The sequence below is a fragment of the Hyperolius riggenbachi genome, chromosome 12 (genome assembly GCF_040937935.1).
Source record: "Hyperolius riggenbachi isolate aHypRig1 chromosome 12, aHypRig1.pri, whole genome shotgun sequence".
In the NCBI taxonomy this organism is placed as follows: Eukaryota; Metazoa; Chordata; class Amphibia; order Anura; family Hyperoliidae; genus Hyperolius; species Hyperolius riggenbachi.
Genome location: NC_090657.1, coordinates 2,391,019 through 2,463,107, shown reverse-complemented (window position 1 = coordinate 2,463,107; position 72,089 = coordinate 2,391,019). Strand labels below are relative to the sequence as shown.

Here is a 72,089-nt window from a genome sequence, read left to right as displayed (position 1 = left end):
AATCTACAAAACCTCTTCTCTTCCAAATTGGCAAATAGTCTAGCAATGAACGTGTCAACCAAGAACAATCAGTGTAAATCACCTAAAGGATTCTTATTCTCCTTTTCATCCAATTCCAGCACTGTTTTGACAGCTTGCAATTCTGCTCTTTGTGCTGAGTAATGACCAGGTAATTTATGCTGTATCGCATAACCTCTCTTAGGATACCAGGTCGCATAGCCTGTACAATACTTCCCATCAACTTGATGTCTAGAACCATCTACAAACACTGGTTCATCAGACCTTTGCTCCTCCCGCCGGAAGAAAGAAGGAAAAGTTTCTGAACCCTCACAAGGACATACATGTTCTTGCCCTTGATAATCCATAAGTTGAGGAAGAATGTACTTAGCATTGTGATCTACCTGGATTTGATTTGTCGACAAAGCTAATAACCACTGATTGAATCTTTGGTTAGTCACGCCTGGCAAATTCCTCTCTAGCAAAAGTTTCAAAGTGAATGGGGAGTCTGCAAAATGATAAATCCCACAATATGTTCAGTTGCTTTCACTGCATAATAAACTCCCAGCAGATGTCTGACACAAACATCAAATCCTTTTTCCACCGGTGTCAACAATCTAGAGAAATATCCCAATATTCTCCAATTTCCAATTTGTTTTTGCAAAAGAACCACTGAAATGGACACATCAGAAACATGCACTTGAATAGCAAAACTAGCTTCTGGTGACTTATCAATTGTTGCTAGTGCTGGTGCATTTTGCAAAGCCTTTTTCAAATTTTCAAATGCCTGCATATGTCGATCTTCCCATGGGCCAAAACAATCTTTACTTTCTCCATGCAACAACTCATACAAGACCGCTACTTTTTCAGCAAATCCTTCTATGAATTCTGGCGAGTAATTTACAAGACCAAGGAATTGTCTCCGTGCTTTGTGATTGGTTGGAATGGGAAGTGACATGACAGCTTTAACCCTTTCTTGCAATGGCTGTCTTACACCATGGGCTATTTTCACTCCCAAGAATTCCACTTCAGTTTTCAAAAGTTTTACCTTGCTGGTATTTAATTTCAGACCTGCTTCTGACAAAATCATGAACAATTCATCTAGCAATTGCAAATGCTCACTCTGTTTCACTGAAAAGTAAAATATCATCGATGTACGATATAATACAATCTGGCCTCGAGAATTTTGATAAAACCTTTGTCATAGCTTGACAGAAAATTGAACTTGAAGAATGAAAACCTTGAGGCAGACGTGTAAATATAAATTGTTCATTGTTGTAGGTAAAAGCGAATTTGTATTGACAACTTCTTGCCAATTTAATAGAGAAGTATCCGTTGGCTATGCCCAGACTTGAAAAATATTTGGCATTAGCTGACAATTTTGACATGACATCTGGCGTGCTGGAAACTATTGTCGTAATGTTTGGAGTATATTTATTAATCATACGTAAGACCAGCAAAAATCGATACGTTTGATCGCGTTTGATAATACTCCAAATCGGCGCATTACATACAGAATTTGCCTTTCTTATAACGCCTTGATCTAATAAATCTTTAGTTTTCCAATCGGTTCAATCGCATCTGGCGGCAATTTGTACTGTTTTTGAGGGGGAGGGTCTTTGCCCTCAATGTTGACTACAACATCTTTCATAGTCCCCACTTCACTTCGAAACTGAGCCCATAACTGAGGATACCTTTGTATGACAGCTGTCAAACTTGGATTGTCATCAACCTCAGGCCATTTATGACAGGTGTTTTTGACTTCTGTCATGCAAATGCTTCCCACTTCATGGAAATCGTTAGGATCTATCAACACTGGTTTACGATTGATAGAATCTTTCCAAATTACTGCATTGCCCAGGTCCAAAACCCAGCCTCTTTTCGTCATTTCATTTGAACCAATTATCGACTCCGCCCCTTTGTAATGCCAAATATCAATTTCAGTCTGCAAATAACCTGGAATTTCAAAAGACACATTTTTGCACAAAGTAGCTCTGTTTCCTGTCTTCCCGTCAAAGCCCACAACTGCGCATGTATTTGCCCCAGGCTGTAATGGCAAATCTTTTGTTGTGACACTGATCTGAGCGCCTGTGTCTAACAAAAATAAAAACTCCTCTCCCTGTAAAATAGCTTTTACAAATGGCCTTCCGCAATTGTCTAAAAACAAAGGTGCTACAAATTCCAAGTTCCTGATTGGTTTAACCTCTGCTAGTCATGGAGTTTGTAACAGCCCCACTGACGGAAACCTGTCATTATCATCATTACCATCATAGCTGATCTTGATTTCATGTAACTGTTTGATCAGAGGTGCATATGGTGAAGATGCATGAACTTCTACCTCTGCAGCTGGTGCAGAAGGTTTGGATTGAAAATTGAACAATCCATTTTCTTTGCCGAAATTCTTCCTCATTTGCACATCATTCAAAAGCCTATAACCTTTCCATTTAGTGTGTCCAGGCTTATTGCAATAATAACAAACCATTGGAGATCTCTTGTATGCCTGCTTCTCCTTCTCATTCCTGCAGGGGGCAGCATCAGCTGGTTTTGTAAGAGAGACCTTACCCAAGTCTCCTCCCTGCATTTCAACATTTTTATTAGCAGAAATTTTAGCTTTGATATTCTTAGTTCTGATCTGCCTGCGAATTTTGTCAATGAACGCAGCTATTTGATTCAGATTCTCTTTTTCTACAGCGATAGTAGCTGAGATAGGATCCAAATACTGAAATTTCTTAACAAAAGCTTTTTTTAATCTGACTCATCCTCTACTGTAAACATGTTATATATCTTTAAGAATTTCTGTTTGAACTCAAAAGGATCAGTTTCAAGAGTAGCCTTTAATGACTCTAACAAATCCAAATTTGGAACTTCATCTCCTGTCATGAACTTTAATAACTGTCTTAGTCTATCGTCCTCAGTGTGGTGTCTTTCGTCACCTCCAGCTGATAAAATAACACTTGGTTCTAAACGTTTACTCATGTGACTAGGTAACCACAAACAGAACACAGTGTTTTTCTGTAATTGAGACAAATTGAACCTGTCCGTGAAATCTTCAAATATTGTAATCAATTCAACGGCATCCAAACTTTTATTAAAAGGTGGAAGCATCTTAAATATCTTCATCAACTGATCATGTATTTTTAATTTTAATTTTCTAGCTCTATCTAGCATTTCTTTTTTAATTAGTTCCCTGGGCGTAAGTGCTTCTTCTTCTTCTTCATCCTCTTTATTTTCAGCGTTCATGCTGCTGTCACCCTCAACACATGTCAGTGGATCTGGAAATACATGCTGTTTACTAGGACAACCACTAGGTGGAGCCCTTAATGGAGAACCTGTGGTGTCTGTATCTGTCCCAGATTTTGTTACCACGGAAATTAAATTTTTTCTCTGCATTTCTAGCATTTGCTGTGTCCTAAATTCTAATTGCTTCTCCAATTCGTCTAAGTATGCTGCTAAAATGTCAGTTTGAACAGCCCTCTGACTCCTGCTGAACTGCACAAATCTGAGATGCAGATTGCACGTCTGTGGTAACATGTGACTCATTTGCCTCACCAATAATCAAAGAATTGAACATCTGTACTAACTTCATTACATTTTTTGTCTTCTTTTTAATTTTACACAAAGTAAATCTAGAAGAATCTATTTCTTCATTAGCAGCCATGCATTGGCTATACATAGAAATCCACAACTCAGAATCTTTAGTACATGTCCCTAAATCCTTAAACATCAAATCACTCTTCTCTGCGGAAAAATTAATAAAATCCATACTTATCAGACTCTAGTCGGTGGAGTTCTCAACCGCCTCTGGAAAAAGTCACTCCTCTGCGACCGTCACTTTAAGCCTCAGTAGATTCTCTTGGAAAACCTCCAACACTTTAAATAAAATAAGAATTAAATAGTTTCTTTGTCTTGAAATGTCTGTGAGAATAGCAGGACTTAGATATGTGTGAATCAGTCTAAAGTCCATCTGTGAATGTCCAGCGTGTGTGTGAGAGACCCCCAACCCCCCTCCTTCTTCATTTAAATAACAACTTAGCTTATGACTAGTGGTGCTCAAATACCCCTTTTTAAAATTCGAGTTTGGTCGAATTCGAATAGTAAATTATTCGAGGTCAGTCGAATATTCGAGTCGAATAATTTTTACTATTCGATTCGACCTCGGACTTCGAGCTCACTATTCGAGTCGGTATTCGAGCTCATTATTCGAGCTGACTATTCGAATTGGCCTTAAATAGCTTCCAACACTTGTTTTGAGGGTGAATGATGCAAGAAACATCTTTTTTTTCCAAGTAACAGCAAGTGATTATGTGGGGATGTTCCTTTAAAAAAAAAAAGGTGAAAAGAGAAGTTGTGTCCAGAATTTTGTTCAGTACTGTATATACTTCTTCTTCATCTTCTTCTTCTTCATCTTCTTCTTCTTCATCTTCTTCTTCTTCATCTTCTTCTTCTTCTTCTTCATCTTCTTCTTCTTCATCTTCTTCATCTTCTTCATCTTCTTCATCTTCTTCATCTTCTTCTTCTTCATCTTCTTCTTCTTCTTCTTCTTCTTCTTCTTCTTCTTCTTCTTCTTCTTCATCATCTTCTTCATCTTCTTCTTCTTCTTCTTCTTCATCATCTTCTTCTTCTTCATCTTCTTCTTCTTCTTCATCATCATCTTCTTCTTCATCTTCTTCTTCTTCATCATCTTCTTCTTCTTCTTCTTCTTCTTCCTCCATCATCATCATCATCATCATCTTCTTCTTCTTCTTCTTCTTCTTCTTCTTCTTCTTCTTCCTCCATCATCTTCTTCTTCTTCTTCTTCCTCTATCTTCTTCTTCACTTATTTCTCTTTTCAAATTTTTTTTTTTACAGAAATGCAGCTATTTTTGAGCGTAACAAATAGCTGGTGGCGCACGCATGTTGGAAGCGCCATTGTATGTGCTCCCTGGCAGTGGAAACACACAGACAGCAGGAGGTAAATTCAGCAGGAGGAGGAGTATGAGTGTGTGGCAGCAGGCAGTCAATGAGGCAGGCAGCATGACATAATAGCCCTGGTACCTAGCGGTGATACCAGGGCTGTAAATAAACACAACAGGAGGTCCCAGACAGCGGTCGTGCAGCCCACATCATGTCCAATACACAACTGGGACAACACAGTTTTCAACCCGGGCACCTCAGAAAAATTAAACCTTTTTTTTTTTTTTTTTTTTTTTTTTTTTTTTTTTTATGGTTTTTTGGTTTTGTTTGTACAACCAATTACACAGATATATAGCTATTGTTTGACGTAATAGCTGGTGGCAGAGTGGCAGCAGAATGTAATTCTGTGTACCCTGGCAGTGGGAAACACAGACAGCAGAAGGGCAGTACACAGCAGCCCACTGTAGGTGTAAAATGTGTGGCTGCAGGCGACGTAATAGTCAAACTGAACCAGGCTGGCTTAGTGAGCAGGAGCCAGGAGGTGGTAAAGGGTGGTAAGGCACATTAACGATGGTTCTTAGCCAGTTCATGTCCCTTTCTCGCCGACAACAGGGGCCAGGAACTCGCCTTCCACCCACGCCTGGTTCATCTTGAGAAACGTCAGTCTGTCCACAGACTTGTGAGACAGACGTGAGCGTTTCTCGGTGACCACGCCACCAGCTGCACTGAAGCAGCGCTCGGACAGCACGCTGGAAGGGGGGCAGGACAGCACTTCCAGGGCGTATTGCGCCAGCTCGCTCCAGATCTCCAGGCGCTTGACCCAATACTCCATGGGATCAACAGGGGCATCGCTGTCAAGCCCGCTGTAGGACCCCATGTAGACAGCCACCATGCGGGTCAGGCGCTGGCTGTGACCGGAGGAGGATGCTGCTGCATCATGCACCTCCTCTCTAGTCACTGCTGCCGGAGCCTCTACAGTCCTGTAGAGCTCGTGGCTGAGAGACAGCAGGTCTGTGGGGCGCTTGCTGCTGGATGCAGGCACCTGCTGCTGCCTCTGTGCTGGCTGCTGGACAGTGGGGGTGGAAGGCTGGGGGAAGGCTTCCTCCAAGCGCTCAAGGGCCTGCTGCAAGCTCCTTATTTGTTGCGCTGGGTCTCCTCCTGCAGGCGGCAGGAACTGGCTCAACTTCCCCTTGAGGCGTGGGTCCAACATCATGCTGATCCAGATGTCCTCCCTCTGCTTCATCTGGATCACCCTGGGGTCCTTGCGCAGGCACGCCAGCATGTGCACTGCCATTGGGAAGAGGCGGGCCACGTGTGCTGGCACATCGACGGCAGTGCTGTCCTCCTCATCCTCCTCCTCTGCCGCCTCATCCTCTCTCCACCCCCGCACCAACTCAGCTGCGCTGTGCTGATCCCCCTTATCAGCAGCAAGGTCAGGGACCTCCACCAAGTCCTCCTCCTCCTCCCCCTCAGAGGTGGACTGTGCAGCTGCTTGCCGCTCCTGCTGGTCCAAGGCTGCTGCTCCCTGTTCCAGCAAAGCATCAAGGGCCCTGTTCAGCAGACAAACCAGGGGCACCCACTCGCAGACCATAGCATGGTCCCTGCTCACCATGTTAGTGGCCTGCAGAAAGGGAGCCAGCACTAAGCACACCTGCTGCATGTGCCTCCAGTCATCATCGGGGACGATGGACGGGATGTTGCTGGTCTTGTCCCTTCTCAGAGCGTCGGAAACAGTGGCCAGGGCAAGGTACTGGTTGACAGCGTGCTTCTGTTCAACCAGACGCTCCAACATCGCCAGGGTGGAGCTCCAGCGAGTCGGAACGTCAAGTATCAGCCGATGGCGTGGCAGCTCCAGCTCCTTTTGCACGTCTTCCAGGCTCGCACAGGCTGCAGCCGAGCGCCGGAAGTGACGCACAACGTTCCTTGCCGTTTCCAGCAGTTCGCCCATCCCCTGGTAGGTGCGCAAGAACTTTTGCACCACCAGGTTCAGCACGTGGGCAAGACAGGGGATGTGGGTCAGGTTTCCCCTGTCTATTGCGGCAACCAGATTGGCCCCATTGTCGGCCACCACCTCTCCGACTCTGAGGCCTCTGGGCGTCAGCCAAATCCTCTCCTGCTCCTGGAGTTTGGCCAACACATGGGTTGCCGTCAGCTTGGTCTTCCCAAGGCTGACCAAGTGCAGCAGCGCTTGGCAGTGGCGGGCCTTCACGCTGCTGCTGAGGCGGGGGGTTTGGCCAGGTGTGCCGGAGGATGGCAGAGGATCGGAGGAACCTGCTGCAGTTCCCCTGACCCTGCGGGGGGGGGGGGGGGGGGCACCACACACTGTGTTGCTGCTGCTGTGCCCGCTGCTGCTCTCCCATCCTCACCCCCTTCCACCAAGCTGACCCAGTGGACAGTGAAGGACAGGTAGCGGCCTGTCCCGAAGCGGCTGCTCCAGGAGTCCATGGTGACGTGGACCCTTTCACCAACCGCGTGCTCCAGCCCTCGCTCCACATTGGCCATCACAAAGCAGTGCAGCAATGGCCTTGCGGGCGAAGAAGTGTCTGCTGGGGAGCTGCCAGTCTGGGGCTGCGCAAGCAAGCAGCGCACGCATGTCGCTCCTCTCCTGCACAAGCGTGTACGGCAGGAGTTGGGAGCACATGGCCCGTGCCAGCAAGCCGTTCAGCTGCCGCACGTGACAGCTGCTGGAAGGCAGAGCCCTAACCACCCCCTGGAAGGACTCGCTCAAAAGGCTCTGGCGTGGCCTTTTGCTGGCACGGGAATCAGCAGACACAGCAGAGGAGGCCACTGAGGACTGGCTGCCAGAACAGGCCTCAGCGTCGGCGGCAGGAGTTGCAGAGGGGGGAGGAGCAGTGCGTTTCCGCACTCCTGCTGGTGCTGCTGGAGGAGCAGGAGGGCGGGTGGCTGCTGCTGCTGCTGCTGCTGCTGCTGCTGAAGGCTGTGCAGTGATGGGTGTGGTGCCACTGCCAGCACCAGATGCCTTCTGCCTCTGGAACTCCTCATGCTGGTGGAAATGTTTCGCAGCAAGGTGGTTGATGAGCGAGCTGGTGCTGAACTTTAAGGGGTCTGCACCTCTGCTCAACTTCCGCTGACAGTGGTTGCAAGTGGCGTACTTGCTGTACACTGTGGGCATGGTGAAAAAACGCCAGATTGGTGACAAAAACGACCCCCTACTGCATGGAACCGCTGCTGCCTGTCTCCCTGTGGTGGTTGGGGGGGGGGGCCTTGGGTGCGGCTGGTGGTGGTACTGGCAGATGCTGCTGCTGCTGCTGAGCCTGAGACACCAGCAGGCTGTGGGACCTGCCTACTGCTGCCAATGCTTGCAATGATGCGCCTCCTTGCAAGGCCCACAAGCGCATCCTCCTCCTCCTCAGAGCTGCTGAGGACGACATCCCCTGGAGGTGGTGGCACCCAGTCTCTGTCTGTCACCGTGTCATCATCATCCTCCCCCTCCTGAAACATGTCCTGCTGGGATGATGACCCCCCAAACTCCTCTCCTGATGCATGGATGGGCTGCTTGACTGTCGCCACAGTCTTGCTGTCCAATCCCTCATCCCCCAAAGTGCCCATCAGCATCTCCTCCTCAAGATTGCCAACAACAGCAGACAATTTACTCATGATGCCTGGAGTCAAAAGAGTGCTGAGTGACAGGTCGGCGAGTGACGGTGAACTGGCCTCCTCCCCAGGCCCTGCTGGGCGGCTGCTGCGAACAGGGGTGGTGGTGGTGGTGGTGAGGGTGGTGGCCTCGGATGCAGAGCTGATGGCGGGCTGCTCATCCTCCGTCATCAGTTGCACCACAGTGTCTGCATCCTTTTCCTCAATGGGACGTTTCCGACCCGGCTGGTGGAAAATCGGAGCAGGTGCTACACGCTGCTGCTGTGTCTCTGCAGCGTGAGTTGCAGATGCTCCTGCTGGGCGGCGCCCAAGGCGTCCACGGCCAGTGGCTATGGGAGGAATGTTAGCCACTGACGCTGCTGCTGCGGAACTGTGCATGGTGGCGCGCCCGCGGCTTGCCACAATGCTGCTCCCTCTCCTCCTGATTCCCTTGCTGCCCTTCCCCTTGCCCAAACCGCGCTGGCTGCCACTTCCAGACATCTTCGATGTTTTGGGCGTAAACACAAAAGTTTTTGAAAAGGGCGGGTGAAAAGTGGGGTACTTTAATGGAGTGGGTTGGTGGGTGAGGTGACTGTGAGTGTCCCGACTCCCTAGTACAGTAAGTAAGTAGTAACAGTCAGGAAGTACAACTAGCAGTTACAATAATCAGTAGTAATCACAAGGAAATAGAGTGTGTGTACACTACAGACAGTGAGTGCACGCACGCGCACACACGTGCAGGAGCTAGCCTATGAACAGTGACTGAGTGAGTGTCCCTACTACAGTAAGTAAGTAGTAACTGTCAGGAAGTAGAATTTACAATAATCAATCAGTAATCAGAAGGAAATAGAGTGTGTGTACAGTACACAGACATTGAGTGCACACACACACGCAGGAGCTAGTAGCCTATGAACAGTGACAGTGAGTGTCCTAGTACAGTTACAGTATATAACTATTCAGAAGGAAATAGAGTGTGTGTACTACACAGACAGTGAGTGCAAGCACACGCAGGAGCTAGCCTATGAACAGTGACAGTCAGTGAGTGTCCTAGTACAGTTACAGTATATAACTACAATACAAAATACAATCACTAAGTAGTAGAGGACAGCAGAAATACTGTCTAATACTATCTAATACTGTCTAAATACTAATGAGAAATAAACTAACAGAGGACAGGAGGACAGCTGCCCACACAGGCAAGGCCCTGAGGCCTAAAGCTGTAAGCCTGCAGCAGCTGTCTGAGTCTCTCTCTATGTAACACAAAAGCTACTAACTAAAATACAATGTCTATCTAACTAACAACAATATAGGTGTGTATAGGAGGTGTATGTGAGCAAAAACGCTAGGTAAATGACCACAATAGAGCTCTTGCTAAGCCAAAGCACAAAGGAGCAACTCTCTCTCTATGCAAGTCTCAGGCAAGGACGGAGAAACGGAACATGGCGGCCGCTATTTATAGGGTAGGGGCTGGCCAGGGTCCCTCTCTGTGATTGACTGCCGTCAGAGGGCCTGGGAGCCCTCTGATTGGCTCTAAGGACATCAATCTGGGCTATGACGCTATTCGAGCTCGGTATTCGAGCTCGAATAGCGCCGTTTGCTCGAATAGCTCGAATAGTGAATGGGCTATTCGCGTTTACTCGAATAGCCCATTCGAATAGCTGCAGCTATTCGGAGCTCGAATACCGAGCTCGAATAGCTGAAAAAGAGCTCGAATATTCGAGCTACTCGAATATTTGAGCTCTGCTGAGCACCACTGCTTATGACGTCTCAGATTCCAAGCTGCCTTCCGATTGGTTGATTCAAATGATACTTAGTTCTATCTGCTAACACATATAAACTTATACACTAAACAAATGTACTCATTAATATTAAAATCTATCTACTCATTAATAACCCTATAAATGTTCTTACATATAACTCACTATTCTAAAGATACTATAATTATTATACAAATACAGTCTTGTTAGATTTCTTATGTAAACCCTATTCAGCCGTTCAGAAGAGCATTTCAATAGCTGCTTTGACCAGTCTTGGCCAAAGGAATTTCCCTACCCCCAACTCTCAATAATAGAAGCCAGATGGCTTGGCTACCTTGTGGGGGAGAAAGTATCTCATGTTACTATGGGGGTTGGAGTGGCATATGCTTCTCCTTTAAACAACTTTTAAGACAGAGAAATGATGACCAAAGGTTTTTGTACTATACTAGAAGCAATACCGCATCTCCATAAATTCCTAGTTCACCTTCCAATATTTCCAAATGGGAGATTACTTCCACTAACTTAATAACCTCAGACATAAGTCTAATCAACAGGATCCTTGTCAATTAAATTAAACTTTATCCAAATATAATATTTCATATCTCTCTCTCTCTCTCTCTCACTCTCTGCAATTACAGTCCATTTAAAGAGAATTTGTATTGTTAAAATCGCACAAAAGTAAACATACCAGTGTGTTAAGGGACATCTCCTATTCCCCTCTCATATGTCAGACCTGATGCAGAAGGCTGAATTTAGCTTCTATGTAATCAATTTTGGTGGTCAGTGCCGACTGACAGGTCTTAATCGCCTCCATCAACTCCGCGGTGGTAGGAAGCTGCACAGAGCCTTCCACGTGGTCAGACATGGCGTCCGGATCTTCCATGGTGGATTCTTTTGTTTTGTGTTTTGGAACATGCGGTGAACGCTGAGTTCTATCAGATAATGTTCCTCCTTCCGACTTGTCCTTTGTGTCCCCTTTTTTGTTTCCCATGTCTCCGTAGGGAGTTGAGCGGCTCGGGGATCTCTGCAGGTGGGAGGGACCTGCTACGTCTGCCTGGTAGCTCAGATCTGTAGAGCTTGCTCCGTCCAGAGGTAGTAAAGGAGGATCCCACCAAGTCTCCAGTATGATGGGGCTGCTTTTCGTCACCCAGAAATGCACTTTAGGGTTAGCAGAGACTTGGATAAAAGTAGATTGAACTAGCCAGGCAGCAGAGCTCACGGGACCCGCATCTGCCTAGCACGCCATCTTGGCCATGCCCCTGATACTCACTTTTGGGGGGGAAATGTTAGGAGAATGAAAGCTATCTATGTTCTGAGCATAGCAATTCTGGTAAGAAAGGTGGTGTACACATCTATGCAGAGAATACACCACGGATAAATTAGGAATCCTTGTAAGTAGGGGCTGCCTGAGCGGGCCTATTTCTAGAAGAAAAAAACAGAAAAAAAACATATTACCTGATCCAGATGGCTATACTGATCAGATAGCATTGCTTAACAACGCTCCTTTATCTTTTTTGCAGTTTTGTTTAAGAAAAAAAATGGCCACAATACTGGGGTCACAATGCTGCGGGTCTCAGCTTCTCATCAACGGTGGGGTTGAGAAGAAAAAGGGTTATTCCTAATAGCGGGGGGGGGGGGGGGATGGGGGCATCATGGTTATGCAAAAGTGCCTTTCCTGGTAAAGGACACGCCCGTCCTGTATTAGGCTAATGACAAGTCGGTACAAGTTGTAAGTCAAGTCCAGTGTTATACATAGTGAAATGTAGATAAATGACTTTCGCATAACTCTGGACATGGACATAAGGTATAAGACATTTTCATTTTTTGTTTTTAATGTGCCTTTACCATGCAAAACTACTTACAACAGTTTATACAATACTACATGTAACAAAACAGTACATTTTATACACGAAGACAACTGTCCGTATGAAACTAACAAGCTGTCTGTAGGTAGGGGACTTTCTGTACACATTTTACATATGTATACCTTTTCTTGTTCTTGTTTCCAGGTTTTAGTAGGTTCTGAGCCATACCCCTTCTGCACCAGCATTTGGATGAGCTCGCTCTTTGATTGATTTTCTGGATAAAGATGAAGGCACAGCTTTAGCACACATCATGAACATTCCAGTCATTAGCATTGTGATGCATTGTTCTATTACCAATTACTAAGTTTCCTTCGATCTTCTGTAAACCGAGGGCAAGGCAGGTGGTTTGAGCTCCGCAAACCAGAAAAGAATGCGCAAACAGTGATTAAATTCAAGAAAATTGCCTTTACTATGGAAGGACAGATTAATGGGTGTATCAGTAATAAAGATAAGCAAAATATTCAATATAACACAAACAGTTCAATATCCTGTAACAAGTTTTTTTTTTCAATTTCTCCTAAGTCTGTATTTTCAGTGCAGACACTTGATGAACAACAGTACTGCAAACTGACCCTGACTGACCCTAACTTCACAATCGGGTGCACACCCTCCCTTTTGTTCCCCAGTGGTCCAAGTGGACCGCCTACAGTTCGTAGAAGCGTGCGGTGGGGCCCAGTGCTGTTTCTTGTTCCGGTGAACACAAGATCTGGAACCATGAAGTCCTACTCAGCAGGCAGGGAACCAGTTGAATAATGATGAAGTTCAATAGCAGATGTTCTTTGGTATTCTGGTCATCCTACAAAATGTGTGTACAGAGGTATGATCTAATCCGGGATTCTACAGTCACTGTCTGGTACCTCGACAGCACTGTGAGTCTCTTCCTATTAGTGGCAATCCACACAGTTCTCTCTCTAATCAGCCATTGCACAGTCCTTTTCAGTGTAGCTCCTCTGAATGCACAGTCTTTATACTAAGGCCTCTCTCTGATCAGCAACTTCACACAGTCTATTTCAGTGTAGCGCCTCTGAATGCACAGTCTTTTCATATTCTCTCTCTCTCTCTCTCTCTCTCTCTCTCTCTCTCTCTCTCTCTGCAATTACAGTCCATTTAAAGAGAATCTAAATTGTTAAAATCGCACAAAAGTAAACATACCAGTGTGTTAAGGGGCATCTCCTATTCCCCTCTCATATGTCAGACACATCCTGATTCAGAAGGCTGAATTTAGCTTCTATGTAATCAATTTTGGTGGTCAGTGCCGACTGACAGGTCTTAATCGCCTCCATCAACTCCGCGGTGGTAGGAAGCTGCACAGAGTCTTCCACGTGGTCAGACATGGCGTCCGGATCTTCCATGGTGGATTCTTTTGTTTTGTGTTTTGGAACATGCGGTGAACGCTGAGTTCTATCAGATGATGTTCCTCCTTCCGACTTGTCCTTTTTGTCCCCTTTTTTGTTTCCCATGTCTCCGTAGGGAGTTGAGCGGCGCGGGGATCTCTGCAGGTGGGAGGGACCTGCTACGTCTGCCTGGTAGCTCAGATCTGTAGAGCTTGCTCCGTCCGGAGGTAGTAAAGGAGGATCCCACCAAGTCTCCAGGATGATGGGGCTGCTTTTCGTCACCCAGAAATGCACTTTAGGGTTAGCAGAGACTTGGATGTAAGTAGATTGAACTAGCCAGGCAGCAGAGCTCACGGGACCCGCATCTGCCTAGCACGCCATCTTGGCCATGCCCCCGATACTCCGACTTTTGGGGGGAAATGTTAGGAGAATGAAAGCTATCTATGTTCTGAGCATAGCAATTCTGGTAAGAAAGGTGGTGTACACATCTATGCAGAGAATACACCACAGATAAATTAGGAATCCTTGTAAGTAGGGGCTGCCTGAGCTGGCCTATTTCTAGAAGAAAAAAACAGAAAAAAAAACATATTACCTGATCCAGATGGCTATACTGATCAGATAGCGTTGCTTAACAATGCTCCTTTATCTTTTTTGCAGTTTTGTTTAAGAAAAAAAATGGCCACAATACTGGGGTCACAATGCTGCAAGTCTCAGCTTCTCATCAACGGTGGGGTAGAGAAGAAAAAGGGTTATTCCTAATAGTGGGGGGGGGGGGGGGGATGGGGGCATCATGGTTATGCAAAAGTGCCTTTCCTGGTAATGGACACGCCCTTCCTGTATTAGGCTAATGACAAGTCGGTACTCTCGGGCGTTTTGTCAATGTTTGTATAAATCGTTAAAAATAAATAAATATAAAATCAAAAATGTAATGCTCCTGGGCAAATGGGAGGAGCTAAAAATACAAACCTATGCCTAACTGTGTGAGCTCGTTTTTCGAGGTTTTTCCAAGTACTGGTTTAAACATGTAAACGTAGACCAATTTGTAAAAATATTAGTTTAATATCAAATATTACAATATCAAAACAATATAAAATTGCACTTTTGATTTAAAACAAAACTCGTAAGGTTATTCTATAATGAGCAATGAGCTGGATAATACAGTTTCAGTAAAACATCAAAATGTTATTATACTCATTTACCAGAAACAAAAGACTTAAACCAATAACAGTCAATTCAAATGCAATGCAGAGCTATGACTCATCAAATATGGCCGCCGGCCATGTCAATCAATTTATCACAGGATTCCTGGAGACAAGATGGCTGAATCAATTGAAAACAAAATGGTGGCTACTAAAAACAAGATGGCGGCTATCAAACAAAATGGCGGCTATCAAAATCAAAATGGCGCTATCAAAAATCAAAATTGCGCAGTTAAAATCAAAATTGCGCTATTCAAAATAAAATGGCTGATGCCAGCTATACCATTCAATATGACCAATTTAGGATGACTCGGTGGATATAACGACTGGGCGTTGCCCCACAATTGATATGCAATCAACTATAAAATGACAGGAATTTTACTTCTGTCTATACTTTAACCTCCGCTGGCCTGTGTTACTTCACAGAGCGAGCGGGCAACCTATATATATATTTGAAATAAAATATCTATTGAGTCATCCTAAACTTTGCTAGGTGTGGCCTGCTTGCTGCGGCAAAATGTCAAAATACCAATACTTAGAGGAGGTAGCTTGAAATCTAGCTTTTATCCAAAACTGAGTTAAACAGCCAGTTATCAATGGACATATGGTAAATCCTATGGGAGTTGTTTCCAATTTGCAACTTTGGAAAAGCTCACCCCTTTCGGATAGTTATTTCTATCAAATAATGAAATTCATTCAATACCTCATATGTTCAGATATTATGCGCTGTAATAAGCCATCTAACTAAAAAGAAAACAGAACTGGATTCAAGTATAGTCACCAAGATGGCCTCCGGGGCGTATTCCTTTAGGCGTGGCCGCTTGTGATCATTCAGATGGCAGGGATTCCCTTGTGAGCCCTCTTCTGCTGGTGGTCTCATGATGAACCTCATTGAATGCCCTCTCTCTTCTTAAACTCATCACTATCTAGAGTCCTGCCCTGGAGATCAAATCTTCCAGCCTATCACAAGGCAGTGGGAGTGATCAATGGGAGTTCCCTGTAACTAATCTTTAACCCAAGTGTAATGTTGGATTTCACCCTCTGGAGGTGCTGTTGGCTAACTAATCACATTCTTAATGGGATATGTGGCAAAAATTAAAGACATTTTGATTATGTTTAATCATAGCCCACAGTGAATAAATCAATGATATAAAAATTCATATCTATGGATAGCTGATCTGGATTGGAACACTGGTTATTATTCAGGATACAGTGACCTTTTCTACTATATTCAAGATAGATTGGATTTGATCCAAAAATCAGTGGCATACTTAGAATCACCAGGGATCTCTCATTATAACACATTGTGCATGTTAGCAAAGTTTTATATCTTTATCCATTAATATAATTGTCTACAATGCAACAAGGATAAATATATATAGCCTTTCCATACCATTCTGGATATAGTCATTCAAAGACTGTTGATATTAATACATATACATTTTCATATTATTACTGGTTTGTCCAGTTATAAGAAAAATAAAAGGTAACATTCTCAATTGATATGTCCTAATACATATATGTGCTGTCTGTATTCTGAACCTAGATGGGGAATTGTAATATAACCTTATGTTTCTTTAATATGAAATTTGCTGATAGCAACCCAGTATATTTCCTAAATCTTGTTTTTGTGTTAGGACTTCAGTAACCTTTGAATCACAAACATTGTGATAAACCCTCATTCAAGGCTTCTTATGCATTCAGTACAGCCAGGTTTGAGCAATTGTACACAAATGCTAGTCCATCCCTAAACAATCTATTGTCACTCAGACTCCTCTGTTTGCTATCTTGCCAAGTGTTTTGGTCTAAAACAATGGTTAAATTCTAAAACCTACAAGCCTTAAAGATTGTATTCAGCTTATGTTTGGGCAACTGTTGGTTTTTACAAAAGAAAAAGATGTTCCGCTGCACCGTGGGTTGGGTATAAAGCAATCTTCAGTTTATTGACACATCAGTAGATACACATATGGCTAACGCGTATCGGAGCTCACACTGGCTCCTTAATCATAGCCAACATACACAGAAACATCACAAGTTTAAATAGTCAAAAAAGGCCGGCACACCCAGGGTGTGGCTATGGCTCTTAAAGAGACATATGTATGTACATATAAAATGGCCGAATGGCCAAAAGATAATTAAAACAACCATGAATGTTATGATTAAGAATCACGATGAATAGACAATTCGGTTGCATGAGATGTATAAATTACAGATACCACAGTGATGAAATAGAAAGTAGCACGCAAGAATACAAAATACATATAAATTGTTCATAAAAATGTATAAATGCATAAACATCAAAACATTGACACCGCCAGGGGGGAGAGTAAAAAGGTTTGGAAGGTGAGGGGGGGGGGGGGGAGACTGCATGGAGCAAAAGGAGGCAGGGCCACACACACCCGAGCTCAATATCTAATATCATAAGTCAGGCTGACATCCAGCTTAGAGTTCAATCCTGTAGGTATGCGTGTGCCCAATCTCCAGATCCATAGAGCCTCCCGTTTTAATAAACGTCTGTATAAATCCCCTCCCCTGGTAGAATGCATCACCCTTTCAATACCTTGGAAAGTGAAACCCCTCATGTCACCCCGATGTTCCCTGTAAAAGTGTCTGGCTACACTGGAAACCTGGGTGACATAAGCCTCATTCCTGACGCATCTAGCTGATCCGTTATAGTGTTCTGCAGTGCGTTGTCTCAAGGGGCGGGTAGTACAACCCACATATTGGACCCTACAGATGGAACAGGAAATAAGGTATACCACATTGCTCTAATTGCAATTGACATATTGCTTTATATCAAACTTAATGCCCTTGGCAATAGAGAGAATCTCTCGTGTCTGATTATGAACCCGACAATATCTGCAGGTACCATAACCGCATTTATAAGAACCCACGCAGGTCAACCAAGTTGGGACAGGTTTAGGAGAGCTGGAGAAAAGACTGGGTGAAAGACGGGTCCCCAAAGTAGGAGCTCGGCGCGCTGCAAAGGCAACGCCACTACCCACAATGGTACGGAGCTTAGGATCTGAATGCAAGACCGGCAAATATTTTTTTATTATATTAATAACCTTATTGTACTCCAGACTGTAGGGAGTTATAAAAGTTTAGATTTCTTTTTTGCCTCGTCTCGCTTCCAGAACCAACCTCCAAAAGGTCACGACGATCCCTACACAGCACACGTTGTCGTGCACCACGTATGGAGCGTGTGGTGTAACCCCGTTCCCGGAGTCTCTCCTCCACTACATCCAACTCCCGCCCCAAAAGGTTGGGGTCTGAGCAGTTGCGAGCCACTCTAACCATCTCCCCATAGGGAATTGCTCTCAAAGTATGGCTCGGATGGCAGCTAGAGGCCAGCAGAAGAGAATTGCCGGCGCATGCCTTCCTATAAGTTTTAGTGACAATCCTGCCCGATGTCTCGGAACCCCACAAAGTCAGATCAAGATAATCTATCTGAGAGGGGCTATGGGACATGGTAAAAGACAGATTCAAACTGTTATCATTACAATATAACAAGAAATCAGGCAGAACGTCAGGGGGACCTTCCCATATCAGCAGCAGATCATCTATGTACCTCCCATACCAAAAGATAAATTCCGAAAAGGGGTTCTCCGCCCCAAAGATGCGGAGCTCCTCCCACCATCCCATGAACAAATTCGCCAGGGATGGGGAGAATTTAGCTCCCATAGAAGCTCCGCATCTCTGGAGATAGAAAACCCCATCAAACATAAAATAATTATGGGTTAACAGATGATCCACCGCAGAAACGAGGAGGTCCCTAGTAGCCGCAGAGAAAGAGCCATATTTTTGGATGTGAAAGTCCAATGCCCAGAGAGCAAGGTCATGGGGGATGGAGGAATAGAGTGCGGTCACATCCATCATGACCCATGTATAGCTATTGGACCATTTCAGGGAGTCCAGGCTGTTGAGTAAATGTGTGGTATCACGTAGGAACCCAGGCAAACGGCGGACGAGTGGCTGAAGACACCCGTCCACCCATTGGCCCAGACGCTCTCCCAAAGAGCCTATCCCAGCCACAATGGGGCGGCCCCTGGGAGGAACATCTGGTTTATGCACCTTAGGGAGGTGGTGGAAAATTGGAATAACCGGTGTATCCACCATGAGATAATCTCTTTCCCATTCGGAGAATACTCCCAAGGAGCAACCCCAGTGGAGTAGTCGTTTAAGCTCAGCCTGGAATTTAATGGTAGGGTCACCTGCTAACACTTGGTAAGTGCTCTTGTCCTCCAATTGTCGCAATGCCTCTGCCCTATACATGTCTGAGTCCATGACGACCACAGCCCCTCCTTTGTCCGCATTGCGAATTACAATTGAATTATCAGTCTGGAGGGACTGCAGTGCGTCTTGCTCTTGCTTAGTGAGATCAGAACTGGCTCTAAAAGTTTTCTGTAGCTGAATAAGTTCACTCTCAACTAAATCCTGAAACATGTCTACCGCCGTGGATCTGGCCTGTACAGGGTAGAAGAAAGGATTGGAAACGGGTACGGGGCCCGGGGCTGCCCGGGCGACTGAGCCGCCACTCGCGCCGGACACTGGTTCCGGGGTGAGGGCAGCAAGGGTCCCCCTAAAGGGAGGGACCCCCTCAGTCGCCCGCGCAGAACAAAAGTGGGGCCCCGCACCTGTCTCCGCACCTCCCCCCACCCCGTTTTGTTCCTCCGATTCCAAGAAGTGCTTCCTCACCATCAGATTCCTTACAAATTTATTCACGTCTAGCATAGTACTAAAGACGTCAAAGTGATGCGATGGCGAGAAAGAAAGACCCCTTGAAAGCAGAGAAAACTGGGCATCTGTCAACTGAATACTGGAGAGATTGATAACATTAGAACTGGGGCTCTATGATCTCACTTTCCTATGTTTACGGCCTGCCCTCCTGCATTTCCTTTTTTTCTGTTTTTGTGTTTCCGATTTTTCTTCGGATTTTGGTAGTAGGATGTAGGTACTAAAGGGGTTGGAGCTGTCATCTGTCCGTGTCGGTCCCCCCCTTTTTTGGGGTGCCGGCAAAGACTGACTGTACCAACTCATCCTTGCCATCAGGGGTATCTGAAAAAGAACCTGAGCTGTCCGCAGAGCTAAAACTGACCTTTTTAACTGGTCTAGGTTTGCGTAATATCGGTCTGGGGGACCTGTGCATGGTCTCCCACCTGCCCCATTCATATACCACATTGTTTCGATAATCACCTAGATCCATGAGGAATTTAACTCGTTTGGTGTTTGTGACCAAACTCTCCAATTTAGCAATATTATCTTTAATTTTGCTATTGAGCTCATCAAAGAGTTCAAAATTAGAAAATTGGTTCAAAGCTTTCTTAGTTTCAGTAATCTGAACTCTAATGTCCGCGAGTTTTCTTTCCTCATAGGATATTATCAATTTCATAAGTCGAATGGAACAGTCGGTGAGGACTTGGTTCCATTCTATTACGAATTGATTTGAATAAACAGTGGTGGGTACCTTTTTAATACGCAATCCTCTTGGAATCATGCCCTCCGAAACATAATGTTTCAGGGTGGTTGTATCCCACCATAACCGAACCTCTTTCTCCAGAAAGCATTCAAGATTGGTAAAAGAGGATTGCATATTCAAGGAGGGATCGGAACCAACAAAACCCGGTTGTGTGGCAAAAACAGAAATATATTTATTCATTCTGTCTGGATTGGACAAAAGTTCACCAATAATGTCCATGGTATACTCATAACCAAGTTGTTCTAGCTCCTGGGGCTCATTCGCACCTGAATTACAAGACAACGCATTAGAATCACTGCATAAAGATTGATGTGTTCCCCTCTTCTCAATGGAGCTTTCAGTGTCTTGCATAAGATTATCAGTCTGTGGCCCTAAATAATCATTGTCCTGATTTTCAGAGGGTGACTGTGTGGGACTAATGTTCGTATTAATGGACGAAATATTAGATGAAACAGCATCTCTAGTGTCCAACATGGTGGTCATAGAAAACTCCTTGATAAGATCTTTAACATGGGGTGTTGTGGAAGTACCCTTTGGAACTGCCCCCGTTTTAGCCCAATCTTGCAGGCTACTTTGTGTATATTGCAACATGGGGGCATTGTCACTTACTTTCACAGATGCAGATGAGGGTTCCTGACTCTGCGTGCGCCTCAAATTGTCCACCAGCGCTGAGATTGCTGCTCCGTGTGTGGATACAGGATACCTCCTTGTGATCTGGGAGCCCTCTAAAGACAGGCGCCGTGAGAGCCTCGTTTTAGGCAAACCTGGAAGTTCCGGTCTGCGTGATGCGAGTGTAAGAGGCTGGGCGTCCACTGGGTGGCAAGCCGTTGCATCACTTCCGCCCCGTTCAAACTGTGGAGCGGAAGTCAGGTTGGCGTCCCTCGTTGGATTGTCCGGCGGCCATCTTGCCGTGGGACGGCCTAGATCCATGGATGTCCCCGACGGCGGCCATTTTGAGGGAGCCTGATCCGGACCTCCGCATGATGTGGAAGCGGTTTGCTGAGTGGCTTACTGGGCGGTCGCCTCCAATGCCGGGGAGGGAACAAGACGGCTGCGCAAGGCTCGCGGCTCCATGGCATCCACTCGGCTTCCCAAAGCAATACGACCCACAGATCCACCTCCAAAGAGGGGGGCCAGCGGCACACAAGCAGCAGGAGCAGCGTAACTAGCCCGGGGCCACCAAGTCTTCACACAAGACCATAGGTGAGGGACCACCAGAGACCAGACAAAGGCCAGAGTAGTCACAGGCAGTGACAGGTTAGAACCGAAAGCCTATATGGATCTTGATGCAAAGTGATCCTCTGAAGTGTGGTCATAAACAAGTGTCCATGTAAAGTTGATAGTAATTACCCAGTACCAGTGGGAGCAGGTCCAGGATGAGCAAACTGGATAATAGACAGAGAATGGAGATGCTGGCACCACCAGTGCATATCCCAGGGGAGCAGGAATACCGGGTCTCAATGCAAACAAAAGAAAAAGATGTTCCGCTGCACCGTGGGTTGGGTATAAAGCAATCTTCAGTTTATTGACACATCAGTAGATACACATATGGCTCACGCGTATCGGAGCTCACACTGGCTCCTTAATCATAGCCAACATACACAGAAACATCACAAGTTTAAATAGTCAAAAAAGGCCGGCACACCCAGGGTGTGGCTATGGCTCTTAAAGAGACATATGTATGTACATATAAAATGGCCGAATGGCCAAAAGATAATTAAAACAACCATGAATGTTATGATTAAGAATTAAGATGAATAGACAATTCGGTTGCATGAGATGTATAAATTACAGATACCACAGTGATGAAATAGAAAGTAGCATGCAAGAATACAAAATACATATAAATTGTTCATAAAAATGTATAAATGTATAAATGCATAAACATCAAAACATTGACACCGCCAGGGGGGAGAGTAAAAAGGTTTGGAAGGTGAGGGGGGGGGGGGGGGGAAGACTGCATGGAGCAAAAGGAGGCAGGGCCACACACACCCGAGCTCAATATCTAATATCATAAGTCAGGCTGACATCCAGCTTAGAGTTCAATCCTGTAGGTATGCGTGTGCCCAATCTCCAGATCCATAGAGCCTCCCGTTTTAATAAACGTCTGTATAAATCCCCTCCCCTGGTAGAATGCATCACCCTTTCAATACCTTGGAAAGTGAAACCCCTCATGTCACCCCGATGTTCCCTGTAAAAGTGTCTGGCTACACTGGAAACCTGGGTGACATAAGCCTCATTCCTGACGCATCTAGCTGATCCGTTATAGTGTTCTGCAATGCGTTGTCTCAAGGGGCGGGTAGTACAACCCACATATTGGACCCTACAGATGGAACAGGAAATAAGGTATACCAAATTGCTCGAATTGCAATTGACATATTGCTTTATATCAAACTTAATGCCCTTGGCAATAGAGAGAATCTCTCGTGTCTGATTATGAACCCGACAATATCTGCAGGTACCATAACCGCATTTATAAGAACCCACGCAGGTCAACCAAGTTGGGACAGGTTTAGGAGAGCTGGAGAAAAGACTGGGTGAAAGACGGGTCCCCAAAGTAGGAGCTCGGCGCGCTGCAAAGGCAACGCCACTATTTGTACATACATATGTCTCTTTAAGAGCCATAGCCACACCCTGGGTGTGCCGGCCTTTTTTGACTATTTAAACTTGTGATGTTTCTGTGTATGTTGGCTATGATTAAGGAGCCAGTGTGAGCTCCGATACGCGTGAGCCATATGTGTATCTACTGATGTGTCAATAAACTGAAGATTGCTTTATACCCAACCCACGGTGCAGCGCAACATCTTTTTCTTTTGTTTGCATTGAGACCCGGTATTCCTGCTCCCCTGGGATATGCACCGGTGGTGCCAGCATCTCCATTCTCTGTCTATTTTCCTGTTGGTTTTTACACAAGGAATGGCCTGAGTTCATTGTTCAAGCAGTATGAATGGTATCACTCATTGCAAACAGTACATCAGCTGACTGCCTTTTTTTTTATAGCTAACCTCACTTTAGAGACACAGCCAAGTCAGCCTTGCATGGCAATATTACATCGCCATATCAAAATAAGCTATACATTTCTAAATAATCAATGTACCTATATTAACTAGAATCACCATACATTAAAAAGTCTTTGTCTCCTGTACCGTAGGGGAAGGAAATTAATTAGGTTTATTTGTATTCGATCATATACAGTTCAGTTTATTGGGAAAAACGATATTCCGCCATATGGAAATCTCAACACATCCCCCTTTTTTCCAGAATGTTTCACAAAGTGTGAACTTTCTGGAAAGAACAACAAGGATTATTAAACGTTTTTCGTTTGCTTCATTCCTGTGGGAACGCGTTGTGAACAAAACTTTTAAAGCTTCGTATTTGTAATCCAAGTTCAGAGGGAAATGGACTTTAAAACATTGTCTTCATCACATTGAAGTTCATGTTGATTTAAAAAGTTCCATCTTTATGTAGATACGTCGCAAATTAAACTTTCACAGATATAAATCTCGTGCTCTGACGCTTAAAGATAAATTTGGCAAATGATACTCCGGCTGTAAACAAACAGGTTTCCTCTTGCTGCAAAGGTAGCAAACAGCGACTGTAACAGCGATGAACTGCTTTGGCCTTTATCTCAAACAAAAGGATTTTCCGGATTTGCTTTAAGAGTTAAATAACTCACTCCTGTGAGTGTCTGGTGTGCAACAGGTATCAGACTTGCATCTCCATCAAATGGACCTCGGATACATCAGCTCGTCATTTAACGACACATCACGGGTTTAGGTTCATCTGGACCCTCTAGGATAGGAACATCTATCTGGTCATGATGAACTCTGCTGTATCCGGTAACCTCAGGAATGCTAGACCTGGCACCACACTTGGCTCGGCACTCTTCCCCAAGATTAGGACCGCGTGAAGGATGGCAATCATCAGGTGGGGTATCTTTGCGCCGGTATGAAATCTTTGTGTCAAGATGGAGTCTAGTAGAGATTAAATACATCATTAGGTATACCTGTCAGGAGAAAAATAATTTGTTAGCACACATCTCCAGATTGCTCAATTCTCCGCAACTGTGAGCTAGGGTGACATATACGCAACTGATTAATATGCACCCATTTTTCAACAAAATTATCCCCTTAGGGATCTTAACCTTGTAAACTACAGGAGACAATTTATCAGTGATTGGATATGGACCTTTCCATGACGGGAGGAATTTCCTTTCCTTTACCTGGTCTCTGGCAAAATTGTACAGATAAACCTTATCGTCAACCTGATACTCCTTTTGTGTAGTTTTGAGGTCATAATACGTTTTCGTACTGACTGCGGCTGTTTCGATGTTTCTTTGAGCAAATGCAAAGGCATGCTGGAGGTGCTTCCGTAAATTCTCCACATATTGATGTGCAGTAGTTGCATTCATCAAGTTGTGATCTGAGGTTTTGTAAAGCAAATGCTGGGGTAACACCATCTTTCTACCTGTGAGCATCTCAAATGGAGAAAGTTTGGTTGCTGCGCTTGGAGTAGCTCTAATAGCCATAAGAACTAGTGGCAGCTTGACATCCCAGTCTTTACCTGATTCGCTAACAATTTTTTTCAGGATATTTACAATGGATTGATTGTAACGCTCCACTCCACCACTAGAGGCTGGTCGGTAAGCTATGTGTAGCTTCCGTTTTACCCCTAGGATTTCCCACATTTTGGTCATTACTTCACTGGTGAAGTGACTTCCGCGATCGGATTTGATGCGCTGGGGAAGACCAAATCGGGAAAATACGTGGTTAATGAGCAGTGATGCGCACACACTAGAACTGCATGTTTTACTTGGTAGACATTCTACCCATTTAGTAAATAAACACGTTACAGTCAACATGTATCGATTTCCCTTTGAAGATGTTGTTACTGGACCAATGAAATCGATCTGGATGTCCGACCATGGCATGGCTATGCCTCTTTTCATCAGTGGTGCCCTGTGAGTGGGACCTTGTGGCTGGAATTGAGGACATATCAAACACCCTTGGCAATATGTCCTGACATCCTGTAACATGTGTGGCCAGTAAGCGTAGTCTCTCAATAACTCATACGTTATTTTCTCTCCTCGATGACCAGCTGTCGGGGCATCATGAGCATGTTGCAACATTAGACCCCGATATGCTGCGGGTACTACCCATTGCGTAATACCATTTTTCGAGGTTCGTATTAGCAGATGTTAAAAGTAAATAACTCACTTATGAGACACTCTTCATTCATTTGCCAAAATCATAGAAGTCTTTATTTCTTGTACAAGGGCGATTTCTCAGTCAGCATGAGTATGGATTGTAGCTACACAAATCCTGCTAATCAAAGAAAAAGCAAGCTCTTCCTGTGCGCAGAGGCTTTTAAACCTAATGAATATAATAAAATATTCCTCCCTTTGGGCAGTTCTTTCTGTTAAAAGTCCAATCAGCATGTCCAGTTCCTCCTTTTAGGTGGGGTTGTTCTTCCTCTGTGTCCCTCATGAATAAATGAGAATCAACAGGAAAGAGAAATCTTCTGACATCAGTTTCTTGTCTCATGTCCTTCAGAATCACCCATACTTTCAGAGAACTGGTTTAAACTGGTCCTCTGAACCTGCTGGCTCTGTGCTTGGTACAGAATGACACTGAAGGGGGGTTGAAGGTTGTTCTGGCTTACTGTGAAGGAATGTGGAAAAAAACTGTACACAGTAAATGGTTCAAAATATATGCAGAATATATTTTCAGTGATATCGTGATAACTCCTCGGTTAACAATCTTTTTACTTAAAGTGTCACTCTAACACAATAATCTGATCTTGTGCATGTGGTCGTTATAGCCACGTAGGTTATAAAAGGTTAACATATTAATTATTAAAATTCTTTCCACATTTCCCTCCTGTTTATAATTAATACTGTGGGTTGTGGCCTTTTTTTTTTATGAATATAAAAAGAAATATTTACATTCACATTTCTGTGCTTATGCTTACTTAAACCTCAGGTATCTGCAAATGTGTCTCCACTACAGGGGTTAGAAATTCAAGCAAACACAGCCTTCTACTCCCCTTTGCTGCAAATGGGTATGCACTACAGCAAGTCAGGGCATAGAAGTGAAATGATCAAAAACAAAAATCAGGCTCTGGCCGTGAGCTGGAATTATTGCCTCACACGTTGGCCTGGCCATCTCCCTCCAGCATACCATCATAATCTCCTCCCAAATCACCGTATGCTTCTTCATCATGCTGTGCTAAGGCTGCATACATAGTAGTACTCATATGCTTATCTATCAACCTTGCAAAAAAAATGTTCTCAGCATTGGAAAAATACAGCAGGCTAGTAGGAACAGAACCATAAGAACAGTTAGGAATGTGATACCAAAACTCTGAAAAAATGAAGTCCAGCTTCCAAACCAGTTCTATAACCAGTCTGTTATTGGGTTTGAAACACCTGAGTTTCGTTTCAGCTCTTCGGATAGGTCTTTTAACTGCTGAAGAGCCACTGTCACTTTTCCATCAGGGGATGTATTATCTGGAATATAGGTACAACATTGTTCCCCAAAAAATTCACATACACCCCCTTCTCTGCCAACAGCATATCTAATGCAATTCTATTCTGCAATGCTGTTAATGATGTTGCTTTCAGTTGTTCTGCCAAACCTTCGATAGCATCTCTAGTATAATTAACAAATCTTTGCTGATTGTAATAAATGTAATTAATCCAATCTACATTTTTGTTAACTGTTGGCCATAGGAAAATGGACTCAAACCCTGCAGCAATTTGGTTCCTAGCCTTGAACTCGTCTGGCACCCCTCTGGGGACCCCTATTGCATCAATATATACATATGGGTCCAAACTCCCTTTTGGTGCCTCCCTTTTACTCCGGTGTACCTTTTTATCCACCAAAATTTTAAAGGACTCATAGGGCAATATAGTGACATGTTCTATCATCCAGACAGGGGCACACAACCCTTTCCATTCTGGTGGCAATGATGATTCTGCTTTGTTGGGTTCACAAGTCCACCAAGTATCTTCTAACTGCCATTTTGTTCCTAGGCTCAACCCTTTATCATTGGTTATCTCCACTATTTCTCCACAATACTTGATCATTGGATGGTTACTGGGGGCAGATCTATTATAGCACGTAAGATTGCTGGCTGTAGCAAATGCACGCTGCGGCGTGCCTGGTACCTTCATACGGACTCTCTCTGTAGTACAGTTCCGTGGTTGATTCACACTTATCATACTTTGTATCATACATTCTAATTCAGACCCACTCGCCACTACTGGTACCAGAGCAATCTGCGGTCTAGCCGCTGCACACACAATACAGTCAGACACATTCATTTGATTTGCAGTAAAAGTTGCCAAAGTGGTCCAAAGATTCCCCCTGTATTCTACCTCGTTTAATAGATGGAGTAGCTTAGGGGGTAGCTGCTCTCCCTTTACTAAAACCTTGTTACTAGTCACATCCATCCTGTTAACACTGTTCAATGGGGATGGGTCAGTAGTCTTTTTGTCTGGCCTGCCATTTCTGTTCAATGGAGGTCGTTCAGTGGTTTGTTCGGGTCGAACAGTTATTGTCATTGTCATAATAACATAGGGATCTGTCCCTGGGATCGTAACCCCAAGCACGTATGTGCCAGTATCTGTCGCCTCAGGTCTTTTTAATATTATCCAAACTTCATTTGCGACTTTCTGGATGCTTATTCTGTCGTACAGGTTTATATCTTTGGGATCTAACTTTGTACTCGATGTCTCCCACCCAGATGGATCAGTAGTCTTCCACACATCTTTCCAGCTCAATATGGGTAGTCTGTTCCTTGCTCCCAAGTAAAAGTTGTAGTTAGTTCCATACTTATCCACAAATATTTCAGCGGGCTTTAGTCTAAACACTACATTGTCCATACCAGGTGAGATGGTTGCATTCAAGTCGATCACCCCTGTCCCATACCCGTGGTTTGTATATTTGGACGTTCTTTGTGTGATTAGTTTTCTAACTTGTCTAGTTAAAGTCTCGTCGGTAGGGAGTTGTAACCAGGTGATTCCTTCAACTATGATCACAATCAGGGCCAATGTTACCATAGCAACTATGGTTCCTTTTCCCACTGGAGTGTTAAAGTATCCTGTATCCAAGATCCCCATTCTTTTTTTTTTTTTTTTTTTTTAAACAATTACTCTGAAAATTAAACGGGCCCCCCACTCTCCCTAATCTAGCTCCTCAGTTATCCTGTTCAGGGCTTGTGCCCACTTTGAATGGTGGAAAATCTCTAATATTCCCCCCACCCGCTGTGACGTTGTCTTGACTGGAGCTCAGGCAAATGTTCCTCACACTCCAGGGCCCAGGAGCGTACACCTCCCGTCACAGGATACTGTCTATTCTGTCCCTGAACCGGGAATGGGTGCCCTTTTACAGTGAATCAGATGGACCCAGGCTTCAGGAACTTGGTAAGGGCTCTCCCACCCTGGGAAAGGACAATGCTCCTTCTTTGTTACCTCGTCCTGTCCTTTTCTGTGGGTATTGGGCCTGGGTAAATGTTTGGTGCTTGCGGGTATGTCTCAGGTTATCTGTCAGTCACCCCTCCTCTGGAGCTATTCCTGTGTATTGAAAAAGAGGACACCTGTTTGTTTCACTACTGCAGACAACATCTCAAAGCATCACAATTTTTTCCATGTGGTGTTTTTCTAGTTTAGTTACCACACCCTTAGTTACCGCACCATCCCTCCTGTTGACACATGTGCAAAAAAAGAAAACCATGTGTCATTACTGCAAGTCAGTGTAAACATCACATCAGTCAATAAAAAAAAATTAGTAGGTCAGCAGTATACAGGGTGACCTAAAAGGGTGACCTGAAGCCTGAGACAGCAAAGCTGCAGAGGGAGCTGTAGTTGCAGACGTTAGAACTGCCATTTCTTTGCCACGGGAGATGAGGGGACGGGGAAGTTGCACACAAGTGGATGGCCAGTGCTGCGGGAACCCACATAACATCCATGGTACGTAGGACAGGTGGGCTCGTCAGTTGCTGGCACCTAACCCTGTGGACACCATTAAGCCGCAAACATATGCATGATGGGAAAGCATACAGGCTGGTAGTGAAAACAGTGGGGGACGGGATCCCATATAACAGGGTGGCGTAGGGTAAGTGATGAACACACAGCTTGAGCAAAGACGCAGATAGAAGCTTATCTATTCTACGATGTTCTTCAGCTCACTACTGTAAGACCTGTTGGTGTATTCCCTCCTGTGCACATAAAACTGATCCACAGGGATTTGTCAATCGCCCTGGGACAAGTCACTGCGCACATGCGGACGGGAAAAAACATCCTTTGGTCAGTAAACAACAAAGAAAACAAAAGTACAGGGGCTAGGGTGGTGCAGCTTTTTTGGACAATGAAGACGTAAATGCCCAAGCAAACTGGCTGTGCAGCATAGGCGGGGGGGGGGGGAAATGGAGCTGGTGGGATTGGGCTGGTGGGGGTGCGGTGGGGCTGGGGGGGGGGGGGGAAAGGGGCTGGTGGGGGTGGGGTTGGGCTCTTGGCAGAGAACTACAATCATGCATCCCTCTCTGCAGTCCGCCATTAGACAAGGCATTGTGGTCAAAATATCTCTATCAAAGTCATTTTACTGAACTTCTTCTAACATACCCACAATTTATAAAAATTTAATCAGATATCAATCAAAACAGTCAATCAGTCGATGACAATGACCCACATACTACAGCAATACAGCAATCAATTGTTCCCAGAAACAAAAACAAAAATCATCATATTTTACTCTTATAATTGAAAATAATATTTGCGGGGTTTCTCTCCTTTTTTTTTTTTTTTTTTTATTTATCCCGCACTCTGGGTTTCACAATATATATATATTAATTTCTTGCAAACAAACCTTTCATCTTGCTGCATGCATTTTCTCAAATCACTCCGTTCTGCTCCAATACACATACACACATCTAGGCTGGGACTAATAGTCCATGAAGCCTCTTGCCCCCTCCTCAGAAATGTGGGCGTAACTCATACCTTCTCACAGATTCCAGACAGAAACTCCACTCAAATTTCACAGAATTCAACAGTACAAACACATTTCAAATAACCGACATTTACAGACAAACAGTAAGAATCACTTTTAAACTTTCAATCTTCAGACGAGCATCGGACAAACAGAGTATAAAACTTCTACAGACATTTGTATACTGTACATGCTACACAAACAACAAACAAACAGACAAACAGCAGCTCATAACTTGTGGATTTCTCCTATAGGCCCCCCTCCTCCCCCTCTGCTGCACACTCCTCAGGGAGCTCTGGTGATTTAGATTTCAGAGCTCAGAATTCCCAGCTTCACATCTTACACACCACAACGTAACATTCTATTTTCATCAATAAATTCACTTACTCAGTTGCCTTCAGCTAGGGCAGAATTAATACCCTTAACCATACTTTGTCGCTGTTGACCTCGGGCCCTCTGGGGGCAATGCCGGGCCAGGTGATCTTTCGACCCACATTCAAAACATTCTCCGCGTTCTCTGCGACCTTCAAAATCCTTAGATCTGCGCTTTCGTGGGCGTGTGAAATGCCCATTATCATTCACATAACAACCATTCTCATCACTGCAATCATAAACATTTGTGGCAACTTTCTTCCCCTTCTTTACCTTTTCTTTGATAACACGTTCAGCATGCCGGGCATATTCTAGAAAATCATTCAGTCTGCAAGTTCTATGGTTAACCATATGCTTTGTCACAAACTTGGCCACATCCTCTTTCAAAGCTCTGTGTACAGCAATTTTAAGTTGTTGTTCGTATGGGGAATCTACTGTTCGGTCAGCAGGGGGAGCTATGCCACTATGTCTGTTGAAAACCTCCACCACCCTGGCTACTAACTCATCCACTCCCTCCCCATCCTTTTGGGTGATGATGGAAATCTGGCCCCAATCAGGTGACGTCTTATACTTCTCCCTAGCCCTGTCGAGTACAGCATCATATCTTTGAATCAGATCAGCGCTGTCCCAGACCAGAGGTTTAGGGGGAACAGGTGGATCTCCTGTTGGATCCCCTGCATCAAAGGGGTTCCAGGTACCAGCTACCATGTGCCAGTCTGTTTGGAACTTCCCTCTAAGGACCCTCTCACATTCCAACCCGTCTAGGCCGTAGCTGATACGGAGGTTTTTCATATCCCTTATGCATGTATTTATGTCTTCACGATGTGAGGGTATGCCCTGTAGAGCTTCCTTCACATCGTTATCTGTCCATGGCCTATAAACTCTCACAGCCTCACCTCCCGCAGGGTTTGGCATCTGAATCATGGGCATAGTAGTTGCCTCATAGGCAGGGGCTATAGCCCGCAGGTGCACATATGGTGGGGGTAGTGATGGATACATTTGTGAAACGTGCACCCCTGCCTCCCCCTCTATCTTCTTTTTGCTGGCTCTCGTCAGCACTCCCTCTCTATCTGTTCCTACCTCCAAACCTCCCGTGGCCCCCCCTTCCTCCTTTTGCTTAGTTCCACCTCCCGGTGGGGCCCCATCTGCGTCATGTGGGAGGGCCTCAGCCTGGTCTAAGACTGGTACGGCTTGGCCCTGGACTGGGGGAGGGATCTGAGGGTCTTGGCGTGGAGTGCATGTTACCACTTCCAGGTCTTTGTTCTTTTTTCCTAACCAATATGTATTCACCTGTTTCTGCCTCTTGTGCGCCTCTTCTAGCCATATTTTAGCTTCTGCTAAACCAAACCGACCTTCTAGCTTCCTGTCACCTTGTGCTTCACATTTTATTTGAGAAACGAGCTTCTTGCACCCCTCAGGGTGAAGGTGTCCCGAAAAACCAAATCTACTTCTCCACAGGCTACAATATTTTACCCAGCTTTTGTTCCTCCTGCGCATGACATATTCATCATCAGTTGCTTTAATTTTGCCTGTACCTTGCCCCATTCTCAACCTCCCTCGTTCATACACTTGTTTTGAGAATTACAATGTCAGCGGTCTCCTCCCTGAGATGGATTTGTAGAGTTACGTTTCTACCTGGCAGAACTACGTCTCTGCCCGTCGGGAGCTGCAGCGGAGACCGGATTTACTCAGTGTGATGAACCTCTGCGTGAGGGTACCCCTGACTAAAATACAGAAACAACCTGTGATCTAGATCCACTCCGATATTACTGCCTGTTACGCGGCTGTGTTCTATTGCAAAAACGTACAATTCCGCTGAGGCACACGGTAGCTTAGGAAACTGACCACAGATTGTGTCATACAAAACAACATAACAACACATCAAAACTTATACTCTAATTTTGCGCAGCCCTGTGTATGAGAAGTTACAGAAATAAAAGGTAGTACTTACAATTAAGAAGCTTTCAGGACACCCGAGAACTTTGTTTTAGAATCCTAAGCAGGCGATTTCACCGACCTTGGCTGAAGAAGTCTCACGGTTCGAAATAAACCGTACGTCACAAAGACGTGAGGTCCAGTTGCGTTTGGCCACCTGCTTTTTGAAGGAAACGTCGTCCCGGTGGGCTTTCACCAGCTTGTTATCAGATTCGCCAGTCGCAAACGCGCTCCTGGGCCTCACGTTTTTGTGACTATAGGTTTTCCGGCTCGAAGGACCAGATGTTAAAAGTAAATAACTCACTTATGAGACACTCTTCATTCATTTGCCAAAATCATAGAAGTCTTTATTTCTTGTACAAGGGCGATTTCTCAGTCAGCATGAGTATGGATTGTAGCTACACAAATCCTGCTAATCAAAGAAAAAGCAAGCTCTTCCTGTGCGCAGAGGCTTTTAAACCTAATGAATATAATAAAATATTCCTCCCTTTGGGCAGTTCTTTCTGTTAAAAGTCCAATCAGCATGTCCAGTTCCTCCTTTTAGGTGGGGTTGTTCTTCCTCTGTGTCCCTCATGAATAAATGAGAATCAACAGGAAAGAGAAATCTTCTGACATCAGTTTCTTGTCTCATGTCCTTCAGAATCACCCATACTTTCAGAGAACTGGTTTAAACTGGTCCTCTGAACCTGCTGGCTCTGTGCTTGGTACAGAATGACACTGAAGGGGGGTTGAAGGTTGTTCTGGCTTACTGTGAAGGAATGTGGAAAAAAACTGTACACAGTAAATGGTTCAAAATATATGCAGAATATATTTTCAGTGATATCGTGATAACTCCTCGGTTAACAATCTTTTTACTTAAAGTGTCACTCTAACACAATAATCTGATCTTGTGCATGTGGTCGTTATAGCCACGTAGGTTATAAAAGGTTAACATATTAATTATTAAAATTCTTTCCACATTATCCATCTTGTAATGAAAATTGTGACACACCTTTCATCAGAATACGTAATTCTTCGTTGTCACTGCAGTCTTCCACGGTGATGGGATAATCCTGTGGACTTTCAATATGTTTATAAAACAAACCAATAATGGGATCCCCCTTTTGGCTTGCAATGAGATCCTCACTAGGAGAATCTTGACTCCACATTGCCACACTGGGTTGAGACTCCTTTTGGGCCTGCCCCCTAGTGGTGACATTTACTTCGATAGTTCCCATGAGGTCATTGATATCGAAGATTTCACCATCAATGGCTGCTTTCTTAGCAAGGGGATCTGCTAAATCGTTCCCATCTTTATCAGCGCCAGGGTGTTTCGAATGACCCCTTACCTTTTTCCAATAAATGGTAAGACCGTGGGTATTAACAAGTTCATCAATTTGACAAAACAATTTACCATGTTTGACTGGCTTTTTGTTACTCCTTGTCATGCTAGTTCTTTTCCAACTGGGAAAATATTCCACAAAACTGTTCCGAACATACTCAAAATCTGTTATCAAAACAAATTCCTTAAGATCATGTTCGATAGCCATCTGTATAGCTTTATACACGGCAGCAAGTTCTGCGACCTGGCTACTTTTGGGACCAATTTTGTATCCCGCGGATATCTCTGGAAATATATTATTCCATACGATACCGATACCTGCAACCAGCATCTTTTCATCTCCTTCTGTGTGAAAAGAACAGCCATCAACATATGCACATGGTAGTAATTTGCAGTATTCTTCTTCATAGGATTTATATGGAGATAAAGATTGCTCTTCCAGAAAATCGTTTTCAGGTGACTCATCTTTATGTTCCACATGAGTACAATCATGGAGTTCAGCTAGTCCCTGAGTCCCTTTTAGTATCCTGTTTATATTTGATTTCCAGTGGCCATCCCATTAGGGACATTGTCCATGCAGTTATACTGCTGTTTGACAGGTTATCTTCTTTTATTTGGTCACTTTGTAAATATTGTAGTGATTGGTGTGCAGTTTCCACAATGATCTTTTCACCTTGAATAAAACGTCTGAAATATTGCAGTGCCCACACAGTTGCTAACAATGCCTTCTCACAATTATTAAATTTGACTTCAACTGGTGATAATGATTTACTGGCATAAGCAATTATTTTATTCAGTCTTTCTTGCTTTTGGAAAAGAACTGCACTTACACTCTTGTCGGTAAAACCTGTTTCAACATAGAAGGGTTTGCCACCTTCTGGATAAGTTAGGCATGGGGCCAGTATGAGTTTTGTTTTAAGCTCAGATACAGCTTGTTCATGGCATTCATTCCATTCCCATTGTACTCCTTTCTTTAGCAGCTGCATTAGCGGCTTTGTAATCTCAGCATAGTTATCTATGAACTTGCGAGAATAATTTAGCGGTAAATGACCAGAGGCGCCAAAAGGATAAAAACATGATTTAAAATATTTAAAATTGCTTAGGAGGCAGTGGTGGACTTACCTCCCTCAAGCAGACACAAGGAAGCTGTGTAATTCAACATAGGTAAATTTAATGGTACACTCCAGGGGTTAAGTACAACGCGTTTCGCAGGTTCATACCCGCTTCATCAGGCAGTAAAAAGTAGGAGCACACAGCAGCGTAATGTCAGAAATGCACCTGGCGCCTAAATAAAGGATAAAAATCGTGTTTTTATCCTTTTGGCGCCTCTGGTCATTTACCGCTATATTGTACATCCACCCTTGGTGGAGGGGGATACCCCTTTTTCTTCACGACTACAGAGAGCGACTTCTTAATCCTGAGTGGGGACAGGTTAATCTCCTCACCTGCCTATACAGTGGTTGCCTGGAGGTAACCCTGGTTTGTGAGTATATTTTTACTCCTTCTCACTATACTCCATTGTCTAGACTTACTACACTATATTGGGCTCTCGGTTTTTCTTTTCTATACCCTACTTGCGAGAATAATTCATCATCCCCAGGAATGATCTCAGTTCCTTGAGATTTGTGGGGATCTCGTATTTTTGATTGATTCCACTTTCTTTTTCTGTGGATTAATTCCTTCTGCAGTAATTTCATGTCCTAGGAAATTTACCTTAGATCGGCACCATTGAGCTTTCTGTAGGGAAAGTTTAACACCTGCTTCTCTTAGTTGATTTAATACATATCTCAACTCTGAAATATGTTCCTCAAAGATTGTACTTTTTATAAGGATATCATCGACATAAGTTAGGGTACCTCGTTCAGCTGCATCAGGCATTGCTTTGTGCATAAACACAGCAAATTCGTGGCCTGCGTTGATGTATCCGAAAGGCGTACGGGTCCACGCATATTGTTTATTACCGAATGTGAACGCCAGTTTGTATTGATCCCTTTCATCCACTTTAATTGTCCAATAACCTTGTGCGCAGTCAAGGGCTGTGAATATTTTAGATCCCTGGATTTGCGCCAAGCATTGGTCAATGTATGGTACGGGCCAACCAGACATGTACACACGTTTGTTTAACTGTCTCAAGTCTGAGCATAGACGAAACTGACCATTCGGTTTGAGAACTCCGAGTACTGGATGATTGAAGGAGCTGTGTACTGGTTGGATAATACCTTTCTTTTCCAGGTTCTTAACAATTTCCGATAATGACTCATAGGCTGCTAGCGGAAGTCGATATTGTTTGATAAACACAGGGGGTGCATCTGGATCAGTCAGGATTCTTGCAACATGCAGGTCAGTTTCCCCGCAGTCATAAGAGTCCTTGGCAAACATGTCCTGGAAATCCCAGAATAGTTGCCTTAGCTGCTGTCGTTCTGATTCATTAGAACATCCATCAGCTATAGAGAGCTGTTCTTCCACCCGTTCCTGAAATTCTGGGAAAATCTCAGGTTGACCTACCTCATAAGCTTCTTCAAGCCTATTAGTTAGGTCGTTTGGGGCGTAACATGCTTGATCCTTACCCTGCTGGAGTGATTGATACTCACTTTCATTGATCTCATGGTCGAAAATCAATGATGTTACCTCGACATGACATGTACCTTCCTCAGGACTGAAAGGATAAACAGAGTGTATGCTGAACAATCCTTCAGGTGTTGAGAAATATTGTTGGTCCACTATCTGTTCTTCTGTCAAATATTCATCAGGTATTAATCCAATGACTTCATTTTGGAATCCAAAAGTATAATATTCTGAGTCAATGGCTAAGCCAATCATTGTATCCTCCTGTAACGTGATACTATGAGGGCTCATGTTTTGCATGACCATATATAATGGTTCCTGATGAATATTTATTAGGGGAATTGGTTTTGCCTTCAACCCCAATTGTTGCATCCGATTGGATAAACAAATCAAGGTGTCACAGGAGCCCTAGTGGCTGACCGCACTTAGCCTTCTAAACGGTGCCAGCGCACGGATCGTGCGAACTCTGGTCGCAGTCAATGCGCAGGAACCGTTAAGAATTAGCCGCAGACAACTCAGAATGGAGCCTGTGAGACAAGGGTAATTACAACGTACACACGATTCCACGGTATCTGCCACCACCACTGGTATGGGCCAGTGGACCCGATTTACTGACTGACTAGTCCTGCGAATAAAATGGTTAAACACATGGTATTCTGTCTAGCCAACAACAAACAAACAGTAGCGTATCTTCAGAGACCCGGGATCAGTTCTGTGTGTGCTGATAAGCAGGGTAGCGGAACAGTGAATGACTTGGAGGAAGTCTTTTATTCACAGCAATATAAATAATTAATATATACAGACAATTAATAAAATCAACAATTATTAAAACAGTAATAGCCAGTATAAAAAATAAAAGAAGGGAGAAAAATACTTAGTTCCTGGAAAGATGTCCTTTAGTGGGAAAACTTGTAAAGTTCTTGGTTTCAATCAAAGTTCAGAGTTCAGACCAGGTGGATGCCAGCATATCCTCAAGCTAAGCACCGATGAGTTCAAGATGTTTTCAGGGTGGAGGACACTGAGTTTGGCTCCTCTGCCATTCTTATGCCCCTGATTCAGTAGGAGGGAGTGAGGGCGGGCCCACACACCCCCTTAGAACATGAGATGAGTCCTCCCCTTGTCCTGGGGGACCAGAAATCATGCCTTAACCATATATGGGCTCTATCTCACAGAACCGTACAGGTCAGGGCAGATTTACTAATATTTTCAGGTCTGCCTCGATGTACCCAGCAGCCTGATACCAAACATGAGGGGTGGGACCCCTGTGGAATCATTAGGGCACTGTTGAACTGCCTAACGGGCAGACTTTACCTCAGAAGGTTCTGAAATGTTCTCAGAACCAACGCCAGACCGGGCCCTACATGCTCTGTTAGTTTAAAGGGTCTGCCAGCCTGGCAACACAGAAAATACGATACATATAGCCGTTTATTGAATATGATCTACATTTGGGATTGATAGCAGGTCATTCCCAGGCAAAGGCTCTTTGAAGTTTGGGGCAGCTAGCTAGGTGTCAGCTCCCCTGCTGGGAGGGAGCCGGAGGGTCTGGCTTTTCTCCCAACTAGATTGCTTCTGTCATGGTCTATACCTGATGGATGGGCCATCAGCACAGCTTGAAGCCAGGGACTCTCTGGGCCCAGGCTCATTAGCATATCAAAAGAGCCATCCAGCAGTTGGGCTGGTGCTATCTCTCTGCTGAGAGAAGGACTTCAGCTGCCCCTACACACTCAACCCAGATTGTATCGATTTGAAGCGCAATCGATGCAGAGAATCGAGTGCGATCGCTTTTCTTCACGGGCGGTTACAGGACGCGCCTGCGGCCCCGCAACCGTCCGTGACACAAGGCATCTGCATTTCTCATCTTTTGTCCCTTCTTTATTCGAATGGGTAAGAGAAATGATTTGCAACCTTCAGGGATTTTTACTTTTTCAGCGACAGTGGTATCCACTGCATATGGTATTCGCTGTCCCCATCCCAGGGCTTGTTCTCTATCCTGGAATTCCTCTGGATTTCCGGATAATTTGGACCACAGAACATTATTGACCAGATCAACCTGTATGGCAAATCGATGAATAATGTCGTTTCCTAAGTACATTTGGTACTGTGGTTCCTTTAACACACTGAAGACATGTTTTGCAGATTTGTTTCCTAGAGACACAGATAAGATGCATTTTGCAATCACATTATGACTCTGGTTATCGTTATCCAGATCGTGGATCCATTCCTGTGTGGAAATAAATTTGATTACTTGAGGGTCTGTAACCTGCTTCAGCAGTCCTAGGCTTATGTAGCTGGCCTCAGATTTGAGATCCAACTTGGCATATTTTAGCCGAGCAATATTATTTACCTGCACGGGAACCAGCACATTGTCATTGGTTTTCTCGATTTTAACCAATGCTTGTGTATGGCTGGTTATGCCTGCCACTTCCTGATTTCCCCCTTTAAGGGAAATAGTTAATACATCATCTTCCAGAATTATTTTGTCAATTTTATCCTTTTGGATATTTATGATATGGAAAGATGTATCAATATTTTGTTCGGGTTTACCGTTTTTCAGGATAGTGACTTCTGGTATCTGACTGTTCCGGAAGTGAATTTCAACAGAGTTAGGCCTTTCCTCAATCATATGGCAGCTGCGTTACAGTTGTGCATTGCTGGAGCGCTCAAAATCAATTGGAGTATTGACTTGAGCCCATATTGCTTCATTTATGAAGTCAATTATGGAATTTAGTCGTTTGAGCAGATCAATTCCAATGATCAATCTATCATATGGAAGATCAACAATCAAAGTTGGATGTCTAATGACCTTTTTACCGATCTTATATGTCAGCCAGGATGTGCCTTTCACTTGTAAACTATTACCACCAACGCTTATTAGCGCACCGTCAAAGGCTTTCAATCTTGGCTTCCTTTGTGACGAATCCAAGATCTGTTGGTAATAGTTAAGACAGAATAGTGACCTGGGAACCGGTATCCAGTAAACCCGGTATCGGTTCGATACATCCATCTCGTAGATGGGTATTGGTAAAATAACGGCCATCTACCTGTTCCAGATTGCAAAGAAAATTGGAATGTTTTTCTATTTGTCACTTCAGAGAATGATCTCTCTGCAGCGTCAGGGTATTAGGGACTCGTTCCTCCTGATTCTGCCTGCAAGGCATTTGGGTTCCCATGGATTCTACCAATGGGACAATCTGAACAGCGGGTACTTCACGCTCTGGCTCACATGCCACAATATCACACATTTGTGGTGAAATATCAAGAACATTAGACTGCCCTTCCTCAACCTGGGATAGGTCGGTACATTGCAAATCCTTTTCATTAATCGTATTTAGTACTGCCATATCCATTTCTGTACAGTGATCTATCTCGGTTTCTCTTAGTTGGCAGAGCTGGGCCCTGCCTCCCCAGCTAAAAAATCCTCATGCTGCCTTCCTGCAGATCCCTGAGCCAACTTACCCATCATGTCACTTAGTTTGCTCACTTGATCGACAAGCTGATCAAACCTATTAGGTCGGCGAGGGTTCTGGTTCCGGGGATCATTTCTATTCCCTGCGGGTGATCTACTCCTAGGTGAGTTAGGGGATGATCTACCCCTAGGTGAATTAGGTGGGTGCTGTCTCCTTTCCCACTGCTGCCTGGGTCGGTTATCCCACCGTCTATATCCTTGGGGACGTCTATATCCCTGGTAACCTCTGTACCCCTAGCTACCCTGGTGTCCTTGGTAACCCCGGTATCCTTGATACCTGCGATTGAACCGAGGACGGTAGTCCTGGTTTCCAGAGCCTGAGCTATCCCTATCTGATCCTTTAGGATTTTGGGGCCTATTTTGATTTGGATTTTGTTGCTGTCTTTGACCCTGCTGGATAGGTACTTTTGCAGGAGGTATTTTCTTCTGCTGGGATTCAAGGTTCAGGTCCGCTTTCACTTCGGTTTCATCTACTCTGCGCTCTGGGTACCTTTTGTTGTTTCTTCCACTTACATTGGAACTCCCACTGATGTTGAACAGCAGTGTCGCTGAGGTAACCATTTTCTCCAAGGGGTTTCCGAAGTCTAACTCATTGGCCATGCTTAATTTTATTTGGGTAGGCAATGCATCATAATATGCCTGTTTAAAATCGAGAGACTCCCAGTTAGGATTCCGATATGCCAAACTGTAAGAGTTTTTTAGCACGGAAAGGAATTCTCGGGGGCTCTGATCGGGTCGACAAGTAAGTCGATACACATCTCGTTTTGCTTCTGAGATAGTACGATACGGCCCAAACTCCAGCTTCACTTCGTGTAAAACTGCTTGCCATTTAATGATACCCCGCTCTCTAAATGAGGTGAAATAGTGGCGGTATCTGTCATCAAAAACCCATGGGAGAAATCTGATTGTGTCTGCTTCAGACAGATTTAAAGAGTCCATAGTGGATTCATACAACTCCATGTGGGATGCTATTTGCGCAGAACCCTTTTTAGTGAACTTTGGCACAGCGGTGTTTAAGAATTTTATGATGCTGGCCGAGCTCTGTTTTTCTTGGGGGTACTGATTATTTCCCCTATTTGAATCCCCTTTATACGTACCTTTCCCCCTTCTTGGGATAGGGCTGGATTCTCGCTTTCTCTCATCAGCCTCAAATTCATCTGAATCAATATCAGCAAGGGAGTCGTGACCTTTATGGGAATCATTATACACAGGGGACTTTTGTTCGCATATCTCTTTCAGGAGAGCTGTCAAAATGCGAATCTTGAGGGACCCTTGTATTGTTATCTATCATGGTATTCATAGTTTTACATACCGCCTCCATACGATCCAACATGCCTTGCCATTTTGGGTCATATGGAGTGAGTACTGGCGGGCAAGGACTTGATATTCTGTCAGGTTCGGTTGCCTGTTTGATTTGGAAGTACTGCTGTTGTAGTTCTTCAAAATCCTGTTTAAGTCTGTGATGCGCTTCACGATTTCGTTCAGCGTCTTTTTCCAGACTTTTGATCGCTACTTCCCTGTCTGAAATATCAATCATTAATTGGTCTCTATCAGCCCTTATAATCTGAATACTTGATTCCATATCATGTAATTGAGAGGTCAACGATTGGACGTTTTCCTCTGTTTCTTGCAATTGAAATCCCAATTTCTTGTTTCCTAGATTGTGAAAGGTAATTTACTTCCAATAACCCATATAACACAGGAGGTAGGGCACCTAACAACCTTTTCTTCAGATCGGACTATGAAGATATTGTGGTCATACATGATAGATAATGATCAAATGTACCTTTAGACTTAAATATACAATCAATTTCCTATCTGACACATTTTCTCATTTTTTGGCTATCCAGTCATCTACTTCCTCATTATATTTTAGCTGTATAAATACGAATTCAACAATCTTCCGGAACAACCGTTCAAGGTGAAGTTCTGAATCATTATCTGCAGCACTCATGATTCAATAGCCAATGCAATAAAACCAGCTCAATAAAACATTTTTACACTGTTTAAACCAGTAAGGGAAAGTAAACAAATCTCGGTGGGGCCTCCAATCTTATGTCGGGCGTTTTGTCAATGTTTGTATAAATCGTTAAAAATAAATAAATATAAAATCAAAAATGTAATGCTCCTGGGCAAATGGGAGGAGCTAAAAATACAAACATACGCCTAACTGTGTGAGCTCGTTTTTTCGAGGTTTTTCCAAGTACTGGTTTAAACATGTAAACGTAGACCAATTTGTAAAAATATTAGTTTAATATCAAATATTACAATATCAAAACAATATAAAATTGCACTTTTGATTTAAAACAAAACTCGTAAGGTTATTCTATAATGAGCAATGAGCTGGATAATACAGTTTCAGTAAAACATCAAAATGTTATTATACTCATTTACCAGAAACAAAAGACTTAAACCAATAGCAGTCAATTCAAATGTAATGCAGAGCTATGACTCATCAAATATGGCCGCCGGCCATGTCAATCAATTTATCACAGGATTCCTGGAGACAAGATGGCTGAATCAATTGAAAACAAAATGGTGGCTACTAAAAACAAGATGGCGGCTATCAAAAACAAAATGGTGGCTATCAAAATCAAAATGGCGCTATCAAAAATCAAAATTGCGCAGTTAACCACTTGCCGACCGCACACTCATAACGTGCATCGGCAAAGTGGCAGCTGCAGGACCAGCGACGCAGTACTGCGTCGCCAGCTGCAGCCTAATTAATCAGGAAGCAGCCGCTCGTACGAGCGGCTGCTTCCTGTCAAATCACGGCGGGGGGCTCCGTGAATAGCCTGCGGGCCGCCGATGGCGGCTCGCAGGCTAGATGTAAACACAAGCGGAAATAATCCGCTTTGTTTACATTTGTACGGCGCTGCTGCGCAGCAGCGCCGTAAGGCAGATCGGCGATCCCCGGCCAATCAGCGGCCGGGGATCGCCGCCATGTGACAGACCACATCCTGTCACTGGCTGCACAGGACGGATAGCGTCCTGTGCAGCCCGGAACACCAGGGGGAGGCAGCAGGTAGGAGAGGGAGGGGGAATTTCGCCGCGGAGGGGGGCTTTGAGGTGCCCCCCCCCGCCACCCACAGCAGGCAGGAGAGATCAGACCCCCCCAGCACATCATCCCCATAGGGGGGAAAAAAGGGGGGCAATCTGATCTCCCTGCCTGCACCCTGATCTGTGCTGGGGGCTGCATAGCCCACCCAGCACAGATCAATCAAACCAGCGCTGGTCCTTAAGGGGGGGTAAAGGGTGGGTCATCAAGTGGTTAAAATCAAAATTGCGCTATTCAAAATAAAATGGCTGATGCCAGCTATACCATTCAATATGACCAATTTAGGATGACTCGGTGGATATAACGACTGGGCGTTGCCCCACAATTGATATGCAATCAACTATAAAATGACAGGAATTTTACTTCTGTCTATACTTTAACCTCCGCTGGCCTGTGTTACTTCACAGAGCGAGCGGGCAACCTATATATATATATATATGAAATAAAATATCTATTGAGTCATCCTAAACTTTGCTAGGTGTGGCCTGCTTGCTGCGGCAAAATGTCAAAATACCAATACTTAGAGGAGGTAGCTTGAAATCTAGCTTTTATCTAAAACTGAGTTAAACAGCCAGTTATCAATGAACATATGGTAAATCCTATGGGAGTTGTTTCCAATTTGCAACTTTGGAAAAGCTCACCCCTTTCGGATAGTTATTTCTATCAAATAATGAAATTCAATCAATACCTCATATGTTCAGATATTCTGCGCTGTAATAAGCCATCTAACTAAAAAGAAAACAGAACTGGATTCAAGTATAGTCACCAAGATGGCCTCCGGGGCGTATTCCTTTAGGCGTGGCCGCTTGTGATCATTCAGATGGCAGGGATTCCCTTGTGAGCCCTCTTCTGCTGGTGGTCTCATGATGAACCTCATTGAATGCCCTCTCTCTTCTTAAACTCATCACTATCTAGAGTCCTGCCCTGGAGATCAAATCTTCCAGCCTATCACAAGGCAGTGGGAGTGATCAATGGGAGTTCCCTGTAACTAATCTTTAACCCAAGTGTAATGTTGGATTTCACCCTCTGGAGGTGCTGTTGGCTAACTAATCACATTCTTAATGGGATATGTGGCAAAAATTAAAGACATTTTGATTATGTTTAATCATAGCCCACAGTGAATAAATAAATGATATAAAAATTCATATCTATGGATAGCTGATCTGGATTGGAACACTGGTTATTATTCAGGATACAGTGACCTTTTCTACTATATTCAAGATAGATTGGATTTGATCCAAAAATCAGTGGCATACTTAGAATCACCAGGGATCTCTCATTATAACACATTGTGCATGTTAGCAAAGTTTTATATCTTTATCCATTAATATAATTGTCTACAATGCAACAAGGATAAATATATATAGCCTTTCCATACCATTCTGGATATAGTCATTCAAAGAATGTTGATATTAACCTCCCTGCCGGTTATCCCGAGCTCAGCTCGGGGTAACCTGCCGCGGAGCATTCCTCAGGCCCTGCTGGGCCGATTTGCATAATTTTTTTTTGTTACATGCAGCTAGCACTTTGCTAGCTGCATGTAACTTACGATCGCCGCTGCTCCGCGCCGATTCGCCGCAACCCACCGCATCAGAGGGTGCCCCCCCCCCCCCGAGACCCGTGCGCTGCCTGGCCAATCAGTGCCAGGCAGCGTCGAGGGGTGGTTTGGGACTCCCTCTGACGTCACAACGTCGATGACGTCATCGCGCCTGTCGCCATGGCGACGGGGGAAGCCCTCCTGGAAATCCCGTTCAGAACGGGATTTCCAGATGGGTATATGTGCCGGCGGCGATCGGCGCATTTGGGGGGATGCCGCAGGGAGGGGGGAAGCTAAAAAAAAATGCCAAAAAACACCCTCCCTGCCGTACGCAGCAATTTTTTATAACGGCAGGGAGGTTAATACATATACATTTTCATATTATTACTGGTTTGTCCAGTTATAAGAAAAATAAAGGTAACATTCCCAATTGCTATGTCATAATACATATATGTGCTGTCTGTATTCTGAACCTAGATGGGGAATTGTAATATAACCTTATGTTTCTTTAATATGAAATTTGCTGATAGCAACCCAGTATATTTCCTAAGTCTTGTTTTTGTGTTAGGACTTCAGTAACCTTTGAATCACAAACATTGTGATAAACCCTCATTCAAGGCTTCTTATGCATTCAATACAGCCAGGTTTGAGCAATTGTACACAAATGCTAGTCCATCCCTAAACAATCTATTGTCACTCAGACTCCTCTGTTTGCTATCTTGCCAAGTGTTTTGGTCTAAAACAGGGGTAGGCAACCCATGGCTCCAGAGCCGCATGCGGCTCTTTCACACCTTTGCCATGGCTCCTAGGCCGCAGCTCAGGTAGTGTGTGTCAGTGGCTGCGGCGCGTGTGTGACGTGTGCTGCCGCTGGCCGGCAGCCTATCAAAGAGGCCACCGGACCGGTGCAGTGCGGGGCTTAGGGCGGCCATTTTCCCATAGCCCTGCAGTGTAATGCAGGCAGGACGTGACGTCGGGAAGGAAGAGGATCGTGGGAGTTGCGCGCCACAAGGAGGTCGGGACAGGAGGAGATCGTGACAGGAGGTCTTCTGACTAGGTGAGTAAATGGGTTTTTCTTTTCATATCTGCTGAAGGATTGTGCATATTGGGGTCAGATCTGCTGAAGGATTGTGCATATTGGGGTCAGATCTGCTGAAGGATTGTGCATATTGGGGTCAGATCTGCTGAAGGATTGTGCATATTGGGGTCATATCTGCTAACGATTTGTGCATATTTGGGTCATATCTGCTAACAATTCGTGTATATTGGGGTCATATCTGCTAACGATTTGTGCATATTGGGGTCATATCTGATCCTGTATATAGCATTAAGGTAAGAAACAATATATGCAGTGTTAGATTTGTTTTATAATGGTTTTGCGGCTCCCAGTTTTTTTCTCTTTTCGGAAACGGGTCCAAGTGGCTCTTTATGTCTTAAAGGTTGCAGACCCCTGGTCTAAAACAATGGTTAAATTCTAAAACCTACAAGCCTTAAAGATTGTATTCAGCTTATGTTTGGGCAACTGTTGGTTTTTACACAAGGAATGGCCTGAGTTCATTGTTCAAGCAGTATGAATGGTATCACTCCTTGCAAACAGTACATCAGCTGACTGCCTGTTTTTTTATAGCTAACCTCACTTTAGAGACACAGCCCAAGTCAGCCTTGCATGGCAATATTACATCGCCATATCAAAATAAGCTATACATTTCTAAATTATCAATGTACCTATATTAACTAGAATCACCATACATTAAAAAGTCTTTGTCTCCTGTACCTTAGGGGAAGGAAATTAATTAGGTTTATTTGTATTCGATCATATACAGTTCAGTTTATTGGGAAAAACGATATTCCGCCATATGGAAATCTCGACAGTACAAGTTGTAAGTCAAGTCCAGTGTTATACATAGTGAAATGTAGATAAATGGCTTTCGCATAACTCTGGACATGGACATAAGGTATAAGACATTTTCATTTTTTGTTTTTAATGTGCCTTTACCATGCAAAACTACTTACAACAGTTTATACATGTAACAAAACAGTACATTTTATACATGAAGACAACTGTACGTATGAAACTAACAAGTTGTCTGTAGGTAGGGGACTTTCTGTACACATTTTACATATGTATACCTTTTCTTGTTCTTGTTTCCAGGTTTTAGTAGGTTCTGAGCCATACCCCTTCTGCACCAGCATTTGGATGAGCTCGCTCTTTGATTGATTTTCTGGATAAAGATGAAGGCACAGCTTTAGCACACATCATGAACATTCCAGTCATTAGCATTGTGACGCATTGTTCTATTACCAATTACTAAGTTTCCTTTGATCTTCTGTAAACCGAGGGCAAGGCAGGTGGTTTGAGCTCCGCAAACCAGAAAAGAATGCGCAAACAGTGATTAAATTCAAGAAAATTGCCTTTACTATGGAAGGACAGATTAATGGGTGTATTGTTATAAACTGTTCTAATCACCTTGCTTCGACACCATCGTCTCACAGACTGTGAGATCACTTGACTCTCCACACCGCAAACAGGATATAGACTTTCTCAGGCTTCTTCAATGTTTACGTTATTTATTCAGGAAACAGGAATACAGATAGATACATTCATCATATCCTAGCCATGCCAATCTTCATGTTGCGTTACAAGCTCGTGATTAGACTCCCTGCTGGAGTCTATCAGGTACCTTCTTCCTAACTACGTTACACTAAGCTACCTATGTACAGCATACATTATATCAGATTACAGAAAGGAAGAACATGCTTAGAAGTCGTCCCAGTCAGCCTTGCTAGCTAGTGCAGAAGGAAGAAGCAGAAAAAGCTCTCGTAGCTCCCTCAGCCTTTTATACCGACTAGGAAAGAGTTAAATATGACATCTTCGCCACCCCCTAGACCAGATTATTGGTGGACCTACTCGTGGTGTCATCATACACACCTACTTGATTAATAATCAATGAGGCATTTGACCCATATGCAGGAACGTGGATGATAAGTAAATATGGCCAATGTTTTCTGTTCCTGTGGTGTAGTGTTAAGGTCAGAGTAGTCCGATGGCCTTCTTTTAGGAACATGTTCTCAGTATCTGCGTGTATCCTCTGCTACACGCAGACCCTGAGATGCCTCTGCCTGCATCACAAAACCTCTATTTTAAAGGCATACACTGCGGACAAGCCTTTTACCTAAAACTCAGGCCAAGTAACTGAGGCCTACTTAAATTATAACAATCCCCCCTAAAACGGCTTGACCCGCAGATCCCAGCGTCTGAACCTCCCAGTACCTGGTTTCTTTTCTTTTATGTTTCACTTTTCGATGTTCGTGCTCACACAACTTCTCTGCTCTAGGCGATTACCCCTGGAAGAGAGAGAGCAAGACCTCTTGATCTTCCTGTAACCAGGCTCTCTGGGGAGGCCCTACTTCTAAGTCCCTCTATACCACATGCTCAGCATTTGCGTCACTTACGTATCACTCACAAACTTGCATGACCACAAAAAAGTGAAACTCGTTTGGTTGTTACAAAACGGAGCAGTGCCAGGTGCCTTCTAAAAGAGCGCCTTTATACAATCAGCTCCATCACAGGTACTACTAAACCTATACCCGTAACCCTGTATATCCCTTAATTTAAACTATTGGTTCAGGAGATTGTTTGAGGCACCAATCTCTGGACCAGGTTAATTTGTTTTACGTAATTTTAACACGCAACCTCACCTGGATAATGATGCCTAAAGTTGTCATCCCCATCCAGACTACCAGTGGGTGTAGAAAGAACCTTGGAACTGCAGAGGCCCAGTCCGAGTGTCCCTGGAACATCACCGGAACCCTTGTCCACCAGGTCGGACTGGCACTCACCTGCTCATTTTTGTGTTTTACCTCGTTAAGATCACCTGTATCATGGTGAAATCTTACCTCTAACTTAGTGTACTGTTTGTTTAACCTTTGTAACAAATTGTGGTCGTCTTGGATCAAACCCTGTTCCCCTTTGTCCCATGTCGTGTTCTCTTTCAGAACGGGAACTACCCGTGAAACTTTGCACTTTAGAGTTCTCTTAACAATTTGAGAAACAACGTCATCCAACCTGGATGACTGGATCCATATGGGATCTCCGCTCCCACAACATGTTCCCCTTAGAAACTCCCCGTTATCGGAACAATTATGAGAATATACCTTGAATGTATCATTAGAACATGTTAAAAAACCAAACCTTTCCTTCCGCCACCGGAACTATCGGTTGGGCTTCAGGGTGGATCTTTTGAATGGTAGCCTCGCATTCTGCGTTATTGAGCCTGCATGCTTCTTCACTAAATTTGACTTGCCCCGGCCAACGCAGGTACTTCTGCAAGAATTGCCCGCATGAGGACAACTCTACTTGCTTCACCTCCCCGTCTAGCACCAAAAAAGGTTGACCTCTCAGGTCCTGGTGTAAGACACGGGTTGAGGTGGGAACTAAGGAAGTAGCGGTGCCTAAAGGAATCTTGCACCGTTTCCTTTTGTTCACCCAAACATCTCGAAGCTGCCATGCAAAAGATCCTTCTCCAGAAAAATTAATATACCTCCCCTTGTCCAATCTCTCGCTGACAAAATATGTCCTCAGCTGTCCTGATTGGACCTCTTCCCCCCCTTATGTCCTGAGGCACACTATGTACCTGAGGTCGGGAAGACTGTACTCTCTGCAATCGTTCGATTAAGAGTACCTCTTCACTTACCCAACTATCATGAGGATAAGCTGTTGCATATGGACTGTGTAATATCGTCCCCTGTTGTGACCCGTGTGGTGTGAATGGGGTTCCCTGTGTGGGCTTTCCCTCCCCCGGGACCGCTCTCCCCACCCTCTTTGTCACCTGGAAATGTGGCTTGATCTCGATTTTTACTTCTTGTTTCGAGAACCACCCACCTTCGGCTTTCCAGCCTTTATGTGTGTATAGTTGTTTCAGAGGCACTCTCTGTTGGTAGCTCCAGAGTGTGATGTTGTCCCCTGTGTCTCTCTGGTAAGAGAATTGACGCCTCCTGCTCGTTCCTCTCCAATCTGGAACCATCTCACTCTGCATAACCAAGACAAGGTACCCCTGAATCACACACTCCACCTTTTGCATGTACCCATTGTACTGCAATGTACCTTTTAACAAACCTTTGGATCGGTGCATCGATTCTGGGAGTGTGGTATTAAATAGCAGATTTACACTGCCATTCAATCCCCACTGCCCGCACACCTGACCCTTCAGACCTTTCACCCACATTGTGCCATGAAATTTGTCTTCTCCTGGCACGAGTGCTCTTTCCCTCCATCCCTGCTTGGTCCATCTGTGCCAAGCGGAGGGAGGTGTGAAAGGATTAGTACCTTTGTCACCCAACATTAACATGCTTGGGCCTTGCATTCTCATTAACCCCTTATTATACATGAGAATGTCCTCTCTTCGTTCTCCTAGGACGGAATGGCAACCTAGGATCACCATCAGCACGGTACTCTTCATTATAAAAGCACCACCTTGGGAAAGAAAAACATTAGCAATTTGCACTATGCTTTGCTCAGTCAGTTTTTTTAGACGTTTTCCGATCTCAGGAATCTCATGTTTTTAGTCTCTTTCCAATTTCAGGAATCTCATGTTTTTAGTCTCTTTCCAATTTCAGGAATCTCGTGTTTTAGTCTCTTTCCAATTTCAGGAATCTCGTGTTTTAGTCTCTTTCCAATTTCAGGAATCTCGTGTTTTTCCAAACTTAGATTGGCATCTGGAACCTTTCGCTTATCCGACTGACATCTCCAGCTTTGCTGCCAGCACTGCAGCTGTCTCCATTCCATATTGCCAAACACCTGAAATCGAAATACAAACAAATCAATTCTTATTAATGATTTGGGATTCGCCCTGCGGCTTGTACTCTTTACCCTTTAAAATGATCAATATATACCGTAATTGATCTCGTTTTATGGTTCTCATGAACTCTCTTTTTGGTAGATTGGAGTTAAACTTCACCCCCCTACCTCAGTACTATCCTCAGTACTTACCTGTTTACAATATGCTCCCGCGGACTTCACCTTTGGAAGCTCGCTTCACCTTTGGAAGCTCTCACCCCATTGCAGCTCACTCCACATCCCCCCTTATCTGTCCATGCGCGGCCGTCGCATGCACAGATTACGGATGCCACACCTGATGCTGCTTTGCAGGTGAGCCTGCAATGCTCTTACTCATTATCGCATTTACTTATCTAGAACTTCATCGTGATACCAGCTCTGCTAGAAGCTCTGTGTGTTGTACCCTCTGACCAATGTTTGCCGTGCCACTACCCCCAGACTTCACAAAAAAACGGCTGCCTCCCTGTAGGAAGGAGCACTTTGCACTTAAACTACACAGGGTGCAGGGCTAAGCATACCAGCGTCGCATGCCTGTATGCAGATCCCTGAATGCCCACATGGTAGGTAGTCACATGGCAAACAGCGTACTGATACACTGTCACTCTGTACATGGCTATTCTATCATCTGTATAATTGCCCCATGAACTGCGGTCAGTTTTTGTTCTTTGTGCTACAATCGATAGGAGCTGGAAAAAAACATATTTGACCAATCAGTGGACGAAAAAAACGCACAAAAAAAAACAGCCCCAGCCCAGCATAGACCTCTCAGTCAAGCTCTGGCCATGTCCACTACAAAAACCGGAAAAAATCGCTACCACTCTGCAGCAGCGGCGACGGAAACCAGAATTGGTCAACTCCCTTTTTTCCAACTCCGGCACTCCCCTGATGCACTGTACCCCCCTATACTCTATTGGGAACTCATGCTGCACCACCCATTAAGGTGCCCCACTTACCGGAATAATCCCGCAAGCAACTCAGTACAGACACTTTCCTGACCTGCACTGCTACGTGTGTCCCTGCACCTATCTGGGACACTTTTCCTATCCGTGCTCCTGCTAATCTTACAGTAATAGCTTGTTGCACGTATCCTGGCATTCCTTTCCATGGACTCAGGGAAAAACTCTGGGGAAATACTTTGAGACCCGAGACACACAGTAGCATGTCTCTGTATTTCTACCCCCCTCCCTTTCAGCTGCTCAGCCCGGAGCAGCGAGCACAGCCTGACGTGACGTGGATCCCCCAGCCCCTCCTCCCCCCCTGCCATGACGTGTGGGGGCCATGACTCTCGGGGGCGGGCTCTCTCCACTGCCGCCATTTTGAGTCCTGGATTGCCAGCTCAAATGGCTGCTCCCATAGCAGCCTCTCGTTTCCTATATCTTAGGAGAGAAAACAAAATACACACAGAACAAACATTTTTATGCATAGTTACACACAGCATCGATACATTTTACTGAGAGTCAGCCTTCCGCTACCTATACTCTCTGGGATACTTGCCAAACTTGAGACCAACCGCGTCACAGCTGCAATGCTAAATATATTACCTCTTAGCATCACCCAGGAACGTAGAACCCTCTCTCTCCTCACAAAACATCTGCAGTTTATCTCCGCCATAACTCAAACTTACTCAAGCGTGCAGCATAACTCTAAACCATATTAACAGCTAATACTGCTGAAACGCACAACAGACAAACTGGCTAAACAACATAACAGATACAGATATTTACAAGCATGTTAGCAGCTCTGACTGGAAATGCGAGAAACTTGCAGAACATCTCACAAACAGAAAGACACTCGCTTTCCTCTTCTATCCCCTCTCTCCCCCCCATCCAGCCCCAACAGACTGAAGCACCGCTGGCTTATCTCCTGCTGCGGGGGGCCCCCCTGCTCTATCTGGACATTTTTCCCAGCCTCTGTAGAGACGGGGAGAGAAGAGAAGAGAAGAGAAAGGGGAAAAAAAAAAAAGAACCTCTGCAACACAGGAACTTTGAATCCTAAGAAAAAATCAAAACACATAAACTCTGAAAACAGCACTATGCATTTACAAAATGAGAAACCCGCAGCCTCCACGGTGCAATTAACACAAAACACAGAACACATTATCCCCTCTTCATACAATAAAGATAATGCAACATAACAACGTAAATCTTACGTGCCTGAGCAGCGGCGGACTTCGTATGCCTGCCAATTCGACCAGCTTATGGCAACTTTTTCACGACACTGAGTGGATCCCTGGAACTCCTGAACGTCATCTCTGTGTACCCACACTGGCTCAGCGGATCGATATCCAGCGGCAGCTGCCAGCCGGCCTCGGAGCGTTCCAGTCACCTGCGATCCGGTTTAGGCTATGACTGATGTGCACTTTCAGTCAAAGTTTAACATCCACGAGTGTCGCCGCTGGTTTCCTCGAATTGCAGCCCGTGTGTGCTCGGCTCCCACACACTCACACCAGCTTATCAGTATCAGCTTGATAAGCTTTACAGTCCGTGTCCGTCTATTCCGGTTGTATTGCTGTGGAATATCTTGAAACCACTTTCTTCGGCCCCGGCCCCGTCTGCCTGTATTGCTAGGCAGGGAAGGATTTCAGCACCACTGTTATAAACTGTTCTAATCACCTTGCTTCGACACCATCGTCTCAGACTGTGAGATCACTTGACTCTCCACACCGCAAACAGGATATAGACTTTCTCAGGCTTCTTCAATGTTTACGTTATTTATTCAGGAAACAGTAATACAGATAGATACATTCATCATATCCTAGCCATGTCAATCTTCATGTTGCGTTACAAGCTCGTGATTAGACTCCCTGCTGGAGTCTATCAGGTACCTTCTTCCTAACTACGTTACACTAAGCTACCTATGTACAGCATACATTATATCAGATTACAGAAAGGAAGAACATGCTTAGAAGTCGTCCCAGTCAGCCTTGCTAGCTAGTGCAGAAGGAAGAAGCAGAAAAAGCTCTCGTAGCTCCCTCAGCCTTTTATACCGACTAGGAAAGAGTTAAATATGACATCATCTTCGCCACCCCCTAGACCAGATTATTGGTGGACCTACTTGTGGTGTCATCATACACACCTACTTGATTAATAATCAATGAGGCATTTGACCCATATGCAGGAACGTGGATGATAAGTAAATATGGCCAATGTTTTCTGTTCCTGTGGTGTAGTGTTAAGGTCAGAGTAGTCCGATGGCCTTCTTTTAGGAACATGTTCTCAGTATCTGCGTGTATCCTCTGCTACACGCAGACCCTGAGATGCCTCTGCCTGCATCACAAAACCTCTATTTATTTTAAAGGCATACACTGCGGACAAGCCTTTTACCTAAAACTCAGGCCAAGTAACTGAGGCCTACTTAAATTATAACATGTATCAGTAATAAAGATAAGCAAAATGTTCAATATAACACAAACAGTTCAATATCCTGTAACAAGTTTTTTTTCAATTTCTCCTAAGTCTGTATTTTCAGTGCAGACACTTGATGAACAGTACTGCAAACTGACCCTGACTGACCCTAACTTCACAATCGGGTGCACACCCTCCCTTTTGTTTCCCAGTGGTCCAAGTGGACCGCTTACAGTTCGTAGAAGAGTGCGGTGGGGCCCAGTGCTGTTTCTTGTTCCGCTAAACACAAGATCTGGAACCATGAAGTCCTACTCAGCAGGCAGGGAACCAGTTGAATAATGATGAAGTTCAATAGCAGATGTTCTTTGGTATTCTGGTCATCCTACAAAATGTGTGTACAGAGGTATGATCTAATCCGGGATTCTACAGTCACTGTCTGGTACCTCGACAGCACTGTGAGTCTCTTCTTATTAGTGGCAATCCACACAGTTCTCTCTCTAATCAGCCATTGCACAGTCCTTTTCAGTGTAGCTCCTCTGAATGCACAGTCTTTATACTAAGGCCTCTCTCTGATCAGCAACTTCACACAGTCTATTTCAGTGTAGCGCCTCTGAATGCACAGTCTTTTCATACTCTCTCTCTCTCTCTCTCTCTCTCTCTCTCTCTCTCACTCTCTGCAATTACAGTCCATTTAAAGAGAATGTGTATTGTTAAAATTGCACAAAAGTAAACATACCAGTGTGTTAAGGGACATCTCCTATTCCCCTCTCATATGTCAGACACATCCTGATGCAGAAGGCTGAATTTAGCTTCTATGTAATCAATTTTGGTGGTCAGTGCCGACTGACAGGTCTTAATCGCCTCCATCAACTCCGCGGTGGTAGGAAGCTGCACAGTCTTCGACGTGGTCAGACATGGCGTCCGGATCTTCCATGGTGGATTCTTTTGTTTTGTGTTTTGGAACATGCGGTGCACGCTGAGTTCTATCAGATAATGTTCCTCCTTCCGACTTGTCCTTTTTGTCCCCTTTTTTGTTTCCCATGTCTCCGTAGGGAGTTGAGCGGCGTGGGGATCTCTGCAGGTGGGAGGGACCTGCTACGTCTGCCTGGTAGCTCAGATCCGTAGAGCTTGCTCCGTCCGGAGGTAGTAAAGGAGGATCCCACCAAGTCTCCAGGATGATGGGGCTGCTTTTCGTCACCCAGAAATGCACTTTAGGGTTAGCAGAGACTTGGATGAAAGTAGATTGAACTAGCCAGGCAGCAGAGCTCACGGGACCCGCGTCTGCCTAGCACGCCATCTTGGCCATGCCCCCGATACTCTGACTTTTGGGGGGAAATTTTAGGAGAATGAAAGCTATCTATGTTCTGAGCATAGCAATTCTGGTAAGAAAGGTGGTGTACACATCTATGCAGAGCATACACCACGGATAAATTAGGAATCCTTGTAAGTAGGGGCTGCCTGAGCTGGCCTATTTCTAGAAGAAAAAAACATATTACCTGATCCAGATGGCTATACTGATCAGATAGCGTTGCTTAACAACGCTCCTTTATCTTTTTTGCAGTTTTGTTTAAGAAAAAAAATGGCCACAATACTGGGGTCACAATGCTGCAGGTCTCAGCTTCTCATCAACGGTGCGGTAGAGAAGAAAAAGGGTTATTCCTAATAGTGGGGGGGGGGGGGGATGGGGGCATCATGGTTATGCAAAAGTGCCTTTCCTGGTAATGGACACGCCCTTCCTGTATTAGGCTAATGACAAGTCGGTACAAGTTGTAAGTCACGTCCAGTGTTATACATAGTGAAATGTAGATACCGTATATACTCGAATACAAGTCGACCTCGTGTATAAATTGACCCCAATATTTGACCCTCTTAAGCTGGCATTTTTTAATGTCTCGAATATAAGTCTATCCAGCAAAGTTGTAGTTAAGTCCAAACCTTCTGTCTTTGGAAAAATCATAAATAAGGTTAAGGGCAGCATGCTCGCCTTGCAGTGTTGGGTTCCCGGGTTAAAATCCCAGACAGGTCAACATCTGTATGCAATGTAACAATGTATACTCTGCCTGTGTCTGCGTGGGCTTCCTCCGGGCACTATGGTTTCCTCTCACATCCCACAACATACAGATAAGTTAACTGGCTTCCCCCTAACTTGGCCCAAGACTATAATACATACACTACATGATACATAGGCATATGGCTAAGGTAGGGATTAGATTGTGAGCCCCTCTGAGGGACAGTTAGTGACAAGACAGTATACTCTGTACAGCAATGCAGAAGATGTCACTGCTATATAAATACTAAATAATAATAACTGGGCATGTATGATACTGATACCAGGAGCAACCCTGCATGATCTCCATGCATCTTCCTCACACTGTGCTGCTGATATGTTAATAGAGAACATTAAAAGCAGCACAGTGTTGTAAACATGCTTGCAGATCACAAGGGGTTAATCACTTCAAGTATCTTGCCTCAGTTAGAAAAGCAATGATAAGCAACAGTGCACACAGGAGCTGAGTGCTGACAGGGAAGATGAGCCCAATCCTGGGATTCAAAGAAACGTGTTAGAGAATTACCCAGACTCTGGATGCATCTAAACTTCCTCTCAATGCTGATATCCTCCACAGATCACTGAAACACACTGGCTGCCTTCAGCTCCCATCCAGCATGTCTCGCTACTCTGATCCCCTCCCCCACTTCCTCATGTCACTAGGAAGCAGGACGGGGAGACCTAATGCTAATTGCATCAATGCTGATAGATAACGCTGCTCTCCCCAGCTCTGCACAATAAAGGTGTCACTGTTATCAGCAGTGCTGACACTTCAGTGATTGAAGATTCAACGGAGCTCCAGCTTCAATGGAGGAATTTAAGCTGCTCCTGCCCCACTGGCTGTATGAGAGTCACGTGTTATCAGAGCGGAGGTTAGTCCACGATGCAGCTTGCAGGGGGAGGTGGATTATGGTGACCAGGCATCTTGAGGAAAGCAGGGGGACACAATTTGGCTGGCTAGCAGCACAAGGGGAAAAGAATGCAGCAAATGTAGAGCAGAGGAGATGCCTTATACTCTGCTACAAGTCAGAAATTTAGGTCTGATGCAAGTATAAGTCGACCCCCCTACTTTACAAAAGTAGATCAGATGTAAATTTCTCGACTTGTAGACGAGTATATACGGTAAATGACTTTCGCATAACTCTGGACATGGACATAAGGTATAAGACATTTTCGTTTTTTGTTTTTAATGTGCCTTTACCATGCAAAACTACTTACAACAGTTTATACAATACTACATGTAACAAAACAGTACATTTTATACATGAAGACAACTGTCCGTATGAAACTAACAAGTTGTCTGTAGGTAGGGGACTTTCTGTACACATTTTACATATGTATACCTTTTCTTGTTCTTGTTTCCAGGTTTTAGTAGGTTCTGAGCCATACCCCTTCTGCACCAGCATTTGGATGAGCTCGCTCTTTGATTGATTTTCTGGATAAAGATGAAGGCACAGCTTTAGCACACATCATGAACATTCCAGTCATTAGCATTGTGACGCATTGTTCTATTACCAATTACTAAGTTTCCTTCGATCTTCTGTAAACCGAGGGCAAGGCAGGTGGTTTGAGCTCCGCAAACCAGAAAAGAATGCACAAACAGTGATTAAATTCAAGAAAATTGCCTTTACTATGGAAGGACAGATTAATGGGTGTATCAGTAATAAAGATAAGCAAAATGTTCAATATAACACAAACAGTTCAATATCCTGTAACAAGTTTTTTTTTCAATTTCTCCTAAGTCTGTATTTTCAGTGCAGACACTTGATGAACAACAGTAATGCAAACTGACCCTGACTGACCCTAACTTAACAATCGGGTGATCACCCTCCCTTTTGCTCCCCAGTGGTCCAAGTGGACCGCTTACAGTTCGTAGAAGCGTGCGGTGGGGCCCAGTGCGGTTTCTTGTTCCGGTGAACACAAGATCTGGAACCATGAAGTCCTACTCAGCAGGCAGGGAACCAGTTGAATAATGATGAAGTTCAATAGCAGATGTTATTTGGTATTCTGGTCGTCCTACAAAATGTGTGTACAGAGGTATGATCTAATCCGGGATTCTACAGTCACTGTCTGGTACCTCGACAGCACTGTGAGTCTCTTCCTATTAGTGGCAATCCACACAGTTCTCTCTCTAATCAGCCATTGCTCAGTCCTTTTCAGTGTAGCTCCTCTGAATGCACAGTCTTTATACTAAGGCCTCTCTCTGATCAGCAACTTCACACAGTCTATTTCAGTGTAGCGCCTCTGAATGCACAGTCTTTTCATATTCTCTCTCTCTCTCTCTCTCTCTCTCTCTCTCTCTCTCTCTCTCTCTCTCTCTCTCTCTCTCTCTCTCTCTCTCTCTCTCTCTGCAATTACAGTCCATTTAAGTGTAGCTCCTCTGACTGCAGTCTTTTCTTATTTACTCTCTCACTACACACTTCTCTAGCAGCACAAGAGAAAAACATTAAACCTGTCCTGCTTCTGCCCAGAAGTCTCTAGAACTTTCCCTCTCCTCTGCATCTAGAGCCAGGCTCTACTACACTCCCGGAGGCGTGTCCCTTCAACCTTAAGCTGATCTCTTAAAGGGCCATAATCAAAGTAATACAGAAACACATTTACCTTGCATTTCAACACAATTTGAACAGGGTAAATAAACTTGGCAGAATTATATAACTGTTTCTTACATATTCCCCCCCCCCCCCCACACACACACTTTAATATTGGCAGTCCCTGTCAATGACTGAGGCAGTGTGGTAACAGATCGTTGCATAGCAGGCCAAACAAACTCATTTTGTGCATACCACGCTGGGGGAATACCAGCATACGGTCTTTTGGTATGTCTGAGGGCTGCTGGTGTGCTCTGGGGTGTTGCAGCTATGGGCTGAGTAGGACCAGCAGGTTCTGCACCAGAAGGAACAACACCTGGGGGCATGGTAGTCATAGGTGGAACATACTCAGTAGTAGGGAGCGGCCAACAATCATCCTCATCATCGTAGGCCCATTCATTACCACTGGGCTCCGGTTGTTGGAGGTCGTTGACATTAACAGTTCTATCACAATTTATTCCATCAGAAAGACATGGGAGCAACATATTTCGATGAAGGACTCAAACAAAATCAGTCCCTTCTTTCTGGACTTCATACACTGGCCCATCAGCATACTTGCAGCTAACCACACGATATGGCACAGCCTCCCATTTGCCTTCCAATTTCCCATGAGGCTTCTTGACACGCACCAGCCAGTGCTGGGCCAAAATTACGCATTAGCGTAATTACGCATCGCAATTCACTACAAATGCACCGTAAGCGTTACGTGTAAGGTTACGGCATTACACGTAATTAATTACTCGTAGACCGTAGGTTACGTTATTACGTGTAACAAATTACGCGTAAGACAGTAAACTCCTATTGAAATTACACAGTCTGCCGTAATCGTGTAATATTACGCTTCCGTATAATATAAAAAAGCTGCCGACTTTAAGGGTTAATAGCAAAGCCCCCTTAATTGCTGAGAGCCTCAAATTTGGAGAATATATTAAGAAGATCAGAAGGAATAATAGGAAAACAATTTTTTCAAAAAGACCTTATAGTTTTTGAGAAAATTGATGTTAAAGTTTCAAAGGAAAAATGTATACATTTAAAAACCCGCCGACTTTAACGGTTAATAGCAAAGCCTGCTTAAAATTTAGGAACACCAAATTCCCAGGGTATATTAAGTGGATCAGTGGGAATAAGAGGACATTTTTTTTTCAAAAAGACCTTATAGTTTTTGAGAAAATCGATTTTTTTTTTAAGTTTCAAGGGCAAAAATGTCTTTTAAATGCGGAAAATGTCAGTTTTTATTTGCACAGGTAACAATAGTGTATTATTTTCATAGATTCCAAGTGGGAAGAGTTTTACTTACTTCGTTCTGAGTGTGGGAAATATAAAAAAAAAATGACATGGGATCCCCCCCTCCCAGACCTCTTTAACCCCTTGTCCCCCATGCAGGCTGGGATAGCCAGAATGCGGAGCACCGGCCGCGTGGGGCTCCGCACCCTGACTATACCAGCCCGCATGGTCCATGGATTGGGGGGGTCTCGGAAGGGGAGGTGCAGCCAAGCTTTCCCCTCCCCTCCAATCCCTTGTCCAATCCAAGGACAAGGGGCTCTTCTCCACCTCCGATGGGCGGTGGAGGTGGAGGCCGCGATTTCCTGGGGGCGGGGGGGTTCATGGTGGCATCTGGGAGTCCCCTTTAAAAAGGGGTCCCCCAGATGACCACCCCCCCTCCCAGGAGAAATGAGTATATGAAGGAACCCCATTGGTCTGCTAAGGACCAATGGGGCTCCTTGCAGCCCAAATTCAAAGATGCTTAGAGAGCGCTAAACTATATAGCTCAGAGCTCTGTCGGGTCCGTGCAGGACGCTAAGTCCCCGCCGGCTCCCGCTGCCCTCTCCGCCTCTCCCACATGTCACCCACATGTGGGTGACAGATGTGGGCGGGGTGGACAGCAGGAGCCGGCGGGGACTTGGCGTCCTGCACGGACGCATAAGTGTATGCGGCGGCTGAGCGGCAAGTGACGTCGGGTGCGGCGTAGTTAAAATGTGTAACAAAGTTGTTACATTGTAATAACTTTGTTACATTGTAACTGATAGAACATTTCCGAGGCTATTGCGAGGGATCATTTATTTAAAGGGACAGGTAAGTATTAATGGTTAATTAAGAATATTAAAAGACTTTTTTCGTGGTAATGTTTTTAAAGGGGACTCCCAGATGCCACCATGAACCCCCCCAGGAAATCGCGGCCTCCACCTCCACCGCCCATCGGAGGTGGAGAAGAGCCCCTTGTCCTTGGATTGGACAAGGGCTCGGAGGGGGAGGGGAAAGCTTGGCTGCCCCTCCCCTTACGAGAACCCCCAATCCATGGACCATGCGGGCTGGTGTAGTCAGGGTGCGGAGCCCCACGCGGCCGGTGCTCCGCATTCTGGCTATCCCAGCCTGCATGGGGGACAAGGAGTTATAGAGGTCTGGGAGGGGGACCCCACGTCGGTTTTTTTATATTTCCCACACTCAGAACGAAGTAAGAAAAACTCTTCCCATTTGGGGGAATCTATGAAAATAATACACTATTGTTACCTGTGCAAAAAAACTGACATTTTCCGCATTTAAAAGACATTTTTGCCCTTGAAACTTAAAAATCGATTTTCTCAAACTATAAGGTCTTTTTGAGAAAAAAATGTTCCTCTTATTCCCACTGATCCCCTTAATATACCCTGGGAATTTGGTGTTCCTAAATTTTAAGCAGGCTTTGCTATTAACCGTTAAAGTCGGCTGGTTTTTAAATGTATATATTTTTCCTTTGAAACTTTAACATCGATTTTCTCAAAATCGACAGTCTTTTTGAAAAAAAATGTTTTCCTCTTAATCCTTCTGATCTCCTTAATATATTCTCCAAATTTGAGTCTCTCAGCAATTAAGGGGGCTTTGCTATTAACCCTTAAAGTCGGCGGCTACCTAACATTGATCCATGCTTCAACCTTTCTGCTTGGGAGCATTGCCTTACGCATTAATTGCTAGTAGGAAATTATGCGTAAGGCAATAACGTAACAACCTGCATTACGGTATTCTTACGCGTAATTGCATATGGGCCATGCGTAATTACAGACATGAACCGTAGATAAATGTCTACGCCGTAAGCGTAATTCCGTAATGCGTAATAGCGTAAAATTACGCGTAATGATCCGTAAGCGTAGTTTTTTTCCATTACGCCCAGCACTAGCAGCAGCACCAGGTCACCTGGCTGCAATGAAGTGCTGTGCACTGGGGTCCTATCAGGATGGGACTTCTCTTGTAGATGCTGCCGCACTAATCGATGAACTGTCTCTAGCCTCTGCCGGTGTGCCCGCACCCAGGAGGTTGGATCTCTTGGAGGGAATCCATCTATGTCATTTAATTGTAACTCCCCAACACTCCGCCCAGACCGTCCAAAGAGGAGATTGTACGGGGAATACCCTGTTGTTGAATGGACTTGATTGTTATAGGCCCACACCATCTCGGACAGAAATGGAGGCCATTGTAATTTCTTTTCCTCTTCCAGAGTTCGCACCATCTGTAACAGTTCTGTTGAAGCGTTCACAGGCCCCATTACCTTGTGGATGGTATGGGGTCATGTGTGACTTCTTTATCCCATAAATATGTTGTACTTCCTTCATTACATGTCCCTCGAAACAGGCACCTTGGTCGGAGTGGATGCGTTGTGGACATTCGTACACTCGGATGAAATCTTGGCACAGAGCCCGAGTGGCCGTCTCAGCTGTCTGCTCCTTGGTGGCAGTCACAACTGCAAATTTGGTAAAGTGGTCCACAGTGCTGGGCGTAATTGAAAAAACTACGCTTACGGATCATTACACGTAATTTTACGCTATTACGCATTACAGAATTACGCTTACGGCGTAGACATTTACGGTTCATGTCTGTAATTACGCATAGCCCTTACGCAATTACGCGTAAGAATACCGTAATGCAGGTTGTTACGTTCTTGCCTTACGCGTAATTTCCTACTAGAAATTAATGCGTAAGGCCATGCTCCCAAGCGGAAAAGTTGACGCATGGATCAATGTTAGGTAGCCGCCGACTTTAAGGGTTAATAGCAAAGCCCCCTTAATTGCTTAGAGCCTCAAATTTGGAGAATATATTAAGGAGATCAGAAGGAATAAGAGGAAACAATTTTTTTCAAAAAGACCTTGTAGTTTTTGAGAAAATCGATGTTAAAGTTTCAAAGGAAAAATATATACATTTAAAAACCCGCTGACTTTAACGGTTAATAGCAAAGCCTGCTTAAAATTTAGGAACACCAAATTCCCAGGGTATATTAAGGGGATCAGTGGGAATAAGAGGAACATTTTTTTTTTCAAAAAGACCTTATAGTTTTTGAGAAAATCGATTTTTACGTTTCAAGGGCAAAAATTTCTTTTAAATGCGGAAAATGTCAGGTTTTTTTTGCACAGGTAACAATAGTGTATTATTTTCATAGATTCCCCCAAGTGGGAAGAGTTTTACTTACTTCGTTCTGAGTGTGGGAAATATAAAAAAAGGATATTGATATATTCCCTGGGAATTTGGTGTTCCTAAATTTTAAGCAGGCTTTGCTATTAACCGTTAAATTCGGCGGGTTTATATTTTTCCTTTGAAACTTTAACATCAATTTTCTCAAAAACTATAAGGTCTTTTTGAAAAAAAAAATGTCCTCTTATTCCTTCTGATCTCCTTAATATATTCTCCAAATTTAAAGCTCTTAGCACTTAAGGGGGCTTTGCTATTAACCCTTAAAGTCGGCGGCTTTTTCATATTATACGGGAGCGTAATATTACGCGATTACGGCAGACTGTGTAATTTCAATAGGAATTTACTGTCTTACGCGTAATTTGTTACGCGTAATAACGTAATCTACGGTCTATGCGTAATTAATTACGTGTAATACCGTAACCTTACACGTAACGCTTACGGTGCATTTGTAGTGAATTACGATGCGTAATTACGCTAATGCGTAATTTTGGCCCAGCACTGGTGGTCCACCATTACCAGGCAATATTGGTGTCCGCTGTTGGATGGGCCCACCATTAGGTAGTCTATCATGGTGATCTCCAAAGGTTCCCGGGTCACTATGGTTTGCAGGGGAGCTCTCTGTTCCATTGCTTTATGGATTTCACAAGTTTGACAGCTGCGGCATACTTCTTCAACCATTTGACAGAGACCAGGGCTATAAATCAGTCGCTGCAACCAGCGGAAGGTCTTTTCATGACAAAAACGTCCATTCTTAGTATGAGCCTCAAGAGCTAAGGATTGAGCCAATTCACTAGGCACCACAATTTGATTCAGAATGTCGATTTCAAAAGGTAGATAAACTTTCCGGCATAGCAGTCCATTTTTCATCTCCAACTTTTCCCATTGGCTCAGGACTGATAACCTTTCACATGCCAGTCTTCCTCTTTCCTCTGTACAGGGCTTCTTGCCTTTTTTAACACACTCGATCACTTTCGCCAACCCCTCATGGGCTTGCTGTATCTGTGCCCATTCCTGTCGTGAGGGACCAAAGAAAGGAGCCAACTCTATCCCCTCCACCGCACACTGGATATCAGCGACCAAGGCCTGTGAGAATTTGCTGAAATCCGGCATCTCCATATGCTCTAACTCATGATCCACATCTCCGGTGGGGGGCTGGGTAGTTACCCTGGAAAGTCCATTAGCATTCTGGTTTTCTGTCTTGGACCGGTACTTATTGCGGTAATTGAACTTAGACATTCGGGCTATCCACCTCTGCTCTAAAGCCCCGAGCCGAGCATTTTCCACGTGAGCTAGTGGGTTGTTGTCAGTCAGTACTAGGACTTCATCCCCGGTTAAATATTCAGAGAATTTTCCGTCATGGCCCATACCAGCGCTAGCAGCTCCAACTTAAATGAACTGTAATTTTCAGGGTTTCTTTCAGAGTCTCGCAAGGACCGGCTGGCATATGTTATAACACGCTCCTGGCCATTCTGAAACTGAGAAAGCACCGCTCCAAGACCATATAGGCTTGCATCTGTATATAGCTGAAAGGGCAAGCGATAGTCAGCATACGCCAAGATTGGTGCTGTTGTCAGAGCATCCTTCAATGCCCGGAAGGCTTGTTTTTGCTCATGTCCCCATTTCACAGACAGGTTCTTCGGACCACCAGATGTGCCTCGCAGGAGAGCATTAAGTGGTGCTGCTATCCTAGAGAAATTCTTAACAAAACGTCGAAAGTAACCGGCCACTCCAAGGGATGCCATCACTTCTCGCAGGGTAGTTTGTGTCGGCCAGTCTTGAACAGCCGCTATCTTGTCCCTCGATGGTCTCACCCCTTCTCCTGATACATGATGTCCCAGATAATCAATTTCAGACTGAAACAGCCGACACTTACTGGGTTTCAGTTTAAGTCCATGTTTTCTCAATCGCTGAAATACTTGTCCCAACTGATAGAGATAATCTTCAAAAGTTGCAGAGTACACTAACTTTGAGTTCACTCTCATCTATCTCGATGACATTATAAAGTCAACAAGACTTTTCTCCATCAATTGTTGAAACGTTCCAGGTGCATTTGTCAGCCCAAAGGGCATCCGGTTAAATTCATATAGCCCCATAGGCAAGATGAATGCAGTCTTCTCCTTATCTTTCTTAGCCATCGGCACCTGCCAATACCCACTAGCAAGGTCCAGCAAGGAGAAGTAGCGTGCTCTCCCTAGTGCCGAGAGGGACTCCTCAATTCGGGGTAAAGGGTAGGAATCTCATACAGTGGAGGCATTTAGCTTCTGGTAGTCAACGCAAAATCGAATGGACCCATCCTTTTTCTTTACCAGTACCACTGGAGCTGCCCAGGGACTTTGGCTTACTTGAATGATCCCACCCTGCAGCATCTGTGTCAACAGTTCTTTCACCTCCTGATACATCTGTGGAGGGATTTGTCGGTAGCGTTCTCTGATCGGAGGGGTGTCTCTGGTGGGTATCTCATGATAGATTCCTGTTGTACATCCAAATAGTGGTGCTCAGCAGAGCTCGAATATTCGAGTAGCTCGAATATTCGAGCTCTTTTTCAGCTATTCGAGCTCGGTATTCGAGCTCCGAATAGCTGGAGCTATTCGAATGGGCTATCCGAGTACACTCGAATAGCCCATTCACTATTCGAGCTATTCGAGCAACCCGGCGCTATTCGAGCTCGGTACCGAGCTCGAATAGCGTCATAGCCCAGATTGATGTCCTTAGAGCCAATCAGAGGGCTCCCAGGCCCTCTGACGGCAGCCAATCACAGAGGGGGACCCTGGCCAGCCCCTACCCTATAAATAGCGGCCGCCATGTTCCGTTTCTCCATGCTTGCCTGAGACTTGTACAGAGAGAGAGTTGCTCCTTTGTGCTTTGGCTTAGCAAGTGCTCTATTGTGATCATTTGCCTAGCGTTTTTGCTCACCTACACCTGCCATATACACCTATATTGTTGTTAGTTAGATAGACATTGTATTTTAGTTAGTAGCTTGTGTGTTACATTAGAGACAGGCAGCTGCTGCAAGCTTACAGGTTTAGGCCTCAGGGGGGCCTTGCCTCTGTGGGCAGCTGTCCTCTGTTTATTTCTCTCATCTATACCAGTATTTCTGCTGTCCTTTACTAATAGTATTGTAGTTATACTGTACTAGGAGTAGGACACTCACTGACTGTCACTGTTTATAGGCTACTAGCTAGCTCCTGCGTGTGTGCACTCACTCACTGTCTGTGTGTACACACACTCTATTTCCTTCTGATTACTGATAGATTATTGTTAGTTAGTTGTACTTACTTACTACTTACTCTTACTGTACCCGTAGGGACACTCACTGTCACTGTTCATATAGGCTACTAGCTCCTGCGTGTGCGCACTGCACTCACTGTCTGAGTGTACACACACAACACACACTCTATTTCCTTCTGATCGCTGATTGATTATCGTAATTAGTTAGTTGTACTTACTGTTACTACTTACTCTTACTGTACTAGGAGTCTAGGACACTCAGTCACTGTCCATAGGCTACTAGCTCCTGCGTGCGGTCACTCACTGTCTGAGTGTACACACACCACCCACACTCTATTTCCTTCTGATCGCTGATTGATTATTGTAATTAGTTAGTTCTACTTACTGTTACTACTTACTCTTACTGTACTAGGAGTCTAGGACACTCAGTCACTGTGTTCATAGGCTACTAGCTCCTGCGTGCGTGCACTCACTGTCTGAGTGTACACACACCCACACTCCATTTCCTTCTGATCGCTGATTGATTATTGTAATTAGTTAGTTCTACTTACTGTTACTACTTACTCTTACTGTACTAGGAGTCTAGGACACTCAGTCACTGTGTTCATAGGCTACTAGCTCCTGCGTGCGTGCACTCACTGTCTGAGTGTACACACACCCACACTCCATTTCCTTCTGATCGCTGATTGATTATTGTAATTAGTTAGTTCTACTTACTGTTACTACTTACTCTTACTGTACTAGGAGTCTAGGACACTCAGTCACTGTGTTCATAGGCTACTAGCTCCTGCGTGCGTGCACTCACTGTCTGAGTGTACACACACTAAATTTACTTGTGATTACTACTGATTATTGTAACTGCTAGTTGTACTTCCTGACTGTTACTACTTACTTACTGTACTAGGGGACACTCACTCAGTCACCTCACCAACCAACCCACTCCATTAAAGTACCCCACATTTCACCCGCCCTTTTACAAAACTTTTGTCTATACGCCCAAAACATTTAAGATGTCTGGAAGTGGCAGCCAGCGCGGTTTGGGCAAGGGGAAGGGCAGCAAGTGAATCAGGAGGAGAGGGAGCAGCATTGTGGCAAGCCGCGGCCGCGGGCGCGCCACCATGCACAGTTCCGCAGCAGCAGCAGCAGCGTCAGTGGCTAACATTCCTCCCATAGCCACTGGCCGTGGACGCCTTGGGCGCCGCCCAGCAGGAGCATCTGCAACTCACGCTGCAGAGACACAGCAGCAGCAGCGTGTAGCACCTGCTCCCATTTTCCTCCAGCCGGGTCGGAAACGTCCCATTGAGGAAAAGGATGCAGACACTGTGGTGCAACTCATGACGGAGTATGAGCAGCCCGCCATCAGCTCTGCATCCGAGGCCTCCACCCTCACCACCACCACCACCACCACCCCTGTTCGCAGCAGCCGCCCAGCAGGGCCTGGGGAGGAGGCCAGTTCACCGTCAGTTGGCGACCTGTCATTCAGCAGTCTTTTGACCCCAGGCATCATGAGTCAATTGTCTGCTGTTGTTGGCGATTTTGAGGAGGAGATGCTGATGGGCACTTTGGGGGATGAGGGATTGGACAGCAAGACTGTGGCGACAGTCAAGCAGCCCATCCATGCATCAGGAGAGGAGTTTGGGGGGTCCTCATCCCAGCAGGACATGTTTCAGGAGGGGGAGGATGATGATGACCCGGTGACAGACAGAGACTGGGTGCCACCACCTCCAGGGGATGTCGTCCTCAGCAGCTCTGAGGAGGAGGAGGAGGATGCTCTTGTGGGCCTTGCAAGGAGGCGCATCATTGCAAGCATTGGCAGCAGCAGTAGGCAGGTCCCACAGCCTGCTGGTGTCTCAGGCTCAGCAGCAGCAGCAGCAGCATCTGCCAGTACCACCACCAGCCGCACCCAAGCCCCCCAAGCCCCCCCCCCCCCCCCCCAACCACCACAGGGAGACAGGCAGCAGCGCTTCCATGCCGTAGGGGGATGTTTAAGTCACCAATCTGGCGATATTTCACCATGCCCACTGTGTACAGCAAGTACGCCACTTGCAACCACTGTCAGCGGAAGTTGAGCAGAGGTGCAGACCCCTTAAAGTTCTGCACCAGCTCGCTCATCAACAACCTTGCGGCTAAACATTTCCACCAGCATGAGGAGTTCCAGAGGCTGAAGGCATCTGGTGCTGGCAGTGGCACCACACCCATCACTGCACAGCCTTCAGCAGCAGCAGCAGCAACAGCAGCCACCCGCCCTCCTGCTCCTCCAGCAGCACCAGCAGGAGTGCGGAAACACACTGCTCCTCCCCCCTCTGCAACTCCTGCCGCCGACACTGAGGCCTGTTCTGGCAGCCAGTCCTCAGTGGCCTCCTCTGCTGTGTCTGCTGATTCCCGTGTCAGCAAAAGGCCACGCCAGAGCCTTTTGAGCGAGTCCTTCCAGGGGGTGGTTAGGGCTCTGCCTCCTAGCAGCCGTCGCGTGCGGCAGCTGAACGGCTTGCTGGCACGGGCCATGTGCTCCCAACTCCTGCCGTACACGCTCGTGCAGGAGGGGAGCGACATTCGTGCGCTGCTTGCTTGCGCAGCCCCAGACTGGCAGCTCCCCAGCAGACACTTCTTTGCCCGCAAGGACATTCCTGCACTGCACCGCTTTGTGATGGCCAATGTGGAGCGAGGGCTGGAGCACGCGGTTGGTGAAAGGGTCCACGTCACCATGGACTCCTGGAGCAGCCGCTTCGGGACAGGCCGCTACCTGTCCTTCACTGTCCACTGGGTCAGCTTGGTGGAAGGGGGTGAGGATGGGAGAGCAGCAGCGGGCACAGCAGCAGCAGCAACACAGTGGGTGGTGCCACCCCGCAGGGTCAGGGGAACTGCAGCAGGTTCCTCCGATCCTCTGCCATCCTCCGGCACACCTGGCCAAACCCCCCGCCTCAGCAGCAGCGTGAAGGCCCGCCACTGCCAAGCGCTGCTGCACTTGTTCAGCCTTGGGAAGACCAAGCTGACGGCAACCCATGTGTTGGCCAAACTCCAGGAGCAGGAGAGGATTTGGCTGACCCCCAGAGGCCTCAGAGTCGGAGAGGTGGTGGCCGACAATGGGGCCAATCTGGTTGCCGCAATAGACAGGGGAAACCTGACCCACATCCCCTGTCTTGCCCACGTGCTGAACCTGGTGGTGCAGAAGTTCCTGCGCACCTACCAGGGGATGGGCGAACTGCTGGAAACGGCAAGGAATGTTGTGCGTCACTTCCGGCGCTCGGCTGCAGCCTGTGCGAGCCTGGAAGACGTGCAAAAGGAGCTGGATCTGCCACGCCATCGGCTGATCCTTGACGTTCCGACTCGCTGGAACTCCACCCTGGCGATGTTGGAGCGTCTGGTTGAACAGAGGCACGCTGTCAAACAGTACCTTGCCCTGGCCACTGTTTTCGCAGCTCAGAGAAGGGACAAGACCAGCAACATCCCGTCCATCGTCCCCGATGATGACTGGAGGCACATGCAGCAGGTGTGCTTTGTGCTGGCTCCCTTCCTGCAGGCCACAAACATGGTGAGCAGGGACCATGCTATGGTCTGCGAGTGGGTGCCCCTGGTTTCTCTGCTGAACAGGGCCCTCGATGCTTTGCTGGAACAGGGAGCGGCAGCCTTGGACCAGCAGGAGCGGCAACCAGCTGCGCAGTCCACCTCTGAGGGGGAGGAGGAGGAGGACTTGGTGGAGGTCCCTGACCTGGCTGCTGATGAGGGGGATCAGCACAGCGCAGCTGAGTTGGTGCGGGGGTGGAGAGAGGATGAGGCGGCAGAGGAGGAGGATGAGGACAGCACTGACGTCGATGTGCCAGCAGACGTGGCCCGCCTCTTCCCAATGGCAGCGCACATGCTGACGTGCCTGCGCAGGGACCCCAGGGTGATCCAGATGAAGCAGAGGGAGGACATCTGGATCAGCATGATGTTGGACTCACGCCTCAAGGGGAAGTTGAGCCAGTTCCTGCCGCCTGCAGGAGGAGACCCAGCGCAACAAATAAGGAGCTTGCAGCAGGCCCTTGTTGAGCGCTTGGAGGAAGCCTTCCCCCAGCCTTCCACCCCCACTGTCCAGCAGCCAGCACAGAGGCAGCAGCAGGTGCCTGCATCCAGCAGCAGCAAGCGCCCCACAGACCTGCTGTCTCTCAGCCACGAGCTCTACAGGACTGTAGAGGCTCCGGCAGCAGTGACTAGAGAGGAGATGCATGCAGCAGCATCCTCCTCCGGTCACAGCCAGCGCCTGACCCGCATGGTGGCTGACTACATGGGGTCGTACAGCGGGCTTGACAGCGATGCCCCTGTTGATCCCATGGAGTATTGGGTCAAGCGCATGGAGATCTGGAGCGAGCTGGCGCAGTACGCCCTGGAAGTGCTGTCCTGCCCCCCTTCCAGCGTGCTGTCCGAGCGCTGCTTCAGTGCAGCTGGTGGCGTGGTCACCGAGAAACGCTCACGTCTGTCTCACAAGTCTGTGGACAGACTGACGTTTCTCAAGATGAACCAGGCGTGGGTGGAAGGCGAGTTCCTGGCCCCTGTTGTCGGCGAGAGGGGGACATGAACTGGCTGCCGGAACCATCGCTAATGTGCCTTACCACCCTTTACCACCTCCTGGCTCCTGCTCACTAAGCCAGCCTGGTTCACTTTGACTATTACGTCGCCTGCAGCCACACATTTTACACCTACAGTGGGCTGCTGTGTACTGCCCTTCTGCTGTCTGTCTGTGTTTCCCACTGCCAGGGTACACAGAATTACCTTCTTCTGCTGCCACTCTGCCACCAGCTATTACGTCAAACAATAGCTATATTGGTTGCAAAACCAAAAACCAAAAAACCATAAAAAAAAAAAGGTTTAATTTTTCTGAGGTGCCCGGGTTGAAAACTGTGTTGTCCCAGTTGTGTATTGGACACAATGTGGGCTGCACGACCGCTGTCTGGGACCTCCTGTTGTGTTTATTTACAGCCCTGGTATCACCGCTAGGTACCAGGGCTATTATGTCACGCTGCCTACCTGCTGCCACACTCACACTACTCCTCCATACCTCCTCCTGCTGCTGCTGCTGCTGCTGTCTGTCTGTGTTTCCCACTGCCAGGGTACACAGATGATTTACCTTCTGCTGCCACTCTGCCACCAGCTATTACGTCAAACAATAGCTGCTCGCCTACTCCTCCATTCCTCCTCCTGCTGCTGCTGTCTGTCTGTGTTTCCCACTGCCAGGGTACACAGAATTACCTTCTTCTGCTGCCACTCTGCCACCAGCTATTACGTCAAACAATAGCTATATTGGTTGCAAAACCAAAACCAAACAAACCATTAAAAAAAAAAAAGGTTTAATTTTTCTGAGGTGCCCGGGTTGAAAACTGTGTTGTCCCAGTTGTGTATTGGACACAATGTGGGCTGCACGACCGCTGTCTGGGACCTCCTGTTGTGTTTATTTACAGCCCTGGTATCACCGCTAGGTACCAGGGCTATTATGTCACGCTGCCTACCTGCTGCCACACTCACACTGCTCCTCCATACCTCCTCCTGCTGCTGCTGCTGCTGTCTGTCTGTGTTTCCCACTGCCAGGGTACACAGATGATTTACCTTCTGCTGCCACTCTGCCACCAGCTATTACGTCAAACAATAGCTATATTGGTTGCAAAACCAAAACCAAACAAACCATTAAAAAAAAAAAAAAAAAAGGTTTAATTTTTCTGAGGTGCCCGGGTTGAAAACTGTGTTGTCCCAGTTGTGTATTGGACACAATGTGGGCTGCACGACCGCTGTCTGGGACCTCCTGTTGTGTTTATTTACAGCCCTGGTATCACCGCTAGGTACCAGGGCTATTATGTCACGGCGAGCTGCCTGCCTCATTGACTGCCTGCTGCCACACACTCATCCTCCTCCTCCTGCTGCTGAATTTACCTCCTGCTGTCTTTGTGTTTCCACTGCCAGGGAGCACTTACAATGGCGCTTCCAACATGCGTGCGCCCACCAGCTATTTGTTACGCTCAAAAATAGCTGCATTTCTTTAAAAAAAAATTGAAAAGAGAAATACGTGAAGAAGAAGAAGACGATATTGAAAAAGGAGAAGGAGAAGATGAAGATGAAGATGAAGATGAAGATGAAGATGAAGATGAAGATGAAGATGATGAAGATGATGAAGATGATGAAGATGAAGAAGATGAAGAAGATGAAGAAGATGAAGAAGAAGAAGAAGAAGAAGAAGAAGAAGAAGAAGAAGAAGAAGAAGATACAGTAACACTACTGAACAAAATTAA

At 45.3% G+C, this 72,089-nt stretch overlaps 1 pseudogene; it reads right to left on the bottom strand.

The window, feature by feature from the left end:
* Nucleotides 1-33,025: 33,025 nt before the first annotated feature.
* On the bottom strand, nt 33,026-41,717 carry LOC137541969 (uncharacterized; annotated as a pseudogene).
* Nucleotides 41,718-72,089: the final 30,372 nt, after the last annotated feature.